Here is a 71,032-nt window from a genome sequence, read left to right as displayed (position 1 = left end):
GTATTTCCTGCATTGTCCTCATCTTCAATCCTGAAACTTTTTACAGAATTAAAAAAAAAAAAAAAAAAAAAAAGGGGCAATGGATAGAAACTACAGCACAGGAGGCTCCACCTCAACAGGAGGAGAAACTTCTTTACTGTGAGGGTCACAGAGCACTGGAACAGGGTTCCCAGATAGGTTGTGGAGTCTCCTTCACTGGAGACTTTCAAGCCTTGTCTGGATGTGCTCCCATCACCTGTGCCGGATTCTATGGTCCTGCTCTGGTAGGGACTTGGACTTGATGATCTGGACAGATTGGAGGGCTGGGCAAAGAGGAACCTTATGAGGTTCAACAAGGCTAAGTGCAGAACCCTGCATCTGGGAAGGAAGAATAAACTGCAGCAGTACAGGTTGGGAGGTGATCTGCTGGAGAGCAGCCCTGTGGAGAAGGACCTGGGAGTGCTGGTGGGCAGCAAGTTCGCCATGGGACAGCAAAGTGCCCTGGTGGCCAAGAAGGCCAATGGGACCTGGGGTGCATTAAGAGGAGTGTGTGCAGCAGATCCAGGGAAGTTCTCCTCCCCCTCTACTCTGCCCTGGTGAGACCTCACCTGGATTATTGCATCCAGCTCTGGGCTCCCCAGTTCAAGAGGGACAGGGATCTGCTGGAGAGAGTCCAATGGAGAGCTACCAGGATTACTAAGGGACTGGAACATGTGCCCTATGAGGAGAGGCTGAGAGCCTTGGGGGTTGTTAGTCTGGAGAAGAGAAGACTGAGAGGGGATTTAATAAATGTTTATAAATATCTGAGGGCTGAGTGTCAAGAGGCAGGGGACAGGCTCTGCTCACTTGCACCCTGTGATAGGACAAGGGGCAATGGATAGAAACTACAGCACAGGAGGTTCCACCTCAACATGAGGGTCACAGATCACTAGAACAGGTTCCCCAGAGAGGTTGTAGAGTCTCAAGCCCTGTCTGGATGCATTTCTGTGCTGGATTCTATGGTCCTGCTCTGGCAAGGAGGTTGGACTTGATCTCTGGAGGTCCCTTCTAACCCCTAACATCCTGTGAATCCTGTGATCCTGTGAAATGCCTCCTCAGCTCCAGCTCGTGTCAGGGCACAAGGCTGAGCTGGAGCCAAGCTCTGCACTCCGAGCTTTCCCTGCTCCGTGTTTATGGCACAGCCGTCACATAAATACAGCACCAAGTTCTCCTTATGGCCATCGGGGGACTTGGTAGCCAGTCTAACAGCCCTGTTATTTTGATGTTAAATAGAGCAGGAAGAGGAGAGCAGGAACAAAACTCCAGACCCAAAGAAAACAAGGTGCCCCCCCCCCCCCCCGCGAAGAGGAATGCTGAGACTGATTCCTTCCATCCACGCACCGGGGCAATGCCACCCGCCCCTCACCCCTCCTGTCAGCAATGGCAAAGAGCAAAAATCAATAGCAGGAAGGGAAGGATCAATGCAGCCAAGCAATGGCAAGTTTGGTTTTAAAAGATTTTGGCAGAAGGGCTTTGAAAAATGATGCCATCTGTGGTATTTCCCTCCATCGACAGCATACGCCGTGGATAATGCCAGGCCCGCATCAATAAAGCTGCTGAGGCTGCTGTCTGAGCAGCACAATCAATCCTGCCCAGCAGGTCCTGGGGTGCCCAAGGAAGCTCACAAACCCTGCCTGCCAGCTGCACCCAACTCTGGCAGCCCTCACCCACAGCACCTGATGAGGGCATTGCTCAAGGCACAGGGCAGCAGGGTGCTGGGCAGAAGAGGTCAGGGTCTGGGGCGGGGGGGTGGAGGGTCCTGCAAGGGTGCTGAGAGGCATCAGTTACCTTTTTTTGCATCTTGTCAGTCCTGAACACACCCAGCAGCTTCCTTCTGGCTCCTGTGCCATGACAAACCCCACATGGCACTGTGAGGATGGTCACCTAGAGACCCTGGCAGGTCACAGGTGCAGGCTGAGCTGTCACTGTGCTCTGGGAGTGCAGATGGGCTGGCCAGGTGCCTTTGGGTTTGGTTCTGAAATATCTGCAGACCTGGAAAGAGGGATTTACCTTTGCCATCCAGCTTTAGCCAGCTTGGGAGCATTTATTACCTTTTCTCCCCATGCAGACAACAGGAAAACTCTCCCTTCAGAGTTGCAGGCTTCCAGCAGTTGTTTTAATTAGGTTCTCTGTAGACAAGGACATTTCCTTCATAGTTTTCCTGAACAGAACAGGAAAATTACTGACAGTTATCCATGACAACAAATGGAGCTTAAAACAAAGGGAAACCTGTCTGATACCTGACCCAGAGCACTGCTGCTCATCACCAGCATCAGAAATGGAGCCATGCAGCAAGCAACCCAACCTTCAGCCTGCCTCTGGTAGCAGCATCTCTGCAGTATAGGCACTGCATGACCTGTGCAGAAACAGCATTTGGGGACTTACAGGAGTTCAGGAAAGGGAGGGGGGGAAAAAAAAAGAAAAAAAAAAAAAAAAAAGAAGGAGAAGGAGAATGATGTGAACTCAGTTAGATAAAGTTTCATTTGTCAAAGAAGTGTTGAGGAAAAAAAAAAAGCTGATGCATTCCAGCCTGTTGTGGAGGGTATTACAGAAGCAATCTATTTTTGTTCTGCTATTATGCTGGGGAGAAATCATCTCCCTGCAACAATGGAAGCCATAAAGTGGGGGGAGAAAAAAAAAGTGTCCCTTTTCCTGTAAATCAGCTCCAGCACTTTAGCTGTGAAGGCAAACCTGTATATCCCCAAAGGAAGCCCATGGTGGGAGCCAAGGTGCTCTTGAAGATCAAGTGCAAAGCTCAATGACCTGGGACAAGAGAAAGAGTGGCAAAATTAATCAGCCTGAGCTGGCATCCGAACTGCAAAGTAAATCAAAGGCTTGAGCTTGGAAAAGTTCAAAAGGCTTTCAGAGAGATAAAAATCTCTTGTCACTGAGCTTCTTAGTTGGAGTTTTAGGTGCTTTTTTTTTTTTTTTTTTTGACATACAAAGAAATACTTCCAGGGAGCTGCTACAAATTCAGTGGCATTGTTTGGAACAAGAGGAGGCCAGAATTGGAGAGGAGGGCTGAACCTCCTGACACTGGAGGGCATGAAGCCTCTGATGACAGCCAAGATGAGAGCATCTGATGGATCCTGTATCAGAGGCACAGCCATGTGGCTCTGAAGTGCATCTCCTTGTGCTTATGCCTTGTAAGAACCTCTTGAAACAATACAAAGCAAACCAAATATTTTCCATCCAACCCCTCTGGGCAGTTATAGCCAAATCCAACCTAGACCCACACACCAACACAAGAGCTTTTGAAAATGCAGGGCTTTCTGTCTCTCTCTTTTGTATTGCTGGCATGGACCCCACTGTACAGTGGAGTGACTCAAGGTGGCCAAGATGCTTTATTTACTCTGAAGGATACATGGAGATGCACCTTCTGCTGGGCAGCACACCCTGGGCTTCAGGGAGACTTAAGGAATAGCTCTTTGCCAAGAAGGGCAAGGGCAGGATAGGATTATGCCAGGTTCACAAATGCTGCTGTCCCTCACTGCTGGGGTTGCTTCTCCTGGGGACACAACAGGCTCACACCTCCCAGGCTTCCACTCCTACTGACTGCTCAAAACCAAAAACCTCCACCCCAGGAGAAGAAAGGTGACAGCAGGGCAGCAGGGCCAGACAGGCAGGGAAGCTGCAAGAAATAACACAGGGCTTTGGTAAAACCGCCAAACAGCCATGTCAGCACACCCCAGCTCTCCAACTGCTTCAGGCTGCTGTAGGTGTGCAAAACAGAATCTAAACAACAGAGCCCCTGCAGCCTCCAGAAGGTCAGCCAGAAACCACACTTTCACTGCCTCTTGGCCTTCAAGCAGCAAGGATCTGTTTGGGGACAGCCGAGTAAATCCCACATGTGCTGGCCAACGTGGGCTCTTGCTGCCTGCAAGGCAGGGACAAGCCTTGCCCTGATCACACTTGGCTTTCTCTGTGAGTTTTGCTGGCTGGCTGCTCAGCTTGCTGCACTGCAAGGAATATTTACCATCAGAGATAGGAGAGGTGCCTCCTCCTGCTCAAGACACCAACCTGGCCTAAAACTGGGTGGGGAAGGGGACACCAGGCTGCAGGGAGCTGCTCTGAGGAAAGTGTTCCGGGGGCTGCATAGGATGAGGTGGCCCCTGTGAGGCTTTGGAGAGCTCCAGCAGCAAAACAACATAAAATTTAAAAAAAAAAAAAAAAGAAGAAGTAGGGCAAAAAAAAAAAAAAAAAAAAAAAAAAAGAGAGAGAGAGGGAGAAAGAATTTGAAGGGAAAAAAAAAAAGAGAAAAGAGAAAAGGTGCAGAGTATGAGAATAAAGCACAGGGTCCCTTTGCTCTCTCTGGGGAGGAGGGCAGTGAGGCAGCAAGTTGGGGGTGAGGGACAGGCATGTGGAGGATGAGTGTGGTGAGAAGGGAGCCAGAGTCACCCTGTGCTGCAGGGAGCTGCCAGGCACAGTGGCTGCTGGCAGCTGCAGAGGCAGGACCAGCAGCACAGGCAGCCTGGCTCCACTGAGCACAGGGGGACAGCTGGGAAGGCAGCCAAGCAGGGAGATGCAGGAAGGGAGGAACAAGGCTCTGAAGAACGAGCAGGGGGCACACTCACTGCTCCCTACCTAGCCTCAGCCCTTCCCCCAGGCACCCAGGAAAGCCACAGGGCTGGGCTGTGCAGGGAGCATCCTCTGAGGGAAAGGATGGAGCTGTTTATGTGATTCAGAGTGAGATAAGGTGATCTGAAATAATGAATAATGAATTCCTACACGTGTGAAGCAGAGCAGCAGCACCAACCTGACACCTCCCAAGAGCAAAGTGCTTGCTTTGACCCTGTGTCCCCCACAGCCTTTCACCAGCCCTGTCCTCTTCACACCTTCACTCACCTGAAGGCAGCAGAGGTTGCCAGGAGTCCTCCCTCCTGCACCTTCTGCTTTGGTTCTGCAAGCAGCCCAGCAGCTTCCTTCCTTCCTGCAGTTCCAACCATGCTTTTTGCTTTACTGCCTGATAGGCTGCAGAGGGGTAAAGATGGGTTTGACCTTGCTCGCAGGACACTTGACTGGTCAGGCCAAGACAAGCAGGAGGTACCAGGAAACACTAAGCAGAGCAAAGTGTAGAGTTCCAAAATGCCCTTTGATCCTTCCCAGGAGATGTTGAGGGCTCCAAGAATGGGATGAGGCTGAAGTCCTCTTCCTCTCAGGAATTTGATGAGGACGACGGAGACGACGAGGAGACGATGACGACGAGGAGACGATGACGACGAGGAGACGATGAGGATGATGAGGATGATGAGGATGATGAGGATGATGAGGATGATGAGGATGATGAGGATGATGAGGATGATGAGGATGATAATGATGATGATATGATGATGGGCACAGCTCAGATGCAAGTCCCACCCTGTGAATCAGATGAGCAAGGGGCTGCAGTTCTCAGCCCCACGTGGGGATGATGACTTATTGACTGTTAGTAATTCAGTTCTGGTGGGAACAAAGGGGAAAAGCAACCAAAAAAAGAGGCTTTTGGAAGAGCCCCAGGATCTGATGCCCTGATGATGCTCTCCTGGTGACGGCTTAGAGCTCAGGAGATCGTTGGTACCATCCCAGCTTGCACAGCAGACGTCTCCACTTCTGCTTCACCATTTGCATTTGTTTGCTCACAAACATTCTGTGGGATGAAAAGAGGCATTTTTGAGCTGGACTAATTTCAATCTAATTGCAGACAGGTGGGTGAGGTAGGGTCAGCATTCTGTCAATGCCAAATTTAATGGAAATAAAGCTCCAGACAGCACAATGCAATGGAACTGGATGAGGCTTTTGGACTGCTGTCATGACAATTGATAGTTCTATTCAGTCACTTGAAATGTTATGGATTTTTTTTTCCCCCCAAGCACTCCACCTTAAACTTATTTTTCATTTGAAGGAATCAATACTATGGATCCTTTGACACCAGGCATGCAGCATTCTGACACAGTTTGGATTTCATGATGGAAGGAGATGGGATTTCTTTTTTTTTTTCCCCCTCAGCTCACTTCTTTCATCATGAAAGCAAACCTGAAAATCTCAGTGACTTAGAAAAATCCAAATTTGGGGGGAAACTTCCTGCCCTTGATTCTCTGCACTGCTGCCTGCTGTGGAGATCTCTTTTCCTGAAGCCCTGCTTGCTGGTGGAAGGCAGAGTTCTGAATGTGAGATCAGCTTCAGCCAGCAGCTCTGACAAGTGGAATTGGTTTGGGTTTTTTTTTTTTCCCTTCTCTCTGTTTTTCTCTCTTGTTTTTGTGTTCTCAATTCTGCTTTCCTGGGCACAGGTGGGAAATCTTATTTTGCAATTTCATCACCACAATGAATAAAGGCCAGGCTTTAGGCTTTGCACAGGCAATGGCTGGGGGCTGGAGCTCCAGGTGTCACTGCTGATGTGCTCTGCTTGGTGTACACAAGGACTTAAAATCATTTGAGGCAGTGAAGTCTTACCAGGGAGAGGTTTCCTCAGAACTGCCTGGTGAGATCATAGAATCATAGAATCATCCTGGCTGGAAGAGACCTCCAAGCTCATCCAGTCCAACCTATCACCCAGCCCTATCCAATCAAACAGACCATGGCACTAAGTGCCTCATCCAGGCTTTTCTTGAACATCTCCAGGGATGGTGACTCCACCACCTCCCTGGGCAGCACATTCCAATGGGCAATCTCTCTCTCTGTGAAGAACTTCCTCCTAACATCCAGTCTATACCTCCCCTGGCACAACTTGAGACTCTGTCCCCTCCTTCTGCTGCTGGGTGCCTGGGAGCAGAGCCCAAGCCCCACCTGGCTGCAACCTCCCTTCAGGTAGTTGTAGACAGCAATGAGGTCTCCCCTGAGCCTCCTCTTCTCCAGGCTAAACACCCTCAGCTCCCTCAGCCTCTCCTCACAGGGCTGTGCTCCAGACCCCTACCCAGCTCTGTTGCCCTTCTCTGGACATGTTCCAGCACCTCAACATCTCTCTTGAATTGAGGAGCCCAGAACTGGACACAGTACTCAAGGTGTGGCTGAGCACAGGGGAAGAATAACCTCCCTTGTCCTGCTGGCCACACTACTCATGATCCAGGCCAGGATGCCATTGGCTCTCCTGGCTGCCAATGTGCCCCCTCCTCCCCAGCCCAGATCAAAGGTTAATCTCCTCCCAGTGAGGATAATCAGGTTTGCTTCACCTCTCTGCACTCTTGTGATTTGGTCAGTACCACATACCTGATCCCATCTAGTAAAGAGGTAAGATGACTTCTTTCCTCTCCCCTTCCCCTGCCAAGCCAAGAGCTTACAGCAACATCCTCTCCATCCCACTGAGACCACTTCCCCCTTTCCTCTTAACCTCACAGATGGGTGAGACTGGGGGTGGGTGGGGAGCATGGCCCACTGGGAACACCACTTTGTTGACTGTGGGGACCAATCTGCACCACCTCCCTCTCCAAAACCACACTTTGAAGCCCCACACTCAGCAGTTCTGAGCTGGCCTTTCAACACCCACACAGCCACTGAGGGCAGATTCCAGCAGATGAGCTCAGATGCCCTGGCACCAGTAGTGGCTGGGTCTGGACAACATGTGAACAGCAGCAGAAGTTGTTGTCCTTCATCACCAGCCACCAGTGGCTCTGCTGGTCACCTTCACTCTTCCCATCTGACAGATGTGGGACAACCCCCCAGTTCCTGACTTTCAGCTCATGGCTCTGCTGATCACCTTCACTCTTCCCATTTGACAGATGAGGGACAACCCCCCAGTTCCTGACTTTCAGCTCATGTCTCCATCCTGTGTTTTTCCCAGTAAATGTGTGATTTTCAAAGCCTAATTTGTGCTTGAGTGATGCTCACTGCCTTCTGCTGTCAGGAAAATTCTAGGGATCAGCAAGAGCAAGGTCAAAGCCCTTCTCAATCTGAAGATGTCCCTTCTGGATCAGCTGAGGTCCTAAGAAACCTCCTGCACTGTGGACTTAACTTGCAGACAGATGAATAATTTAGTTCTGGGTGTTGTGAATCCCTGGCTTTTGATGAGCACAGAAAATTGTTACAAGTACAGCCAGTCTCACCTTTTTAAATAATTGAAGGTGGGTACACACAGCTGTAGTGAATGATCTGAAATTTAAGTGGGAAATGGAGTGTTTGTCCCTCTTTTTCAGGGACAAAAAGGTAAAAAGTAAAAAAAGAGAGGCAAGGGAGTGACACCAATGTAAAAGCACAGCAGAGGGGTGAGTGGACTACATCTTTCTTGTAAGTATCTCTCTGACCCAAAGGATTTGTGACTACAGCTCTGTAATTTCGAGGCAAATGAATTCAATTCCAAGAGAAGCAGGAGAGGGGAAGAGCAGCCTGCTGCCAGGATCACACAGGTGCAACAGGTATCAAAAGCCAACAGCCAGCATCCACAGCTTATTGCATCCAGCACTAACCCAGGATGCTATTAGCAGTCCTGGCACAGCAGAGAATGGGAGGGGAGATGAAGCAAGCAAAGAAATGAGGATTGATGTTCCCTTCCTGTATCTGTTACCTTCCAGCAAGCAGCAGCAGCAGCAGAATGCAAATCAACCCACCCCACGTGCAGGAGGCTGGCATCCCTCGAGGCTCTTGTTTTATGGATGAAATAAATTCAGCCATTGGGGAATGAAAGGCTCTAGAAGTATAAAGACAACTCAGTGTTTTCTTTCCTGTTTGTTTTTTTTCTTCTCCTTCCCTTCAGACAAGAGCCCTCAGAACAGGGAGTGGGACAAAGGGAAACACCAACAGTGCCTTGGCTGAGGATGGTCACAATTTTCCCCTTACCAGAAGCAAAGCTCCAATAGATTTCTTCCACTCCTTTCATGGCAACCCCTTCCTGCAGATGACAGTGGCACAGAAGGTTGGAGAAAAAAAAAAAATGAAATGAGCTGGCTGGGGAAAAACTACATGGGAAAAGTGGAAAAAAAACCCCACACATTCTTCAGGTTTCAGTAGAGACTCACAGTCTTATTCTTTCCACTTTGCAGTTCTCTACCTGAAAGCCAAGAGTTGATGTGCACTGTGGACCACAGCAGCCCTGATACCCTCTGCAGTAGTCTACATCTTAGAATCATAGAATCAACCAGGTTGGAAGAGACCTCCAAGATCATCCAGTCCAACCTATCACCCAGCCCTATCCAAACAGACCATGGCACTAAGTGCCTCATCCAGGCTTTTCTTGAACATCTCCAGGGATGGTGACTCCACCACCTCCCTGGGCAGCACATCCCAATGGGCAATCACTCTCTGTGAAGAACTTCTTCCTGACATCCAGTCTATACCTCCCCTGGCACAGCTTGAGACTCTGTCCACTCATTCTGCTGCTGGTTGCCTGGGAGAAGAGCCCAAGCCCCACCTGGCTACAACCTCCCTTCAGGTAGTTGTAGACAGCAATGAGGTCTCCCCTGAGCCTCCTCTTCTCCAGGCTGAACACCCCCAGCTCCCTCAGCCTCTCCTCATAGGGCTTGTGTTCCAGACCCCTCCCCAGCTCTGTTGCCCTTCTCTGGACACGTTCCAGTACCTCAACATCTCTCTTAAATTGAGAAGCCCAGAACTGGACACAGGACTCAAGGTGTTCTTCCTGAGAACATAGAAACAAAGCCAGCACCAGGCTGGAGAAGCAATCCCAGCTCCCCACCAACCACCTCCTTCTCTGTGCTGGTGCAATTGCAAAGTTCTTTCCCACACTGGAGCACGCCTTGGAAAGCAAGGGAGATTTCACAGCTCTCTAGACTCAGCACAGTAGCAAGAATTGAAACTGGACTGCAAAGCTACCTCCAAGACACCCTTTTTTGTACCTCCTGTAGATGAACACATTTTATGGACAACTTTTCAAGCCCTTTGCTAGAATATCACAGTCTCACAGTGTATCAGAGGCTGGAAGGGACCTCCAGAGATCATCAGGTCCAACCCCCCTGCCAGAACAGGATCACTTAGGGTAGTCTGCACAGGAATGCATCCAGGTGGGGTTGGAAAGCCTCCAGAGAAGGAGACTCCACAACCCTCCTGGGGAGCCTGTTCCAGGGCTCCGTCACCCTCACTGTAAAGAAGTTTCTCCTCACATTGAGGTGAAATCTTCTATGTCTGTATAGAGATATATACAGATTTACAAGCTGGAGCCAGGAAATTGATGGTTATAATAACATCACTCACCAGCACAGTGCATTTAGGTTTCCATCACAGCAACTATTCCAGAGCAATTGGGATCCTTGGAGTTTCCAAATGCATTGTGCCCAGAAGGTGATTTCTCTGTGAAATCAAATCTCTCTCCAAACCAAAGGGCTCTTTGCAGATTGGTGATGAAATTCTTAATTATGCAGCATCAAGCACGGCAGCAGTAGGGAGAAGTGAATTCACTCACAAATGATGCACATACATCAAGGCCAGCCTCTGTTTCCCAGACAAATGCCCAATCAATCCCATCTATTTTGCCATCTCCAGCAGGCTCTGCACCAGGCTATTTTATAACCACACATTTTAACGTCTTTCCTCAACAGTCACTCAGCTTGAGATTATCCAGAGTTGGGGAGGGAGCTGAACTAACCCAAATAAAGGAAAGCAGAGTCAGACAAAAGTGGCACAAAACATAGAATCATCACAGAATGGCTCAGGTTGGAAGGGAGCTCAGAGATCATCTGCTCCAACCTCTCCACCATGGCCAGGGACACCTCTCAGCCAGACTCAGCTGCTCAAGAACTCATCCAGCCTGGCCTTCAATACCCCCAGAGAGGAGACATCCACAGCCTCCCTGGGCAGCCTATTCCAGAGTCTCACCACCCTCCTACTGAAGAACTACTTCTTCATCTTCAGTCCAACCCTGCTCTGCCTCAGCTTCAAACCATTCCCCCTTGTCCTGTCTCTAGACACCCTCAGGATGCAACCTTCCTGTAGGATCCCTTCAGGTGTTGGAAGGCAGCTCTAAGGTCCCCCTGGAGTCTTCTCTTCTCCAGGCTGAACACCCCCAGCTCCCTCAGCCTGTCCTCATAACAGAGGTGCTCCAGCCCTTGGATCATCTTTGTGGCCTCCTCTGGACTCACTCCAATCAATCTGTGTCCTTCTTGTGATGGTGACACCAGAACTGGAGGCAGGACTGGAGGTGGGGTCTCAGCAGAGCAAACACAACTATTTCATTGATATATCAAATCCTAGGGAAAACTGGAGTGATGATGTAGAAAAACATCAATGATGAGAATAAAAGTGTTTTCCTTTTGGTGTACCACCACAGGTCATTTGCAACTGGGTAACCTGCCCACACATAATTAAAAGTTGTTGGTGTCAGTTCTGTGAGTTAGGAGAAAGATTCAGGGAAAAGGGAAAGTTGATTTTGTTTCAGCATTGCTGCTTGGTCCAGGTGATGGATTAAGACAGAGCTGAGATAAAATTTACAGCCCTGTCCCCTGGGCAGCCTTGCTGGAGACAGGAGAGCAGCAGTGGAACAAGCCTAATCCTGCATGGCACAAGGTAACCTGCTTGTAAAACACAGGGTCAGGGCCACAGACAAGGGTTTGAGGGAAACCAGCTGGTGAGAGGAGGATTCATTGCTAAGTTCAAGTGAAAGCTGCAGCCAGTGCCCAGCTGTGTGGGGAGGACAGACCAAAGGCAGCAGAACTGGATTGAAGTGACCATCACAGAGCTCTTCTGGTGCTGTGCTGGGCACACAGAGGAGGAGCAGATAATGGTTGGAAGAAATTCTCTGCATTCAATAATCAACTTTTTCTGCACACCCAATGATCAGCCTTACAGAGATTTGTTCTCCTACTACATCCTTCTGAGTTATAGTAGAGGTAAGCACACAGAGTAAAGATTGGGCTCCCTCATTCCTTTGTGCCTCCAAACCCAGCTGGGATGTTAGGAAATAATAACAAAAAACGCTCCTATTTCCTCCCCCCTCTCTTTACTTACAGGAAAATGTGCTTAAGAGTAGTTTGAAGGTTGAGAATCAATGGGTATTTAAAAAGGAAACCTATTCCTCCTGGGTCACTATGAAAAGCTGTTTCATTACTGCCTAGAAGCAGCTTGTCACCCACTCCTTAATGCAGCACTAGACCTAATTGAATCTTTTCCCATCTATTTTTAATGAGCAGCTCATTTGTTTAATGTGATGGCAACACAACTAGGAGTTTGTTCTCTGCTTGGGACACATTGGTTCTAATGTGATGATATTTAATTACTCTCTCTCTAAGAATTACTAAAACCCCTAAGCTGCCCAGTTCAAAACTGCAGTGAATTATTCCCTGTTGGCTGGACCAAGGAGCCTGCAGCCCCTTCACCTGGGTGGTGGCACTGAGGGGACTGAGTCTTTCATCTCAGGTTGCTTCATCAGCATCAAGCACTGGGTCCCTGCATGGAAACCAGCCCAACCACAACACCTACAGATGTGTCACTGGGGGAGGCTTCCCAGGAAGGGAATTAAAAGCCTCCTATTAACCCTACCACAGCTCAGTGCAGCAAGAGCGAGCCACAGGGACAAGGACACAACCAGGCTGTTGTGACAGCAGCAATGTATATCTGTCTGCACACAAACAGCAGCAGTTATCTTCCTTGCAGCTGTGTGACCCCACTTTTGCTTCCTCCAGTGTCCAGGAATGGCTTTAAGAAGTCACCAAACTCCTGCCAAGCTGTTTTTTGCCAATACAATTACTTTTCCCTCCATCAATAACAGCTGCAGCCAATCCAGCCTGCTTGCCATGCCCTGTTTGCACCAAACCCACACTGCATGCAGGGATGGAGCTCTCCTAAGCTCTCCCCCCATGCTCAGGCTGCAGAGTGGCTCTTGAGCCCTCTGTGCCTTCCTCACAGTCATGGGTGCTGCCTCACAGTGCTGCAAGTGCCAGGTCCCCAGCAAAATTAATAAAGCCTCACAAAGATGCAAGTAACAAACCCTCACCCTCCAGCCAAACCTGCTTCATAGCCTCAGCCTCTCCCCTTGTCCTGTTCACTGCTCCTGATGTTCATATTTTCACTGCAAAATGGCTTTTCCATATTTTCACAGAAGGGCTGTGTGTGCTCTGCCCTCCCCTCCCAGGCAGCCCTGAGCATGAAGGGGTTGCCCAGGCAGGGCTGCCTGCAGGTCATTTCTCAGCCAGCCACTTTGCCATTCCCCCTCCTTAGGCCATTACTCTTCCCTTTGGTGCAAGCCTCCCTCACATCCCACCCCATCAATAATGCTGAGCTGCACCCAGGGGTTTGTTTCCAGAAAAAACAACCAAAAAAAGCTGTGGATCCTCACTGGTAACACCTAGCCAGCTATTGCTTAACAGCAGGAGTGCTTGGGGGCTGGTGGCCATAAGGAAAGCCCTTCCAAGGTCCATTGTTTTCTTTAAGGAAGTGTCCTACCTGCTCTGCTCCTCAGCTACAGCAGTGGCAGAAGTTAACTGTGGAGCAGTCAGGGAATAGCATGGCTCCAGTGACAGGAATCCTGCAGGACTGCCACTGCTTGCAGCAGAGCCACGCTGCAGTCCCCACAATGACACAAGTGACACCTACAGAGCCCTTCGTTGCCCTTCACCTGTCTTCTGGACAGCAGTTGTCACTGTGAGGGATCTCCTAGGCATGCATGTGAGACCCCCACCTCCAATCCTGCCTCCACTTCTGGTGTCCCCAGCATAAGAAGCACACAGAGATGGTGGAGTGAGTCCAGAGGAGGCCACAAAGATGATCCAAGGGCTGGAACACCTCTGCTCTGAGGACAGGCTGAGGGAGCTGGGGTTGTGCAGCCTGGAGAAGACTCCAGGGGCACCTCAGAGCTGCCTTCCAGTACCTGAAGGGATCCTACAGGAAGGCTGCAGAGGGACTTTTCAGGAGGGTGTCTAGAGACAGGACAAGGGGGAATGGTTTGAAGCTGAGGGAGAGCAGGGTTAGACTGGAGCTGAGGAAGAAGTTCTTCAGGAGGAGGGTGGTGAGACTCTGGAATAGGCTGCCCAGGGAGGTTGTGGCTGCCTCCTGCCTGGGGATGTTGAAGGCCAGGCTGGATGAGGCCTTAAGCAGCTGAATCCGGTTGAGAGGTGTCCCTGCCCATGGTGGGGAGGTTGGAGCAGATGATCTCTGAGCTCCCTTCCAACCTGAGCCATTCTCTGGTTCCATGATTAACACAATTAAAGGTTTAGCCAGTTCAGAAATCTCACTGCCATTACCAAACCAGACCTTGCTGCTTCATTCACACAAGCTCCACCTCATCTAACTCATGCAACTTTTTGCCTGAAGAAGGCAAGAAGGTTTTAGGCAGAGCAACCCCACTGGACATCCAGAGCTTCAGCTTTCCTATGGACTATGCAAGGATGGCAACCCAAGGGACCTCCAGAGAAGCAGCTCTGAGAGGAGAACTAGTGGATCACTCCAAGTTAGGAAAAAAACTCTACTGGCTAAGGATGGAAACTTCAAGAGGGAAACAGGGCTGACAAAAGCCATTTTTATCCTTTCCATGATTTGCTCCAGCTGAGAACAACATTGTAAAGAACACACAAGGAGAAGGCAGAGCACAGACTAGGACAATACCTTGGGCTGGCAGTGAAATATCCCCCTCTCAACTGCCTGAATAACCCCCAGTGAAGAGAAGATCAGACAAATGAACAATAAAACTGACTGTTCCATCTTGTCCTCAGTGGGCAGGGAAGTAATGAAAACCTCATGAAAGATAAATGGTGAAGTTAGCTGAAAATGGATCTAATGAAAGTAAAAGAGGCTGATTGCAGGCTGCTGATCTGTGTTTTCTGGAGTTGAGTCCCCATCACCAAGCTGTGCCCTGTTAGCCATCAGAAGTTAACACAGGGTTACAGGTTCAGTCAGAATCCAGGCAGCTCTTAGTGCTTTGAAGAAGCACAATGCTGCACTGCCCAAGATTAACAAGGGTGTCCTTGGCTGGATCCTTGCATATTAAAAAGTGATTTCAAACCCAAGTTTTTCTTGCAGGATGGGGGTATGGGGAATAATTCAAACCACTGCTGGTTTTGTTGTTTTTTTTTTTCCCTTCCACTGAACTTGGTCTGATGTAAAATTATACCAAGCTTGCAACAAAAGGAATAAAGGTTTACAAAGAATTAGCCACCAAACAAGTGGCTTTTGTGAAGATGAAAGATGCTCCAAAATTAGCTGAGGGTTGGGCTTTCTTTCTTTCTTTTTTTTTAATTCAGTACATTTTTGTCTTTCAGCTGCTTGAAGATTCTAGAACAAGTGAGCTAATTCTTCCTACTTCTTCCTGTCAATATTCCCCCACAGCATAAATAATCCACAACAAAAACAATATTGGGTCTACTTGGGAAAAGTGGGACCTGTCTTAGTGTAAGAGTCAGGCTGGAGGCAGCCACAATGTGGCTCAGCATTAGGTACTGTGGCAAACCTCACCTGTTACACAGTGAGAAGCACCAGACAGCAAACCCAGCCTTGGCTAGATGTGATGTCATAGAATCTAGAAATGCTCAGGTTGGAAGGGACCTCAGAGATCATCTCCTCCAACCTCCCCACCATGCCCAGGGACACCTCTCAACTAGGCTGAGCTGCTCAAGGACTCATCCAACCTGGCCTGGAACACCCCCAGGCAGCAGGTAGCCACAACGTCCCTGGGTAGCCTATTCCAGAGTCTCACCTCCTACTGAAAAACTTCTTCCTCAGCTCCAGTCTAACCCTGCTCTCCCTTAGCTTTAAACCATTCCCCCTTGTCCTGTCTCTAGACACCCTCATGAAAAGTCCCTTTGCAGCCTTCCTGTAGGATCCCTTCAGGTACTGGAAGGCAGCTCTGAGGTGCCCCTGGAGTCTTCTCTTCTCCAGGCTGAACACCCCCAGCTCCCTCAGCCTATCCTCATAGCAGAGGTGCTCCAGTCCTTGCATCATCTTTGTCACCCTCCTCTGGACTCACTCCACCATCTCTGTGTCCTTCTTATGCTGGGGACACCAGAACTGGATGCAGGATTTGGCAGAAATAAGGACAAGTCCTTTGTAAAGCAGGAGGCAGCATCCAAGCACGGCCCCAGGCTGCCCACACTGCCTTGCCAGTGACTCAGCACCGAAACTGAGCCTCTCCCAGCCCTGACCAGAGAGCTCAGGCTCCTGTGACTCATCCCCAATCAACAGCAAGGCTGCCAAAGTGCAAGGGGATGTTGTGACAAAGGTACAGGCAGCAGTGTTCAGGGTGACACCGACACCCCCACTTCCGATAGGAAAGGGCAGAAGTTTCTGCTTGCCACTACTGACCTGGGCTGAGAGCAGTCCTGGCACTGAGCAGGTCTTCATCTCTGCAGGGTGTGGGCCAGAAAAGGCTGCTGCAATGGTCAGCCAGGTAGCTGTAATGAGTTAATAAGGAATGGTAATTGGCTAGTGACCTAATAAGTAATTAATAGCACTGGAGCCCCTGTCAGCTACCCAGCTGCAATGAGAGGCTATGGATCCAGACCTCTGTACATTGACAGCGACGTCCTTGGTCTTTTTGGCTGTATAAATAAGGAAACAAACAGCTTGCACACACTTTCCTTCAGAAATTAATGGAATTTTCCACATGTGGTCAAGGAGCAGCCCTGTACTCAAGGTTTCCTCCCATGCACGTCCCCAGGACTCCTCCGTAATAGAGAGTCTCTGCTCGCATCTCTCAATCTCCTCTGCCAGGCTTTGCTGCCACAAAGCAGCTGCTAGTGCTAAGTGACTTTCTGCACCAGTGGTCTCCTCATGAGCCACACAGATCTTTCTTTCCTTAGCAACTGAGGACGCAGGGTCTGCCTTCAGCCGATTGATTTTGATGGGGCTGACATCCGCTCGCACGGGGAGAGAGCGGCCGCGGCCCCTGCCCCGGCCGAGCAACGGCACCGACAGCAAGGGCGCGACGGCAGCAGCTCCAGGCTGCTGCAGGGAGCAGGAACAGTCAATCACCTCCACAAAGTGACTGTCTTCGAGTAATTCCTCAGGCGCTGTGGAGTGAAACCATCCTGGTCCCAGCTGCTCTGGAGTCAAAGCAGCAACTGATTCCTTGATGAAACTCAGCTGGGCTCTAGCTTCCCGAGGGAAGATGCTGCATGGTAACTTCATCATGCACCGCCAAAAGGAGGGAATGCAGCCCGGGCCCAGCCAGTGCTCTGAGAGGTGCATTCCCCCAGTGCCCACTGCCTGTCCTGCACCCTGACATGTCAGTACTTACAAACCACATACTGCTTTTGCTGGGTGCATCTTGCTGTAGTGGCTTCACCTCCCAGCCAAGAGCTCAGTGTCATTGCAAAGCTGCAGCAGAGAAGCTCCCAGGAAACAGCTCCAGCACCACCACATCCCATGCAGGGAAGGTGACTCTTGTCCTGTGACAGTCATGCCTTGCTGTAAAGGGCTACAGCCACATTCCAGCTGATCAACAGCTGTGGACAACTTGGCCACGAGTCTCCTACAGCCTTGTGATGGTTTTCTTGATGTGTTTAACCCTAAAAAAAAAAAAAAAAGAGAACAAAAACAGTGGGAGGAAGCAGGAGACTTGCAAGGCAGCCAGTTGGGTTCCCTCTTCTCCATCTCCTACCAGCACTGTGGATTTTCCTCCCTGGCCCAGGAGAAGCAAAGGCAAAAGGCAGGCAAACAAACACAGGAGCTTTTCAGGCCCTGATGACTAGGGCACAGCTCTCCCCAGAGAATAATCTCCCAGAAATCAACACATAACATGGGCAGACAAAGGAGAATGAAAAGGCCACTCAGATTTAATAGCCTCCATGAATCACACTGCCTTCCCCCTGCATGGACTGTCACTCTTCCCATTAAAGAGGAACTGTCACCAGTAATCCAGCTGAAGATTTATAGACATGGAGATTTACAGACTTACTGTTCTCATCTGTCTTTTTCTCTTTTCTTTTCTTTTTCTTTTCTTTTCTTTTCTTTTCTTTTCTTTTCTTTTCTTTTCTTTTCTTTTCTTTTCTTTTCTTTTCTTTTCTTTTCTTTTCTTTTCTTTTCTTTTCTTTTCTTTTCTTTTCTTTTCTTTTCTTTTCTTTTCTTTTCTTTTCTTTTCTTCTTTTCCTTTCTTTTCTTTTCCTTTCCTTTCTTTTCTTTTCCTTTCTTTTCTTTTTTCTTTTTTTCCCCCATGTATCTCTATAGGTCCCCAAAATGTGGGATTCTATCCAAAACCTGCATCCCAAACTATAAACCTGTGATGGAATGGCAGGCTTTGGAACTGGATGCCAGAAAAAGGTAATAATGCTGATAAGGATAGCAAGGGTGATAACACAGGGGGAGAGAAGAAGTAACAATGACAAGGACATGGACCTGATGGAACAGGTCCAGAGGAGGGCCATGAAAATGCTCAGGGGGATGGAGCACTTCTGCTATGAGGACAGGCTGAGGGAGCTGGGGGTGTTCAGCCTGCAGAAGAGAAGGCTCCAGGGAGACCTAACAGCAGCCTGCCAGTACCTGAAGGGGGCTACAAGAAGGCTGCAGAGGGACTCTTTGCAGAAGCCTGCAGTAATAGAACAAGGGGCAATGGTTTCAAACTAGAGAAGAGTAGATTTAGATTGGATGCCAGGAACAAGTTCTGCACCATGAGGGTGGTGGAACACTGGAACAGGTTGCCCAGGGAGGTGGTTGAGGCCCTATCCATGTAGATATTCAAAGTGGGCTCATCTGGGCTCTGGGCAACCTGATCTAGTGGAGGATGTCCCTGCTGGCTGCAGGAGGGTTGGACTGGATAACCTTTGGAGGTCCCTTCCCACCCAGACCATTCTGTGACAAGAAAGGATAAAAGCAGGAGGAAATGAGAGGCATAATCCAGGTTTTAATTTAGTTTTCACTAATTATCATTCTTTTTAAAAAAAAAAAGAAAATAATTAGGTTACTTTTCCTCTTTGCTCATTTTTTACTTAAGAGGGAAAAAACAACCAACCAACCACCCTTACATCCTTGAAGTGCATATTCACAGATCCAACTTTTGCATGCAGGAAGGCCACTTTACAAGGCTCACAATAAGGAATATACTCAGGTGGTAGAATATTGGCATTACAAAGGCTCTGAAAACAGCAAGAGGAGTTTTAGTATAAATGAGCCTCAAGCTACCTGCTTTGCATATTTTGATCTGCTCCTAGTACAGTTGCACAGTTTGTTCTGATAGGAATTGAATACCCATATGTGGATTAACACCTCCAGCACAAAAGGATTTGAATGTGTTTGTGCTGCTTCAGACCAGGCTGCTTGACACTGGGTAGAACTGCAGGTACTGACGTGACTCAGAAATCAAAGTGCTGCTCAAAAGCTTCCAATTCATTCTGACTCTGGGATGTGTGAGTACAGCAAACATCTACTTATCCTCACTCCATGTATTACACTGGCAGCAGGTAGAGTTTGAGGCAACTCTAGAAAAGCAGCATTGGACAGAATTGCTTAGAGGATGGCCTTTAAAATCTCTCTTCCTGCTAAGTGCTTCTTGGTGTATTTGTATGGCTGTGAGGAGAGGCAAGGCACAGCTGAGTTTTGTCACTGTGGTAAAGAACCAAGCTGTGTTTGGTGAGCTACCAAAGAAAATCACAGAACCAGAGAATGGCTCAGGTGGAAGGGAGCTCAGAGATCATCCACTCCAACCTCCCCACCATGGGCAGGGACACCTCTCAGCCAGACTCAGCTGCTCAAGGCCTCATCCAGCCTGGCCTTCAATACCCCCAGGGAGAAGCAGCCACAGCCTCCCTGGGCAGCCTGTTCCAGAGTCTCACCACCCTCCTACTGAAGAGCTTCTTCCTCAGCCCCAGTCTCACCCTGATCTCCCTCAGCTTCAAACCATTCCCCCTTGTACTGTTTCTAGACACCCTCCTGAAAAGTTCCTCTGCAGCCCTTCCTGGACGATCTCTTCAGCTGTTGGAAGGCAGCTCTGAGGTGCCCCTGGAGTATTCTCCAGGCTGAACACCCCCAGCTCCCTCAGTCTGTCCTCATAGCAGAGGTGCTCCAGCCCTTGGATCATCTTTGTGGCCTCCTCTGGGCTCACTCCACCAGTTCTGTGTTCTTCTTATGCTGGGGACACCAGAACTGGAGGCAGGATTGGAGGTGGGGTCTCAGCAGAGCAGAGTCAAGGGGCAGAATCCCCTCTCTTGCCCTGCTGGGCACACTCCTCTGAATGCAGCCCAGCACACAGCTGCCTGCTGGGCTCTGTTACAAATGGTTGTGGTGTACATCAGTGGAAGCCTGCAGACACAATCCATGTCTATTGAAAACAAGGCTCTCTTCCCACATGCAGATTTGCTTAAAGACCAGTGAACTGAATGTGTGATGCATTCCAATGAGCTTCCTCTTAATCACAGCTCTAACCATGGGCTCTGGTCATATTGGAAGCTGTGTCTGTGCTGATCCTTTACAACATGCACAAGTGATGGCTGTCAAAGTAATTATCAGCACAAATTTCACCTCCTGTTTGTATTTCCTAGCTCCAGATAGGGAGAACCTTCAGTGGTGGGTGAATTTTGCTGTGCTCTTGGGGAAGGGCAGAGCAGTGCTAGGATTCCTTTTAATTCTAACCTACTCAAGCTCTTCAGCACGTAGGGTTATGAGCCATGAACTCAAGAGCTGGCTTCCTGAGCTCTCATGTGTTACACAGGAAGGAAACCACCAAGCCAGAGCTGTTAGAGGCTCCTCCTTGAACAAACAGTTTCCTAAACAAGTGCCCTGGGCTCATTGCCTTTGATAATCCCTTGCCTGGCTGTCATTAACAGTGTGTATTTTTCTCCCAGTAGTTTTGTTCTCTTGTAAAGCAGTTACTGTACTGGGTCTGTTATGCACAGCAGCCCTTGCTTGGCACAACAGCTGTTTGAGAAAGAAAATTCAACAGGGCAGAGATGTCCAAGCTGGGATTTTAGCTGACCCTGCTATTGTCCTGTCTTTAAGGTGAAGAAATGAACAGAGGTCATTTAATGCAGCAACAGCATTGCAGAGACCTTGCAAAGAAGCAGGGTGCTCAGCCACAGCCGAATTCTTCCTCTCTGGGAAGGGCATTACTGCATTTGGAGCACCAAGGGCTTGTTTCTGTTGTTCCATGGCAGAGAAAATGGGAAAATAGCACAGAGCTTGCTCAGCCTTTCAGGACCCTGTGCTGGAAGAGGGGCTACCTGCAGTGGCCTCCTCCTCCTTCCCTACCTGAAGACAGCTGTTTGAAAGTGAATGAGCTGGCAGTTAGGACATCTTGCCAAACTCCTGGATCTTGCAGATCCATAAGGAAAGGAGATATTTTACCTGGAAGCACAGAAGTAGCTACTCCAAAGGCTCATTCCAGGCCTGCATGATGTGCTGCAACAAGAGGTTCTCATTGTCCACCCCATTGTGCCAGCTGGACACTGAACAGTTGCCACTTACTGAATCACAGGATGTCAGGGGTTGGAAGGGACCTCTGGAGATTGTTGAGTTCAGACCCTCTGCTAGAGCAGGATCACCTAGGGCAGGCCACATCCTCCTGTCCAGATGGGTTTGGAAGTCTCCAGAGAAGGAGACTCCGCAACCTGTCTCGGCAGCCGGCTCCAGGGCTCCAGCACCCTCACAGCAAAGAAGCTTTTCCCTCATGCTGAGGTGGAGCTTCCTTGTGTTCCAGTCTGTACACCCTGTGGGCACCACTGAAAAGAGCCTGGCCCCTTCTTCTTGACAGCCACCCCTCTGATATCTACAAACACTAACAAGATCCCCTCTCATCCTTCTCTCCAGGCTAAACAGCCCCAGCTCTCTCAGCCTTTCCTCATCAGACTGATGTTCCAGTCCCTTCAGCACCCTCACAACTCTCTGTGTCACTTGGACCACAGCAGCAGCAGACCCTGGAGCAGTGGCAAACAGCCTCTCCCCTTCCCCACCTCCCTTGCTCCAAATGCCCCAAATCTCTGGTCAGGGACAGTTGTGCCAGAGACCCAGCAGGGAGGGAGGCACAGGGGAGGCACAGGGAGCCTCCATGGCCAGGTGAGTGCCTGCAGAGCTGCAGGTGTGACCAGTTGTTTAAGACAGCCACAAAGCAGGCAGGAGCCTGGAAATGCCACAGCACAGCCTCCTGGCAGCAGCTCCCTGACAGGGAGCAACACAGCATCAGATAGGGGCAGAGCCTAAAGACCTGTTTGTTTTTTTCTCTACACACACACAGCCCCCCTGCTTTGAGCAGTGATTGAGATATCAGAGGAGGGCCTTGACAGTTTAGTATTGAAACAATTTGTTTCGTGTTTAGACCAACACGTTAATGATCTGAGTGTCACAGCAGTCATCAAGTGGGGTGGAAATCTGCCTGTAATTAGCCACTTCTCCTGTCACAGCCTACAGCAGAATGGGCCCATGCCTTCTAATTTTAGTCACATGTTTGCTTTAAAGTCTAATTCACATTCTGCTTTCCCCCCAGAATTCTCAAATCCTTGTGTTCCCCGTGGCTCTCTATATAAAGTCTTCCAGCTGACAGGAGATGAGCTTGTGACAGCCCCAAGTGCAGATGTGGTCCCTTCCCTCCTCCCCAGCCATTTCAGCTCCTCATTCCCCACTGCAGTGCCCAGAAGGCTGCAATACCCTCCCTGTCCCAAGAGAAAACCATTCCATTTCTGGGAGCTGAGACACCCACTGTACCCCTCCTGACTTCTGTCCATGCACCACAGAGTATCCTACAAATGTTAGAGGAGGGCTCTTACTCCAAAACTTTGGGTAGGCATCAGGGAAAATAGAGACAAAGCCATAAAATGACACATCCAGGCTGTGCCTGACCTGTTCAGTGGTGAAAACCCAGCCTGAATGCTCCTGCTGCTGCTCCATGGCCCTACCTCAGAACCTTGAACTAAAACACCCTGCTCCTGCCTCTCGACTCTCCCTCTTCAGTGATCTGCATTGTGCTGGTGCTAACCCAAGCCAGGTGCCTGTTGTGCTGGAGGCTGTGCTTACAGAGCCAAGAGCACTGTCCTCAAGAGCTTGAAACCTCACTTTAATCGTGGTACAAATGATGTAAAACAAAACGTTCACAGCGCCCCTCAGCGAGCTGGGGAATTTCTTTGGGAGCTTGTGTTATGCTGAAAAATGGAACAGGGCTCTTTTTCTTCCCTTAAAATAAAATAGGAAAAAAAAAAAAAGGCAAAACAATCACCTCAGCACCACCAGCAGCTTTTCCCAACAGCAACCTGCATCGTTTTCACAACAGCAGAGAGGTTTTTGACTGATTTCCCCCTGCGCATCAACCCTCAGCTCTGCTGTGCTGGAGACCTGAGTAACAATATCCACAGCCACAGGCTGCCTGCACCTCTTCAACATCTTTATTAATGATGTAGAACCCAGCCCCTGCTGCTCACTGGTGCTTAGCACCAGATTTATGGCTAACTTCCAGGGTCTTCCCCACTCCTCTGAATTCATTGCAGCAGCAGAGTTCATACCTGAGCCTCTCGTGGCGGGGAGGCGGCAGCGCCCAGGAGCGTTACAGCAGAGAATCACAGAGTCGTTGTTAGGGGTGGAAGGGACCTCAAGGATCAGCCAGTTCCAACCCCATGGGTTCCATGGGCAGGGACACCTCACACTACATCAGGTTGCTCACAGCGTGGCCTTATAAGCCTCCAGGGATGAGGCTTCCACCTCCTCCCTGGGCAACCTGTTCCAGTGTCTCACCACCCTTATGGTGAAGAACTTCTTCCTAACATCCAATCTGAATCTACCCATTTCTCTTTTTTTTTCCCCATTTCCCCTATTCCTATAATTACCTGACACCCTAAAAAGTCCCTCCCCAGCTTTCTTGTAGGCCCCCTTAAGATACTGGAAGGCCACAATGAGGTCTCCTCAGAGCCTTCTCTCAGCAGATGAAGTCTACTTAGAGTCCTGCCAGTTCAGCCAGCCAAAGGCTCAGGGAAGCAAGGCTCTCCCAGCTAACAAGCTGTGAAGTTGCTTTTTGAGCCTTTGCAAAGAGTTCACCAGGGTTGTAAAAGAGTAGTTTGCATCTGGCCACCGACTCTTGCAAGGTGTCCCCAGGAGGGTGGCTGGAAAACTGTTCAAGTCTGAGCTAAGCCCTTTCACCTCCAGTCACGGCAATGCAGCTCCTGCAGGGAAATCTCCCTTCCCCTTTTTCCACCATGATTTGATTGTCTCTATACCTCCTCAGATTCCCACCTCAGCTCCTGCATCCTATGAAATTCACCTGCTCTTCTCTCGATGTATTTTTATTCTTGCCCCAAACTGGATTAACAGGCTGATGGGCTCCAAGAGTGATGTTCCCAGGGGACTGCAGACCTCACCCACTCCAGAAACGATGCAGAACCTCAAAGATTGAAGAGCTAAGTCTGTCCCCTGCAGCTACCAGAGCCTCTGCACAGTCTGATCCTAGTACAGACCTTAAAGAGATGAAATAGAGCTGTTTCCTTCTCTCTTGGCAGCCCTGCCTGACATGCCACCATGGACACAGAGCTGCACAAGCCTCAGGGGGCTCCCAGAGAAGTGATTCCCAATGCTCTCTGCAGGTTGGAGGTAGTGAGCTGCCCACAGAGGACAGCCCTGGTGAAGCAGAGCCTTGGCAGCTGGCAAGAGCCTTGCTTTTCACTGTCAGTGCACCTGAAGCACAGGTCCACAGTTGAAGGTGATTTGCTCTTTAAGATGAGATTTCTGCAGTGATTCCTTCAACCAGCTTGGTCAGGGATGCCCTCTGCCTCCCCTACCTTTGTTATGCCCCATGCTACTTCACACCAGCCAAAGCAGATACATGAGACCACCTCAACCCTGCCTGGTCCCACCTGGGTCAGTCTCAGGCAGTCCCAGGCTCCACTCTGTCCTACCTTGGGATGCAGGATGGCAGTGACAGAAAAGCAGCCAGGGACACTCCTGATGGGCAAGGCAGCAACAGCAGTGAAGGCTTTGCACAGTTCCTTTGGGATTACATTTTCCAGCTGAGTACAGAATAAATCACAGAATCATAGAATGGTCTGGGTTGGAAAGAACCTCCAAAGGTCATCCAGTCCAACCCCCCTGCACTGAGCAGGGACATCTCAGATTGCTGCTGAGCAGATTGCTCAGCAGATTGCTCAGAGCCTTGTCCAGCCTGACCTTGAATATATCCAAGGATGGGGCCTCAACCACCTCCCTGGGCAACCTGTTCCAGTGTTCCAGCACCCTCATGGTGCAGAACTTGTCCCTAACCCTCAATCTAAATCTGCTCTTCTCTCATTTCAAACCACTGCCCCTTGTCCTATCACTGCAGGCCTTTGCAAACAGTCCCTCTGCAACCTTCCTGTAGCCCCTTTGGGTACTTGGAAGGTCTGAAAAGTCATAGAGCTTTTAAAACAGTCTAATAGCAAGCATCCCATGAAGCTGACCTACTCAATGGTAACTGAGCCTTCCCACCCATCCCTTTTAGCCTTTCTAATGGAATTTCCTTATTGGTTATCTTTTTTATGCAATTGGACAAGGTGCAAACAAAAGGCTCCAGAAAAGCATTCAGCTTCATTTGGAGCCTTGCAGCACTTTTCCATGAGGGTTATTATGGACTCACCACTCCTAATAATGAAATGACTTCTGCTGAGAATATTCAAACTTTGTAGTTCTGCCCTTTCAGGAACAACCCTTCCCTGTTGTGCCACTCCACTCTTCTCCCCACCAGTAAACCACATCAGCAGAAATGTAGGGATGCCTTCCCTTTCCTCCCCAAGTATTCCTGCACATGCTGTACTAACCCACAAAATACCATCTGCTGATCAAGACAATTCTAAAGCTGTCAACAGACTTTGTCCCCTAACTACACAGCCAAATAACCTCAAAAGTCTTCCCTTGGAGCTGCTAATGTCTTAGTCTGGTGACAGACAAGCTGGCATTTGCTGCAAGCACTGATGCAGTAGTTTTCAGAGAGAGCAGAAAACTAAGCAGCAGATTTACACTCTAACAAAATAAAATCAGAGGTCTCATCTGCCTGATGCATGACTACAGCAGCTTTCATCTGCTGATTATCAGCTGGCTTGCCTCAAGGTGGAGAAGGGATTGTTTAGGATGTGACAAGGGTACCCTCAGGCTCTGATCAAACACTGTGTTGCAGGCTGTACAGAGTCAGGGAATGGTTCAGGTTGGAAGGGACCTCAGAGATCATCTGCTCCAACCTCCCCACCATGCCCAGGGACACCTCTCAGCTAGACTCAGCTGCTCAAGGCCTCATCCAACCTGGCTTGGAACACCCCCAGGCAGGAGGCAGCCACAACCTCCCTGGGCAGCCTATTCCAGAGGCTCACCACCCTCCTACTGAAGAACTTCTTCCTCAGCTCCAGTCTAACCCTGCTCTGCCTCAGCTTCAAACCATTCCCCCTTTTCCTGTCTCTAGACACCCTCAGGAAAAGTCCCTCTGCAGCCTTCCTGGACGATCTCTTCAGCTGTTGGAAGGCAGCTCTGAGGTCCCTCCTGGAGTCTTCTCCAGGCTGAACACCCCCAGCTCCCTCAGTCTGTCCTCATAGCAGAGGTGCTCCAGCCCTTGGATCATCTTTGTGGCTCCTCTGGGCTCACTCTATCATCTCTGTGTCCTTCTTATGTTGGGGACACCAGAAGTGGAGGCAGGATTGGAAGTGGAGTCTCAGCAGAGCACAGCAATGGGGCAAAATCCTCTCTCTACGCTCTTGGTAGCTTTTGTTGGAAAGAACAGATTTAGTCAGAGTGCAGACTCCAGCAAGTATCTGTGGTTGATGTTGTTGAGGGCCTCCAGAGCTGAAGGTTATCATGGCTTTGGAGAAGAGGGAAACAGAGCCACAGAACTCTCCTCTTGCAGAGCTGTGTGCTGTGGTCACCACAGGTCCAATCTACTCCACTATGTCCAAGCCACACATTGATGATGATGTGTAGAACAAAACCAGCTCTGTGTCCTTCTTATGCTGGGGGCACCAGAAGTGGAGGCAGGACTGGAGGTGGGGTCTCAGCAGAGCAGAGCAAAGGGGCAGAATCACACCACACAGCTTGGTGTCCTAGACAAACTTGCTGAGGGTGCACTGGGAGCCAGTGCCCATGCTGCTAACAAAGATGCAGGGGTAGAGAGACTGCTAACTCTGGGGCAGTTTCCATCTAAGCAAGACAGGTAGGTGCAGTAAAACTGAAAGAAAAGGGAGACCCAAGGAAAAGAGAAATGCTGGATGGATGTGTGCATGTGGGCTACCAACCATGGCTGCTCCAGAGGCTGTGCCTGCCTGGCTCCTCAGCTCTGCAGTTGGCTGGCTCTGTGCTAAGGAAGCAACAGCAGACCTGGGGGGTTCAGCAAGGCAGAAATACAAGGACAAGCCCAGCTGCAAGGCCACTCCATCCAGACACCCTGGCATCAACAGGCAGGCAGCTAGAGCATTGCTGGCTGCCCCAGCCCTTAGCAAACATAGTAGATAATGCCTCCCTCTTGGCCAAGCCCTGAGTCACTGGCTGAGAGGAGAGCTCTGGTCTCTTGAGTGCCATTCTCACATCTGAGCAGAGATCAGCTAGCTGGCTGCAAAGACCAGCTCCAGGGCACAAATGCTGAAGTGGTGTTTCATGCAGGTGGGGGCAAGGAAGTCAGGTTTCACCTGTGCATTTCAGACTGCATGGGTGCTTATCTTTTGTCACCAAGGGCCACACTCATCCCACTTTCCAACTGAGGCTTAGCCAGGCTGGTTTGAGCTGAAATGACATAGGTGGGTGTGAGAGTGATGGAAAATTCATACCATCCCAGTATCCCCTTATTCTGCCTCTTCATCCCCTCTGATCTTTTATCTCCCTCTGCTAGGACTTCACCTGTACCCTATGAAAAAGCCCCCAGAGGTCAGCTCCTCAGGCTGCAAAGCGAATGGCCATCAGGACATGAGGCACTGTCAGATCTGGACTACATCCAGAGTCTCCTGAGACCACTGGGAACACTGGGCCAAAGCAGTGACTGCATTTCCTATGCACACACATCTCGGTGTTTTCCATGGGATTTCTGAACCATGAATAATTCCAGCTTCCAAAGATTTGTCCTACATTTCAACCTTAGAATTTTTAACCCCTGAATAATCACAGAATCAGAGAATGATTGATGCTGGAAAAGACCTCTGAGATCATCAAGTCCAGCCTATGGCCTGGCACCACCACATCAGCTAAACCATGCCACCAAGTGCCACATCCAAGCTTTACCTAAAGACCTCCAGTGGTGGTGACTCCACCACCTCCCTGGGCAGTCCATCCCAGTGCCTCATCAGCCTTTCTGTGAGGAACTGCTTCCTAATATCCAACCTAAACCTCCCCTGGCACAGCTTCAGGCCATGCCCTCTTGTCCTGTCACAAGCTGCCTGGGAGAAGAGCCTGACCCCCACCTGACTACAACTTCCTTTTAAGCAGTTGTAGAGAGTGCTAAGGTCCCCTCTAAGACTCCTCTTCTCCAGGCTGAGCACCCCCAGCTCCCTCAGCCTTTCCTCATAGGACCTAATGCTAGCTTCCCAAGATTTGTCCTGCGTTTGAACCTTGCTCACAGTCTTCCACTTGCTTAGCCGTGAACATGATTTTAACAAAGCCATTTCCACCTCGTAGTTAATTTGTTTCTGAGCCCTTTCTCTCTCTGAGTGTGTAATTAAACTGAAGGAGGCTGGAAAAGCCCCTTGCAGTAAATAATTTACAAGTTCCTCCCAGGGGACATTTTTTAATTATAACTCCACTGGTCAGATCTTACTGAATACTCCCAGATAACATTCCCTGCTGAGCTCCTGGAAGACAATTAACTTATCCCTTCGGTAAGGGTATTTTTTTCCCCCCCTTAGCCTCTCCATTTCCTATGCAGGGCAGGCAGGTTTGTTTACAAACAAAGCAGAGACTGACGGAGGCTTTGTCAGGAGAGCAGCAAGAGTGGCAGCCACTGCAGCAGGCAGGAGCACAGCCACTTGGGGAAGGAGGATTCAGGTCTGGAGCAGTTTTTATAACCCCTGCTCTGACAGTTCAGTGTGGAGAGATACAAGAGAGCAACCAGACAGCTCCCACTTCTCTCTGCCTTGCTTCTCAAGTGCCATTTCATGCACAGCAAAGGTGAATAATTCTGAAGCAGCACCAAGCCCTAACCCCTGTGCTCCAGAAGCACTGCTGTGAGCCACACAGCTGACAGGGACCTCGTGTTGTGTGGCAAACAGCAAACCCCTAACTGACAGCAGCAAGGCTGGGGGTGTCAAATGGCAGCTGTCAGATTTATTTAGCTCTGTGATTCTCAGGACAACAGACAGAAAGATTGTTTTACTGTCCCCACCAGTCCAATGCTGAATCTGCATCAGCCAGAGTCCTGCAGCTCCCCCAGTCTGACCAACCAGCCTGTGATGATCTTCTCCTGACCCAGGAGAGGCTGGTAAGCAACAAAGCACCAGCTCCACTTATTCCCAATGATACACTGCATTAAATAGCTCCCACCCTTTCCCACTGCAGCTGTAGCCAAAAGGGTGTTTTGGAGTGAAAGCAGGAGGCTCTAACTCCAGGATGTATGGAAATGGGATCTATGCGACAGGGAGTCTGGGAACTCCCATTGCCTCAAGCCCTGAAAGCCTTCAAAGCTCACCTGCTTCTCCCATGCCAATTAGTTCCAGCAACTCCAGCAAGCCCTTAAGGACAAATGTTGGTGCTTACCTGTAGCTGTGTTGGACAAGGGCCTGTATTTTGCATCCAGACTCTTGCTTTTCACTTTTTCCCCATCTTGAACTCCCACATGACAAAACACCTGACAAAATCCTGCTCTCTCTTTCTCATTTCTGTACTCTGAAGTCTCTCCATCACATGCTGGCCTTTTTGCACACAGTTGTTCACCTGCTGTCACCTGCAGTGAAATAGATATGAGTCAAGCTAGTGAATAAATCAAAGCTCAGGCAGAAGATCAAAAGCTAACCCAAAGGGCCACAAATTGCTGTGGCTAAACTTGTACCTAACTGAGCCAACAACAATAACAACAAAAAACTCCTCTCATATACAGAACAGCTCAGAAAAGCAAAGCCACAAGGCACAAAGGTTTGGGATAAAAAGTTGCCTTTCATGGCAGCCATTTGATTTATGTGGCACAAGGCACCCAGAAGAAACACAGCTCCAAAAAATAGTGTTCAGCTTTAAAACCAACACCATGGATTCCCTCTGCTTGAATGCAGCAGCAAGAGGGCATTAGCCTCTGATTATGTTCTGCTGTGCTGACATGGTCTCCTAATTCTGTGCCTAAAGCAGAGCTGGAGCAGGGTTCATGCAGTCACATCCATTGTAACACTCACCAAAACCATTCAGGATCCCAGAAGAACCTCCATGGTTAAACCTTGAGTCAGGACACCTGGGCCTGGCATGTGTCCGGAGAAGAGCAACAAGGCTGGGGAGCGGTTTGGAGGGCATCACACAAGGAGCAGCTGAGGGAGCTGGGGTTGGTTAGTCTGGAGAAGAGACGGCTGAGATCTCATTGCTCTCTACAGCTACCTGGAGTGAGGCTGATGTTGGTCTCTTCTCCCAAGTAACCAGCAACAGGACCAGAGGAAATGGGTTTGAGCTGTGCCAGGGGAGGGTTAGATTGGACATGAGGAAAAACTTCCTTAGTGAGAGAGTGGTGAGGGGTTGGAACAGGCTGCCCAGGGAGATGCTGGAGGTGTTCAAGAAGCTGTAGATGTGGTGCTTCAGGATATGGTTTAGTGGTCATGGTGGTTGGGTTATGGTTGGACTCGATGAGCTTAAAGGTCTTGTTGCAGCCTTAGTGATTCTGTGACACCCCTAAGAGCACCCACTGGTGTTGGTGGGGTGGAAGCAGACAGCTTACACTGCACTTCCAATATGCTTTTACAACTTCTGTCAGATGCAGTATGCAGGTTTCCACTGTGAGAGACTGGCTGCAGTGTAGCTTTGCTGCTGCCCATGGCAGGCTGTGCCATCTGAGCCCAGTGTGAGCAGTGAACTCCAAGAGCCCTGTAGACAAAGCTGGAAGCAGGTCTGCTGCATGCAAACCCAGCCCCTTCGTTTGTTTTGCTGCTCTCCAGATGCCAGCAGATGTTCAGAAGTGAGGAAGGGATTAAAATACTGCCAGGACACACATCCTGGGAAAATATGGTCCAATTTTCTCATCACATTTCTTCCCCAAAGGTCTTAAATCCTATGAGGCTGTCTCCCTCCTGTAAGACAGTGCAGCTGGCAGCACTGCAGAGCTGAGAGGAGCTGAAGGATGCTCTGCCACAAGCACCAGCACTGATACTGTCATTTTCTGCCTGCACAACCCCTTCTGAATACATCAACACCACATACTCTGCATCCTTCATTTGCTGGACTGAAACAGTTTGACAAAGAACTGATGGAAGGCCAAGTCAGACCACCATCAGTTTACTGAACAGCCCACCCTGCAGAGTGCTGCCAGATGTCTTCTTCAGGCTCCAGCTCTTCAGCACATGCTGGTGGGAAGTCCAGCAGGCCATTACTGATGGTATCTTCATCTTAGACAGATGGACTTTTGTTAAAAAGGATGGAGAGGCACCAGGGAGCACAGGCCAGAGAGACCTGAGCTGCTAAGCAAGAGGGTTTAATTAGTAACTGTCTTGGCAAAAAGGGAATAAAACTGAATACACACATTCTGAGGTGGAAAGGTCTCAGTTCAAGAAGGACCTCAGGAAACTGCTTGAGAGAGTCCTGCACAGAGCCACAAAGCTGCTGCAGGCAGTGGAACATCTCCCTGTGAGGACAGGCTGAGGGATTTGGGGCTCTGGAGCTTGGAGCAGAGGAGCCTGGGGGGTGACCTCATTCCTGGTGATCAAGATGTGCAGGGCAGTGTTGGGAGGATGGAGCCAGGCTCTGCTCAGGGATGTCCAACGACAGGACAAGGGACAGTGGGGGCAAGCTGGAGCAGAGGAGGTGCCACAGGAACATAAGGGAAAACTTTGTCACTGTGAGGGTGCCAAAGCCCTGGAGCAGGCTGCCCAGAGAGGTTGTGGAGTCTCCTCTGGAGACATTCCAACCCTACCTGGATGTGTTCCTGTGTGACCTGCCCTGGGTGCTCCTGCTCTGGCAAGGGGGTTGGACTGGATGAGCTTTGGAGGTCCCTTCCAACCCCTAACATTCTGTGATTGTGGGACCATTCCAATCTTGTCTTCAAAGCAAAGAGCCATACACCAAAGTCACAGCCATGAAGCTTTTTAATTAACAGAGTACACCTTTTATTCTAAGACAACTTCAAGGTGCCAATTAAAGTCACAATTATTGTAGAGACACAAATCAGTTAAGGGTCTTCCCAATCACCATTTTTTGCCCAGTTTACTGTAAGATTTATGTTTTGCTCCTAGATGGACAGAGTAAGTACTGAGAACTTTCACCATAACCAGTGTCTGATTCCAGAATGGACCAAAAACTATCAGCAGCAGACAGTTAAGTTTTAAACTGGAATAATAAAACTGTGAAGTAGCTGGTTCCTCAATAGTATGATGAGAAGAAATGGTCCTTAGTGTAATAAACATTCTTGTTCCTATTGATTCTAGAGTAAGAATTTACACCAGATATTAGAAGCAAATCAATGCAATCCTCACTACTCTTACATCTACATGGGTCAGGGGGGTTTGTTCAAATACAAATAGTGTATTTTATTGCTCCCAAAGTCATAAATGACTATTAAAAAGTCATGAGTTGAGGCATCTTTGGCAGGTCCCTCTGTTCAAGATGGATCTTTCTTTGGCAGGTAACTCTGTTCAAGATACTTTCAGCAGTCTTCATAAAGGATTTCATCTACTTGGACATCATTTGCTGCCACAGGCACTGATTCACAAATCTGTTCCCTAAAGGCCAAGGCAATGGTGTAAGGCTTCCCCCTGGGGTGTTTCATGCATCTTTCAAGGTAGGTATCATAATATCCTTTCCCTCTTCCCAGTCTGTTGCCTTTTTTGTCAAACCCAAGGCCTGGCATGAAGATAAGGTCAAGACCTCCTGTAGAAAAAATGAAAGAGGTATTAGTGGGTGCCCTGTGGATTTGCTGATGGCTCAACTGCACCCAGCTTCAGACAGGAGCAAAAATGCAAGCTTTGTGTTTTGCAAAATGCTTCCCTTTCTTTGATCAGATGAAAAATACTCTGAATACTAAGCTTCTACATTTACATTTCCATCTTATCAATTGCATACTAGATCAGCTGCAAAATACTTAGACCTTCAAAAGCTAGAAGGAAAAAAAAAATAAAACACCCTACATTATTACAACAAATTTCTTCTATCATTTTAACCCCACACAATTCCAAATACTGATGATTATGGCTCTAAACCCAGGCAGAGACTGAACTCAGGGAAAATTAAATGCAGGAGGAATCAGAAAATCAAATGAACATCAACATCAGGAACAACAATAGGAAAGGGAAATAAAATGAAAAGGAGACATCTAAGAGAGAGAGCATCTGCTGGACACAGCTGTAAGATGTCATGAACCTTCACTCAACCTCCCAGCCCCAAAAAGCCTTGAGCATCATGCAGTCTGGAGATGGGCACTGCCCTCTTAGATCAAGACCAAGATTTGGAGGCTGGTCTCTTTGCCAAACCAGGTTCCTCCTCTCCCAGAGGAGCTTCTTCCTGAGCAGCCAGCAACTGTCCCAGCTGCTCCAGAAGCACACACAGGTGTTCTGCTTGCCTGCCCTGAATATGCCTCCTTCTGGAGGGATGTGAGGGCTCCCCAAGATGCTTCTGAGACAGCACTTGAGTGGCACTCAAAATCAGATCAAGCACTCAACAAGCTGGGTAAGCTGCCAGTCACCTGCACAAAACAGGTGCAAGTGGACAGCCAGACCCTGACAGCAGACCCCACCAAGCAACTCCTGAGGAAAAGGCAAGACCTGCCAAGGCCTTTGTTCTTGCCCTGTGCATACTCTGTGACTGGATGTGGGTTGGCACCGTGCCAGGCAGCCAGACAATTTCCACTCAGCTGCCTGCTTGTTCCAGGAGCTGATTCACATCCCTGCCAGGTAGGCAAAGGCTGCCAGGCTGAGCCCCTGCCAGGCAGGGAGGCAGCTGGGTGCAGATTGCCATCACTTCTGCAAGGCTTGTTGGTTCAGTGTGAGAAGGCTTGCAAGGACTTCCAAACAAATGAGCTTGGCTGGCCTGCTGCTGCCTGCTGAACTCAGGAACATCCCCTCACCAATTTCACAATGCAAGGGAAGTCTTTCCCCACCTGCTTCTGTAGCAGACATGCTTGAGGAGAGGAGGGCAAGAGCAGCAGTGGAAGGACAGCACAGAGCAAGCTACAGCTGACACCAGTCTGGAAAGAAAACAAATGCTGAGTCTCAGACCACTGCTGCTTCCTTCTTACAGCAGCAGTACTCAACCTTGAGCTGCTTTCCACAGCTACCTTCTGCTCCTCTTCCAGGGCTAGGATGTGTCAGGTATTTTTCTGCTTTTCCTATGCCCAAAGATACTTTCCTGTGCTGTTTTGAACTGTGCTGCTCTCACTACATCTACCTAAGGAATGATGACCAACACTCAAGGTGTGTGGGAGCATGTACTGGAAAAGCCAGAGCTAAGCAGAATTTTTCAGTTCCAGGGAATCTTATCCGAGATCCTGTATCAATCTGAACTCAGCCTGCAAGAGCAAGTTAAAGATCCCCCAAAGACCAACTCATCTGCACACACTTCCCAGGCTCCTGGAGATTTTCTTCCACTGTTCATTGTTCAGAGAAGAGTCACTGTTGTGAACACTCATCCACCAACACCTGACCACTTGATCAGGACACTGATATAAAACATGCAAGGCAACACAGCATGAAATGCCTAGAGATCAATCTTGCAAATCCAGCATCACCCGCTTAACAAGCACGGCTTTCTGCAAGAGGGCAGGGGAGGAAGAGGAGGGATTAGCCAAAGGGCAGACCACAGAGTGTCAGTGGGTGGAACAAAAAGGAGACTGAATGTTTCACCATGCTGCAGTCAACTTTTGATTCCCAGGACAAATGGCAAACAGAGGAAAAGAGGCATGAGGGCAGACATCGGGGCTCACCGTGTGCACCCCGTGGGACACACTGTGTCACAGCTCAGTGTTCAAGCTAAAACACACATCTGCCAACTGCCAGCCCCATGGACTAGGACCCAGAAACCAGCTGCCCATCTCCCTGTTAGCATGGGCATTAACAGATAGAATCATAGAATAGAATCATAGAATCAAGAAGGTTGGAAGAGACCTCAAAGATCATCGAGTCCAACCTGTCACCCTACACCTCATGCCTATCTAAACCATGGCACCAAGTGCCACGTCCAATCCCCTCTTGAACACCTCCAGGGATGGTGACTCCACCACCTCCCTGGGCAGCACATTCCAATGGCCAACCACTCTCTCTGTGAAGAACTTTCTCCTCACCTCCAGCCTAAACCTCCCCTGGTGCAGCTTGGGACTGTGTCCTCTTGTTCTGGTGCTGGCTGCCTGGGAGAAGAGACCAACCCCCTCCTGGCTACAACCTCCCTTCAGGTAGTTGTAGTCAAGCCCTCCCCAAGTTACTCCTGTGCTCACCACTTATCCTCTCCATAATTTGCTTCACCTTGGCTGTGTGTAGGTACTCAGGTGGCCCAGAAACTAACGTGGAGCACACACCAAGGATGCACAGAAACACTCTGCCCTGGGCTGGCTTTCAGCTGGTTTTGCTCCACCTGACTCTCATGGCAAAGAGAAGGAAACCTTTGCAGCTGCTGGCAGGTAAGAATGCACACATGGGGTGAAGGTGCAGAGTCAAAAGGTGTCTTTTCTCCTGACATTTGTAGCACAGACAGGAAGAAGACAGGTCAGGGGCAGCACTAAGGAAAGAGGGAATTGGCAGGAAGAGAGCAAAGAAAGATGTTTTTTGTGTAGTTTAACTGTTAGCAGCAGGCATACTTGAGTGAATTTAGATGGATTAAAGCACTGTGTTCTCTTCCGAGTTCTCTGGAGAAACAGAAACTGTTTTAATGAGTCAGCTCCTCTCTAATAATGGATTTTTTATGCTGAACAACTCAAACAAAGTTGTGCAAATCTTAGGATGAAAAATCAGGCTGTAAATGCTGCAATAGTTACCCTAATATTTTCCTTCTGCTGCAGCACTGCCTCTCCTCTGACTCCTGCCTGACACTCACACTGCACCAGACTGGGGGAAAATGGCAAGCAAGACTTGGAGCAGAAAAATGACACAGCTACCCTGCAAGGAGCCTGAGGGCAGCTCAGGCAGCATTAGCCTCAAACCCTGCCCCAGGATCCAGAATGACTGGCAGAGAGCTGAGTGGAGGAAATGCTTCCCTGCCACAACTTGGGGAGCAACAAACCCTCCTGTGGTGCCTGGGGCACTGCGGGGGGAAGAGCTGTCACAGGATGAGAGGTGACACACAGATGAGACCAAGATTGCACACACAGATGAGACCAAGATTGCAGACACAGAAGATTACTGTCAGCAGAGAGAGCACATCAACAGGATGGCATGGGAGAGTAGGAAGAGCTTAACCTTCTTGGATTGGGGCCCTCCTGTTCCAGGCCTTCAACACCCTCAGACAGGAGGCAGCCACAGACTCCCTGTTCCAGAGTCTCACCACCCTCCTACTGAAAAACTTCTTCCTCAGATCCAGCCTAACCCTGTACTCCCTCAGCTTCAAACCATTCCCCCTTGTCCTGTCTCTAGACACCCTCAGGAAAAGTCCCTCTGCAGCCTTCCTGGAGGATCTCTTCAGGTATTGGAAGGCAGCTCTGAGGTCCCCCCCCCCTGAGTCTTGTCTTCCTATGTCTTGTCTTGTCTGAACAACCCCAGCTCCCTCAGCCTGTCCTCACAGCAGAGGTGCTCCAGCCCTTGGATCATCTTTGTGTCCTCCTCTGAACTCACTCCACCAGCTCTGTGTCCTTCTTATGCTGGGGACACCAGAACTGGAGGCAGGATTGGAGGTGGGGTCTCAGCAGAGCAGAGTCAAGGGGCAGAATCCCCTCTCTTGACATGCCAGGAGCCCAGAAAGCACACTCACAGCCTAGGGGGTTGTTCCAGGCAATCCATGCTGCTCCTGGAATGCTTGCTTGTGGCCTGCAGGTTTCTAAGGGCTGTAAACATTTTCTGAGGCAACAATGAATTGCTCCAGCTTCCATGTAGAGGATATCAGTGCTTCCTATATGCTTTAGTTAAGCTAGTGGATACCCCAGGGAGGTTAGCAGTTATGATGACAGTCACCTAATACTTGTTGTATCTGTGACATGAGCTCTTGTGGCCACAGCTCCTTCCCCGGTGTAGCCCCATGCATGAAATAATATCCCCTGACTTCTCTCAGTGGGCACATGGCCCTGCTGGCATGGCCACCCAGGTGTCACTGACCCTGCTGAACACAGCAGGGCCAGAGAACAGATTGATTTACAGGCTCACAGGTGGTCAGTGCTGCTGAACTGCTGGCATGCTGCCTGGCACTGCCAGTCCAAGTGAAACCCATATCTGCTCCAGGGGACATGATTCCCATGGTTAGTAAAGGCAGAAGAGTGCAAGTCTGGCACAGCTGGGTTTGCCCCTGCAGACACAGCCACAGGCTCCTCTGCCAGATGCTGGGGCATACACCACAGACCCTCAACAAGAACACTGCTGTGCTGCTCTGCCACACAGCCTCCTACCACTAAAGGTACTCTGGACTGGAGGAAACACAAAAAAGCCCCAGCATTGCCTCAAGGCCACCGAGAGGCATCACCTGAGACCAAACTAGAGGAGACAGGCCAAGTTCTGTGTAGTGTGGATAGGGCCAGCCTGTGCCACTTGGCCCTGCGTTACCCAGCACTGCAGACACAGTCCTGGCTTCAGAGCCCTGTGGGGCTGCCCAGGAGCAGCCTGTCTGCACTGCCTTGCAGACATCTCTGCAGACACAGCCTGTGCCACAGAGAAGTGAAATGGCTTGGCCAAGGCCTCAGGAAGCATGTGGCAAGGCAAGGGCCAGAAGGCAGCTGTGCAGGCTGTGCCCTCCTGCCTCCAGCATCAGACCCCAAGGGCAGCCTCCCTCCCCTCGCTGCTGTTCTGAGCAGCAGTGCAGGCTTCTGGTTCCTCCAGGCAGCAGTGGTGAATCTCAGGTTGGCACTGCATTTTTCATTACCCTTCACGATGGTATCAGGTCTGATTTGTTCCCCAGGGAAGGATTTTCTCCTTGCACCTCATTACCTCTCTGCTCCTTAATCTGCTATTCCTGGTTGAAATGCCAGAACTGTTCTTGACAACAGTTAATTATAGAAGACTCCATCACTGCACAGATCCAGGTCATGGCAAGACTGCTGGGGACTTGTCCTGCCCTCAGAAGGAGCAGTCAGCAGGGTCCCTTTCCTCCCAGGTCTGAAGGGGCTCCACCAGTCCCCTGTCAGCCGCCATGCGGGGTCACTCACCTCCTCCTACACAGCCAGACAGCCCTAATGGGAGATGACACTGAGATACTGTCACCCCACCTTATCAGCCCCCACTGCCACTTGCTTTGTGGACACAGCAAAGTGCCTGGGACCCAGCAAAGTGGGAGCTAGGACTCTTTTGATCCTCATCTCCAAAGCTCTTAAAGGAGGATGAGGCAGAGGCCAGCCAGCAGCAGCTCTTCTGTCCCTGCTCACAGCTCAGACACCTTTGAAGCTCAAGCCTACAAGCAATCAGCTCTGCTTGCCACTGTGTTGCTCCTCACAGCAGCAGCTGTGCAGTCTGAGCTTCTCCCTGAAGCACAGAAGTTTGTGCCCTGTTTACTCCATCAGCACAAGGCTGGCTTGATGCTCCCAGCCTGGTACCTCGGGCAAGAAGCAGCTTCTCAGCAGTTGGGTTTTTCCCATGCACAGCTCACTCTGCAGTGGCAGGCAGGGATCTCCCCTGCTTTGTTTGGATTTAAATCACAGAACAGAGTCATAGAATGTTTTGACTAGGAAGGGACCTTTAAAAAATGGTTACAGAAGGTGTAGGAGCAGAAGACTCAGGACAAGCACAACATCCTGTTGAAAGGAGAGGCATATTTCTGGTGTTATGCACACCATAAACAATGTCAGCTCAGCTGCACACCACCTCTGCAGAGCTGAGAAGTGTTTGAAAGCTGTTCAGTTAAAAGGAATGGAAGCTTGCCTCGGTCCTTTTCTGATCCAGCAAGGGCCACGGTGGAGAAAAGAAACACAACCTTTGCAGGAAAACCTTTGCAGAATGGAAAGGGTGCAGGAACCATCTGCCTGTGGATCTGCTGCCCCAGCACAAAGGAAAGAATTAATCACTTGATTTTGATGCTTTCAGTGTCAGCTTTGGTGACATGGAGGGTATGAGCCAATCAGCTGGACTAGCTTAGAAACTTCTAATGAGTGACAGAGTCATTACTGTAACTTTAATTACTGCCAGCACCAGCACAGTTAGGAGGCCTCTTGGGTAGGTGTTAGCTCCTCGACATACGCTCTGCAGGGCACAGAGCATCATCTTGTTCTCTTATTTACACAGTGCCCAACACTGTGGCCTGGGTTAATCACCAGGCCTTGGGGATACCAAATGCAGAGAAGGAAATATTTCAGTTGTGCTGCAGCAAAGCCAATCCCTTCTCCTCTAGGCCTACTGCAAAGCCTTCTCCTCAGACAGCCCTGGGTGCCCATCAGAGCACTGCTGAGGCTGCTGTCAGCTTGGTGGTTCTTCCTGAGGAAAGTTTTGTGTCTTTGCTTCCCAAGGAGCATCTCTGTGTTACACACTCACCCTGGTATAAGGTCAGAAAGGGATCTGCCAGGTCTGCTCACTACGGCCCTAACCCACACCCTACCCAGGTGCATGGCTCATGGAAGGGCTGGGATTGCTTCCAGAGGAAACCAACTCCTTATCCCAACCAAGCCCTGAGGAAGCTAGACACTTTTATATTCCCAAGCAAGTGAGCAAAGAGACAAAAGAATTGATTCCCCTTTGCTGCCACTGGTAAACGTTTGGCAAAAGGCACTCAGCCCAAAGCAAGGATGCTGCCTGACCTGCCACCAGCGCAGAGGATGGCAGCCACAGTTACACTGCTGAACTCGATCCCAGACACTGCTGAAATGCAAATCAAATCCTTGAAACTGAAAGGAAACCCTTGCCCCATAATTGCTCACATGATACAGCCTTTGAAAACCAGCAGCAGAAGCTCAGCATGAATCCTCATCTCCTTGGAAACCTCAGTTTACAACCCAGAGGATCAGATCCTCAGGTACTCTCACCAGCACTGCTCCACTGACTCCCCTCTTCACCAGCCTTGGCAGCTACATGAAAAATACCCTGAGTTACTGACAGGAATTTGAGAAAAATCAATTCTCTTCTCTTGTAGATACTTGCTGTTGGTTGGTCACAAACAGCTCCCTGCCAGTGCTCGCTCTGTCGTCCCCTCGTGATCCCACACAGCTCCCTGACAGCACTGAAAGTTGTGGTTTACATTGCAGTGAAAAAACAGCAGTCAGGAGCTTTCCCTCCAGGTGTTTCCCCCTGTGGGAACACCTTTAATCCTGTGCTACCACAGCACTTCAAGGACTCACTCTTTGCTAACTACTCATGGACATCTCCTGCTTTAGAAGGAGAGACAGAGATGCTTCCCTTTTTCACCCAGCCAGGCACAGGAATCAAAACTCAAGGCATCACATCTAAATCCCACAGGCTCCATTCATGGTCTCCTGCTACAGGGCACACCACGAGGGATTCACAGCATCACAGAATGTTAGGGACTGGAACAGACCTCCAGAGATCATCCAGTCCAACCCCCCCTGCCAGAGCAGGACCACCCAGGCCAGGTCACACAGGAACACATCCAGGCAGGTCTTGAAAGTCTGCATAGAAGGAGGCTCCACAACCTCTCTGGGCAGCCTGCTCCAGGACTTCACCACCCTCACCATACAGAAGTGTCTGCTCATGTTGAGGTGGAACCTCCTGGGCTCTTGGAACCTTGGTCCTTGTCCTATCACTGGGCACCACTGAAAAGAGCCTGGCACCTTCATCCTGACACTCACCCTCCAGATATTTGTGGACATTGATCAGATCCCCTCTCAGCCTTCTCTTCTCCAGACTAAACAGCCCCAGGGCTCTCAGTCTTTCTTCACAGCAGAGATGTTCCAGTCCCCCAGTCATCCTCAGAGCCTCTGTTGGACTCTCTCCAGCAGATGCCTGTCTCACTTGAAGTGGGAAGCCCAGAACTGGACACAATATTGCAGGTGTGGTGTCACCAGGGCAGAGTAGAGGGGAAGGAGAACCTCCCTAGACCTGCTGGCCACACTTTCCATACTGCAGCCCAGGAAGCCATGCTTTTAACAGCAGGGGCAATGACTTGGTTTATTTTCATTCCTGTCTGTGCACAGGAATTGCAGGCACCTGCAAGGTTTTGCATCCTTTGGTCTTCTAAGAGACATTTTAGCCCCTTCCATGCGTACCCATCACCTACCAATCTAATTTTTGCATACACACAGATGCCAAGCAGCCTGTCTCCTCTGCAATCCACACACCCCAGGTAATTGGTCCACTAGCAGGACTGAGCCAGCTCCTGTTATTACTTCAATAAAACATTTGGCAGAAAATAGAACCATCAGCAGAATCTACAAACAAGCACCGAGCAGCTCAGCGTTTATCTGTCTGCTCATCCATGTCAGTGCTTGGTGTCAGCATGAAACATTGGGCTCCACACTTCACACTTGCCCTGCTGAACTACAGCAGAGTAAAATATTTATGCTGCTCCCTGAGAAGCTACAGGATAGCCATCAGTCATACAGGGTTAAAACAATGGAGTGGCAGCCCCTCAGCCCTTATTAAAGCTGCAAAACACACTAAGAAGGCTGCCTGAGCTGCTCCTATGCTGCTCAGCAGGGACCAGGCAAACACTCTCCCATTTGGAATTCATTTAAAATCAAACCTTAGCAATCTGGTGCCAATGCATTTGAAAGGTTAAATGCACTGCACAGCAGCAGCTGCAACAGAATCACAGAATGGGTTGGGTTGAAAAGGATCTCCAAAGGTCATCCAGTCCAACCCCCCTGCAGTCAGCAGGGACATCTTCCACTAGAGCAGGATGCTCAGAGCCTTGTCCAGCCTGACCTTGAATACCTCCAGGATGGGACCTCAACTACCTGCCTGGGCAACCTGTTGCTGTGTTCCAGCACCCTCGTGGTGCAGAACTTGTTCCTAACATCCAATCTAAATCTGCTCTGCTCTCAGTTCAAACCATTACTCTTTGTCCTATCACTGCAGGCCGTTGCAAACAGTCCCTCTGCAGCCTTCTTGTACTGGCAGGCTGCTGTTAGGTCTCCCTGAGGCCTTCTCTTCTGCAGGCTGAACACCCCCAGCTCTCCCAGCCTGGCCTTGTAGCAGAGGTGCTCCAGCCCCCTGATCATTTTCGTGGCCCTCCCCTGGACCTTCTCCCTCAGGTCCATATCCTTCTTGTGTTGAGGGCCCCTGAGCTGGACACAGCACTGCAGGTAAGGTCTTCCCAGCCCTGCACAAATAAACCTATCCTGCTCCATAAATGAATATCCTTTCAGGTGTCATTAGGGATGCTGCTGTCCAAGGCTAAGACTTGTGTTCCAGTCTAGCTGGTTTCACAACCTGGGAGGGCTATGTGAGGCTTTAACCATCACACTCACATCCCCTGAGGTTTAACTTGCAGTCACCTGAGGTCTAGTGTCTCATTTTCAGACTCTGCCAAATGTCTGCCCAAAAGAACATCTGAATAAGTACTTTTGTATTTCACTATTATTCAGCAAGCCTGCAGAAGCCCCTTAAAAACCCCAGAATCACTCAGTGCCACCCACAGAAGTGCCTGGGTTTGCAAATTCAGAGAAAAAGATAGAACTGCTTGGAAATGCTTCAGCTGCCAGCCTGTGACAAATGACTTCTGTGCTCCTGATGTTCAGATATGTGAGCAGAGTTGGAACAGCCTGATTGGGACTACATGGACAAGGAAAAATGTTTGGTTTAAAGGCTTGCAGCTGGATTTTCCTGGGATTTTAAACCATCAAAACACTCTGAAAGAAGATGTACCAAGGAGAGGACATTAGAGCCACTTTACAGCACATCAATGCATGGCATTCAGTCAGCAAATGCTGACTGCAGATCTGCTCCTTTAAAGACACAAGGCCCTGGTGCTTGAACTGTCTGTGCTGGGATGGTCACAGCACTGCTGCAGCCCAAAATCCAAGGAGCTTTTGTTTTTACATTAAATTCTGTAAGGTTTTAAGAGCTACACTTCCTGCACTGTTTAGCTGAGCACTTATTTAAACCCTTCCACTCAACACATGTGCACTGCTTCGTTTCCTCACCCTTGGTCCTCTTTTGCATGCTGCTGGCTGTGTGTTTTTACACCAAAAGATGACAAAATGAATCATTTGGGTTTTTTTTGGTCAATACATCATGCCTCACTATCAATATTTCCAGTGCCCTTTGACTCACTCAGCAGAGAGCCTACTGTAAACTATAGAGAAGCGCTTGTGAAATGTAAATGGTTAAGAGCTCAGCTTCCCTGTCACTGCCTGAACCTGGCTCCTGTGGGGGTGACACTGTTTGGTGGGACCAGTGAGCAAGCCTGCAGGCAGAGTTTATTGAACATGAAGACTCAGCTGGTCTGGAGGTGATGGCACCTCCACTGTCAGTGTCAAACACGATAGCATCACAACAGCTGAGCACTCCTGCTTCTTCCAGCACAAGATTTTCTTCCATCTCTTTAAGCTTGCACAGCTTAAACCCCTCCTGGCTGTCCCTGGAATCCTCCACCTGCCTCACTCCAATCCCTGATTTTTTGGACACGTTAGGCTGGAGCCCTTGTTCTCCTCTGGGTCTGAGTGCAATGCCTGGATGAGATTTTAATTGTAGGAAAACAGCCTAAATGGCACCAAAGCTCCCCAGTAAGAGCATGGGATGCTGACACCTGCTGGCATAGGCCTTCACATCACTCCTGCACAGCAAGCTGCCACCCATTTACACCTCAAAAGCTGACTCCCATCTCACACACACCCCAGACAGCACAAGCAGGGACTGAGACCACTTATGATGCCAAATATGAAGACCAAGAGCTGTCCTTAAACCACGAAACAGCAACATGAGTCTCCTGTTCCCTGAAAGCCAGTAGCTCTTGGCCAGGTCCTGGCAGTGTATTTTGAGTCTCAACAAAGACAAAGAGGATTAACTGTGCCAGGAAGACAAATCCTTTGGAGCTGGAAAAGTGCTGACCTGATTTAATTGCCAACTAAGCTGGCAGAAAACCAATCCTAGGAAAAAGAAAGAAAGGGGTGGGGGAAGTAGTAATTTCCTGGCACATTCATGAGCTGAACTTGCTCAGCAGTGAGCACTGGAGATGGCACTGGAGTTGGGAGGATGAGGGGAGCACAGAGCTGGAAGCAACACAAAGGCAGCAGGACTGTCCCTTCTGGCACCAGTGGCTGTTAGCAGGGCTCAGCTGTCTCACCAAACTACCTTCAATCCACATAACCCTACCTACACACCTGGGAAGCAGGGAAAAGCTTCCTCTCCTGTTCTCCAGATGCTGGGCATAGAGGCACTGAGATGAGCTTGGTGCTGCCTCTTCCTTTCCAAAAACAACTCAGCTCTGGTGAGACCCCACCTGGAGTACTGCATCCAGTTCTGGAGTCCCTATTACAAGAAGGATCTGGGGGTGCTGGAAGGTGTCCAGAGAAGGGCCACCAGGATGATCAGAGGGCTGGAGCTCCTCTCCTATGAGGACAGACTGAGAGAGTTGGGGCTGTTCAGTCTGGAGAAGAGAAGGCTCTGAGGTGACCTTCTTGTGGCCTTCCAGTATCTGAAGGGGGCTTCAAGAAAGCTGGGGAGGGACTTTTAAGGTGTCAGGGAGTGATAGGACTGGGGGGGATGGAGCAAAACTAGAAATGGATAGATTCAGATTGGATGTTAGGAAGAAGTTTTACACCATGAGGGTGGTGAGACACTGGAACAGGTTACCCAGGGAGGTGGTGGAAGCCTCATCCCTGGAGGTTTTTGCAGCCAGGCTGGATGTGGCTGTGAGCAACCTGCTGTAGTGTGAGGTGTCCCTGCTCATGGCAGGGGGGTTGGAACTGAATGATCCTTGAGGTCCCTTCCAACCCTAACGATTCTGTGATTCTATAAAGGGAGACCAAAACATCTGTTTGGATTAACTTCCACAGCCAGACACATGCAAGTTTGTATCTGCCCTGTATGAATCTGCTGTACAGACTCACAGCACACTCCAGACATGGACCTAAGCTCTTGTTTGTTTTTAAAAGACTCCTGTTTCTAGGAAACAGTATGAGGAACATGCCAGTGCCACTGTTCACACTCAGAATTAGCCCTCTGAAACAAAGCACTCGAGAGCTACTTGCAGTGAAATTGAAAGCCCTTGCCTGTGTTGCTTTCACTTCTCTTTAAACTTCAATTGATTACAGCAGAAGGAATCTTTTCAATTGTTTTGCTGAGTGCAAGGAGAATGTTTTCTGCAAGCAGGCAAACATGGATGTGACACTGGAAATGATTACAAGGAAAAGAGCTGGTTTCAAGCCTTTGTGAACTTTAGGAAAGCAAACAGCTGTAGTGGTGCTCTCAGAGCTCTCAGCCCTCCAGGCTCACTGCAGGCACAGCTGGCACTGGTGGTATTAAGACGAAACCACAGAATGCTTACAGGGTAGTCTGTACCAAGGAAATTTAGGACACAAGGACACCAAAGGGCATCACCAAAGGCACACCACAGAAACAGGTCAACTTTTGCATTTCAGGGCATTCTTTCAGAAGCCTGTCAAAGAAGGAGACTCTTTGTAGCCATTGCTGTACCTGCTGCTGAGCAGAGGCACTGGTGGAAGCTTGGCTGCAAGTGTCTGCATGCAGCTAGCAAACTGGGTGCTGATTGTTAAGCTGTTTCAGAGGGCTGTGGAAGCTGGTGCAGACATCAAGGGGAAGAGCAGACCCCAGCTCCAGGCTTGAGCAATCCCAGTGTCAGTGCTGCAGTCCCACATCTTTCACCTGGAGGCTGGGATGCAGAAACCCCTCTGAGGGAAGCAGTTCCTATCACAGCTGGCTCCAACTCCTCAAATATTTTATTTCCAAACAAGTATTTTCCTAGCTCTACCTGTTATGGAACAAGCTAGAGAGAAGAATGTACAATTATTTTATGGATCATTAATAATGGCACAGGCCTTTTGGTAATCATTATGGGATACCTGTGTGAAGAATGTCTTTGCCTGGGCATAGCATTTTCTCTCAGGCATCTTTTCTCCCAAACAAAATCAGAGATTGCAAAGGCTGAGAGAGCAATGGCTGGAACTCTTACAGGTCTGGAAGAGCTTCTGTATGAGAATAAGAAAATGGGCAGAGTTTGACAGAAGAAGATGCAACAGATACAATACAGCTTTAACCGAACAGCTAATAATGAGAAGAAAGTCAATCAAACACCCTTCTGTACTCCTCATCATAGCAGAAGGAGGTGTCACCTGAGGTGAGAGCAGCCAATTTAGAATTCATACAAGGAACATTAGGATTTCACCCATGGTAGGGCCACAATGGAATATTAACATCATCAGGAACATAATAGTTCCCATTACAGCTAACTAACCAGTGCAGCTCACAGCTGTCAGAAAGCAGCAGAGCCAAGAGCTTAAGGCAAATAAAATTAGCTGCTGCCCACAGGTAAAGGGAAACCAGAACTTGTTTGTAAGGGGATAAGCTGGGGGCTGCAGCTGCAGAGGCAGGAAGAAATTTCCCTTCCTAGATTCATAGAATGGATCAGGTTGGACGGGACCTTGAAGATCATCTTAGTTCCAACCCCCTGCTATGGGCAGGGACACCTCCCACTTAGACCACAGTGCTCAAGGCCTCATCCAACTTGGCCTTGAACACCTCCAGAGGGTACATCAATGACCTCCCTGGCAAACCTTTTCTAGTGTTTCCCCATCCTCACTGTAAAGACTGTCCTCACCTTTATTGCTACACAAGCAGCAGCACCTTGTGAGACTCCCTGACTTACAAAACACATGGTGCTGGACTGCATGTCCAGTGCTCTGATCCTGTCCTTTACAAAACACATGGTGCTGGACTGCATGCCCAGTGCTCTGATCCTGTCCTTACAAAACACATGGTGCTGGACTGCATGCCCAGTGCTCTGATCCTGTCCCTTACAAAACACATGGTGCTGGACTGCATGTCCAGTGCTCTGATCCTGTCCCTTACAAAACACATGGTGCTGGACTGCATGCCCAGTGCTCTGATCCTGTCCCTTACAAAACACATGGTGCTGGACTGCATGCCCAGTGCTCTGATCCTGTCCCTTACAAAACACATGGTGCTGGACTGCATGTCCAGTGCTCTGATCCTGTCCCTTACAAAACACATGGTGCTGGACTGCATGTCCAGTGCTCTGATCCTGTCCCTTACAAAACACATGGTGCTGGACTGCATGCCCAGTGCTCTGATCCTGTCCCTTACAAAACACATGGTGCTGGACTGCATGCCCAGTGCTCTGATCCTGTCCCTTACAAAACACATGGTGCTGGACTGCATGCCCAGTGCTCTGATCCTGTCCTTTACAAAACACATGGTGCTGGACTGCATGTCCAGTGCTCTGATCCTGTCCCTTACAAAACACATGGTGCTGGACTGCATGCCCAGTGCTCTGATCCTGTCCTTTACAAAACACATGGTGCTGGACTGCATGCCCAGTGCTCTGATCCTGTCCCTTACAAAACACATGGTGCTGGACTGCATGTCCAGTGCTCTGATCCTGTCCCTTACAAAACACATGGTGCTGGACTGCATGTCCAGTGCTCTGATCCTGTCCCTTACAAAACACATGGTGCTGGACTGCATGTCCAGTGCTCTGATCCTGTCCCTTACAAAACACATGGTGCTGGACTGCATGCCAGTGCTCTGATCCTGTCTCTTACAAAACACATGGTGCTGGACTGCATGCCCAGTGCTCTGATCCTGTCCTTTACAAAACACATGGTGCTGGACTGCATGTCCAGTGCTCTGATCCTGTCCTTTACAAAACACATGGTGCTGGACTGCATGCCCAGTGCTCTGATCCTGTCCTTACAAAACACATGGTGCTGGACTGCATGTCCAGTGCTCTGATCCTGTCCTTTACAAAACACATGGTGCTGGACTGCATGTCCAGTGCTCTGATCCTGTCCTTTACAAAACACATGGTGCTGGACTGCATGTCCAGTGCTCTGATCCTGTCCTTTACAAAACACATGGTGCTGGACTGCATGTCCAGTGCTCTGATCCTGTCCCTTACAAAACACATGGTGCTGGACTGCATGCCCAGTGCTCTGATCCTGTCCCTTACAAAACACATGGTGCTGGACTGCATGTCCAGTGCTCTGATCCTGTCCCTTACAAAACACATGGTGCTGGACTGCATGTCCAGTGCTCTGATCCTGTCCCTTACAAAACACATGGTGCTGGACTGCATGTCCAGTGCTCTGATCCTGTCCCTTACAAAACACATGGTGCTGGACTGCATGTCCAGTGCTCTGATCCTGTCCCTTACAAAACACATGGTGCTGGACTGCATGTCCAGTGCTCTGATCCTGTCCCTTACAAAACACATGGTGCTGGACTGCATGTCCAGTGCTCTGATCCTGTCCTTTACAAAACACATGGTGCTGGACTGCATGTCCAGTGCTCTGATCCTGTCCTTTACAAAACACATGGTGCTGGACTGCATGCCAGTGCTCTGATCCTGTCCTTTACAAAACACATGGTGCTGGACTGCATGTCCAGTGCTCTGATCCTGTCCTTTACAAAACACATGGTGCTGGACTGCATGCCCAGTGCTCTGATCCTGTCCCTTACAAAACACATGGTGCTGGACTGCATGTCCAGTGCTCTGATCCTGTCCCTTACAAAACACATGGTGCTGGACTGCATGCCCAGTGCTCTGATCCTGTCCCTTACAAAACACATGGTGCTGGACTGCATGTCCAGTGCTCTGATCCTGTCCTTTACAAAACACATGGTGCTGGACTGCATGTCCAGTGCTCTGATCCTGTCCTTTACAAAACACATGGTGCTGGACTGCATGTCCAGTGCTCTGATCCTGTCCTTTACAAAACACATGGTGCTGGACTGCATGTCCAGTGCTCTGATCCTGTCCCTTACAAAACACATGGTGCTGGACTGCATGTCCAGTGCTCTGATCCTGTCCTTTACAAAACACATGGTGCTGGACTGCATGTCCAGTGCTCTGATCCTGTCCTTTACAAAACACATGGTGCTGGACTGCATGTCCAGTGCTCTGATCCTGTCCTTTACAAAACACATGGTGCTGGACTGCATGCCCAGTGCTCTGATCCTGTCCTTTACAAAACACATGGTGCTGGACTGCATGTCCAGTGCTCTGATCCTGTCCCTTACAAAACACATGGTGCTGGACTGCATGTCCAGTGCTCTGATCCTGTCCCTTACAAAACACATGGTGCTGGACTGCATGTCCAGTGCTCTGATCCTGTCCCTTACAAAACACATGGTGCTGGACTGCATGTCCAGTGCTCTGATCCTGTCCCTTACAAAACACATGGTGCTGGACTGCATGTCCAGTGCTCTGATCCTGTCCTTACAAAACACATGGTGCTGGACTGCATGTCCAGTGCTCTGATCCTGTCCTTACAAAACACATGGTGCTGGACTGCATGTCCAGTGCTCTGATCCTGTCCCTTACAAAACACATGGTGCTGGACTGCATGCCCAGTGCTCTGATCCTGTCCCTTACAAAACACATGGTGCTGGACTGCATGTCCAGTGCTCTGATCCTGTCCCTTACAAAACACATGGTGCTGGACTGCATGTCCAGTGCTCTGATCCTGTCCCTTACAAAACACATGGTGCTGGACTGCATGTCCAGTGCTCTGATCCTGTCCTTTACAAAACACATGGTGCTGGACTGCATGTCCAGTGCTCTGATCCTGTCCCTTACAAAACACATGGTGCTGGACTGCATGTCCAGTGCTCTGATCCTGTCCCTTACAAAACACATGGTGCTGGACTGCATGTCCAGTGCTCTGATCCTGTCCTTTACAAAACACATGGTGCTGGACTGCATGTCCAGTGCTCTGATCCTGTCCCTTACAAAACACATGGTGCTGGACTGCATGTCCAGTGCTCTGATCCTGTCCCTTACAAAACACATGGTGCTGGACTGCATGTCCAGTGCTCTGATCCTGTCCCTTACAAAACACATGGTGCTGGACTGCATGTCCAGTGCTCTGATCCTGTCCCTTACAAAACACATGGTGCTGGACTGCATGCCCAGTGCTCTGATCCTGTCCCTTACAAAACACATGGTGCTGGACTGCATGTCCAGTGCTCTGATCCTGTCCTTTACAAAACACATGGTGCTGGACTGCATGTCCAGTGCTCTGATCCTGTCCCTTACAAAACACATGGTGCTGGACTGCATGTCCAGTGCTCTGATCCTGTCCCTTACAAAACACATGGTGCTGGACTGCATGTCCAGTGCTCTGATCCTGTCCCTTACAAAACACATGGTGCTGGACTGCATGTCCAGTGCTCTGATCCTGTCCCTTACAAAACACATGGTGCTGGACTGCATGTCCAGTGCTCTGATCCTGTCCCTTACAAAACACATGGTGCTGGACTGCATGTCCAGTGCTCTGATCCTGTCCCTTACAAAACACATGGTGCTGGACTGCATGTCCAGTGCTCTGATCCTGTCCCTTACAAAACACATGGTGCTGGACTGCATGTCCAGTGCTCTGATCCTGTCCCTTACAAAACACATGGTGCTGGACTGCATGTCCAGTGCTCTGATCCTGTCCCTTACAAAACACATGGTGCTGGACTGCATGTCCAGTGCTCTGATCCTGTCCCTTACAAAACACATGGTGCTGGACTGCATGTCCAGTGCTCTGATCCTGTCCTTTACAAAACACATGGTGCTGGACTGCATGTCCAGTGCTCTGATCCTGTCCCTTACAAAACACATGGTGCTGGACTGCATGCCCAGTGCTCTGATCCTGTCCTTACAAAACACATGGTGCTGGACTGCATGTCCAGTGCTCTGATCCTGTCCCTTACAAAACACATGGTGCTGGACTGCATGTCCAGTGCTCTGATCCTGTCCTTTACAAAACACATGGTGCTGGACTGCATGTCCAGTGCTCTGATCCTGTCCCTTACAAAACACATGGTGCTGGACTGCATGTCCAGTGCTCTGATCCTGTCCCTTACAAAACACATGGTGCTGGACTGCATGCCAGTGCTCTGATCCTGTCCTTACAAAACACATGGTGCTGGACTGCATGCCAGTGCTCTGATCCTGTCCTTACAAAACACATGGTGCTGGACTGCATGTCCAGTGCTCTGATCCTGTCCCTTACAAAACACATGGTGCTGGACTGCATGTCCAGTGCTCTGATCCTGTCCCTTACAAAACACATGGTGCTGGACTGCATGTCCAGTGCTCTGATCCTGTCCCTTACAAAACACATGGTGCTGGACTGCATGTCCAGTGCTCTGATCCTGTCCTTTACAAAACACATGGTGCTGGACTGCATGTCCAGTGCTCTGATCCTGTCCTTTACAAAACACATGGTGCTGGACTGCATGTCCAGTGCTCTGATCCTGTCCCTTACAAAACACATGGTGCTGGACTGCATGTCCAGTGCTCTGATCCTGTCCCTTACAAAACACATGGTGCTGGACTGCATGTCCAGTGCTCTGATCCTGTCCCTTACAAAACACATGGTGCTGGACTGCATGTCCAGTGCTCTGATCCTGTCCCTTACAAAACACATGGTGCTGGACTGCATGTCCAGTGCTCTGATCCTGTCCCTTACAAAACACATGGTGCTGGACTGCATGCCCAGTGCTCTGATCCTGTCCCTTACAAAACACATGGTGCTGGACTGCATGTCCAGTGCTCTGATCCTGTCCCTTACAAAACACATGGTGCTGGACTGCATGTCCAGTGCTCTGATCCTGTCCCTTACAAAACACATGGTGCTGGACTGCATGCCCAGTGCTCTGATCCTGTCCCTTACAAAACACATGGTGCTGGACTGCATGCCAGTGCTCTGATCCTGTCCCTTACAAAACACATGGTGCTGGACTGCATGCCAGTGCTCTGATCCTGTCCTTACAAAACACATGGTGCTGGACTGCATGTCCAGTGCTCTGATCCTGTCCCTTACAAAACACATGGTGCTGGACTGCATGCCCAGTGCTCTGATCCTGTCCCTTACAACACACATGGTGCTGGACTGCATGTCCAGTGCTCTGATCCTGTCCCTTACAAAACACATGGTGCTGGACTGCATGTCCAGTGCTCTGATCCTGTCCTTTACAAAACACATGGTGCTGGACTGCATGCCCAGTGCTCTGATCCTGTCTCTTACAAAACACATGGTGCTGGACTGCATGTCCAGTGCTCTGATCCTGTCCCTTACAAAACACATGGTGCTGGACTGCAGCATGCTGACTGCCTACAAACATGTGCTGACTGCATGCCAGTGCTCTGATCCTGTCCCTTACAAAACACATGGTGCTGGACTGCATGTCCAGTGCTCTGATCCTGTCCCTTACAAAACACATGGTGCTGGACTGCATGTCCAGTGCTCTGATCCTGTCCCTTACAAAACACATGGTGCTGGACTGCATGTCCAGTGCTCTGATCCTGTCCCTTACAAAACACATGGTGCTGGACTGCATGTCCAGTGCTCTGATCCTGTCCCTTACAAAACACATGGTGCTGGACTGCATGTCCAGTGCTCTGATCCTGTCCCTTACAAAACACATGGTGCTGGACTGCATGTCCAGTGCTCTGATCCTGTCCTTACAAAACACATGGTGCTGGACTGCATGTCCAGTGCTCTGATCCTGTCCTTTACAAAACACATGGTGCTGGACTGCATGTCCAGTGCTCTGATCCTGTCCTTTACAAAACACATGGTGCTGGACTGCATGCCCAGTGCTCTGATCCTGTCCTTACAAAACACATGGTGCTGGACTGCATGCCCAGTGCTCTGATCCTGTCCCTTACAAAACACATGGTGCTGGACTGCATGTCCAGTGCTCTGATCCTGTCCCTTACAAAACACATGGTGCTGGACTGCATGTCCAGTGCTCTGATCCTGTCCTTTACAAAACACATGGTGCTGGACTGCATGTCCAGTGCTCTGATCCTGTCCCTTACAAAACACATGGTGCTGGACTGCATGTCCAGTGCTCTGATCCTGTCCCTTACAAAACACATGGTGCTGGACTGCATGTCCAGTGCTCTGATCCTGTCCCTTACAAAACACATGGTGCTGGACTGCATGTCCAGTGCTCTGATCCTGTCCTTTACAAAACACATGGTGCTGGACTGCATGTCCAGTGCTCTGATCCTGTCCCTTACAAAACACATGGTGCTGGACTGCATGTCCAGTGCTCTGATCCTGTCCCTTACAAAACACATGGTGCTGGACTGCATGCCCAGTGCTCTGATCCTGTGTCAGGGGAAGCAAACATCCTCTCTCCACAAGAAGACTCAGCACCAGAATGTTAACACCTCACTTGCACAGAATTTGTTCTCAAACTACTATGCCTCGTTGTCTTCAAGCAGAACTTCATTCCAAACTTCAAATCATTTCATTAAAAAATAAATTACATTAAGAGCTGAGCCTCCATTTCCACTTTTGCTTCCTGCATGCTCTCAGGTTTTCTTTTACATGACCAGTACAAAAAGATTTTAAATGATCATCCATCCCTTGACATATTTTGTACTGTAAGTTTTAATCAAGGCTCCCAGAGGAGAAGAAAATCTAATAGTACCTTCAATCACTTTACAATCTTGTTTGGTGTATTTTGTTGGGTTTTTTTTTCTTGCTGAGCAGTAACATTTAACATCTCTGCTCTTCATATATTTCATTTATTCCAGTTACATTTCAATCTGCATAGATCTCATTTAAACACTCCCCATTCCCCCCCCTGCCTGTTATTTAGCACACAACACCTTCAGACTGATTAGCATCACCCTGCCTGCCCCCATGATGCCTCCATGTGCAGCTACACAACATCTGATGGAGCTGGAGCAGCAGATCAGACCTTTCCTGTGCTCCAAGACACAGCATTGCCCCCTCACACTGTTTTTCTATTTCTAAACTTCAGTGTGCCTCATATTTCAAAGCTCTCCCATTTCTGGTGCATCATTTTGATTGAGGGAGGGGGCAGGCCATTATCTTTTTATTTACATCCTATTTTGTTTCACAGCTGTAAGTCAAACCTATTCCTCTTAAGACTGCATTGCCACCACTCCAGTCATGCTTCTGAAGAACTATGCTAAAATCTGGAATAACTCAGAGTGCTGATGGCAGCACAAGGCCATCAGTCCCAGCTGCAAGCACAGCCTCTTTGAAAGTATGAATAAAGAGCAGGATTTTAAAGACAGGTGAAAAAAAAGCTTCTGCAGACTGAAAGGGTTCTGCAGGGTACATCCCAATGGCAAGGTTTAAAATCATAGAATCCTGGAATGGCTCAAGTTAGAAGGGAGCTCAGAGATCATCTGCTCCAACCTCCCCACCATGGGCAGGGACACCTCTCAATCAGACTCAGCTGCTCAAGGCCTCATCCAGCCTGGCCTTGAACACCCACAGGCAGGAGGCAGCCACAACCTCCCTGGGCAGCCTGTTCCAGAGTCTCACCACCCTCCTACTGAAAGGACTTCTCCCTCAGCTCCAGTCTAACCCTGCCCTGCCTCAGCTTCAAATCATTCCCCGGGGCTTGTCCTGTCTCTAGACACCCTCATGAAAAGTCCCTCTGCAGCCTTCCTGTAGGATCCCTTCAGGCACTGGAAGGCAGCTCCAAGGTGCCCCTGGAGTCTTCTCAGTCCTACTCCAAATGAAATATCCAAATTTCTTTCACCTTTGCCCTTTCTATTACTGTGTCCATTTAGCTTTCTCTTCTCCAGGCTGAACACCCCCAGCTCCCTCAGCCTGTCCTCACAGCAGAGGTGCTCCAGCCCTTGGATCACTTTTGTGGTCCTCCTCTGGATTCACTTGAACATCTCTGTGTCCTTCTTGTGATGGGGACATCAGAACTGGAGGCAGCATTGGAGGTGGGGCCTCAGCAGAGCAGAGTCCTCTCTCTTGACTCTCAAAGGTGATCTTGTCCAAGCCCCCTGCAGCGAGCAGGGACATCTTTAACCAGACACACAGGCTGCTGGGAGCAGACCTGCCCTGTGCTTAAGCAGGCAAGTGGCAGATGGTTTGGCATCCCCACTGCAGCCAAGATGCTTGATTTCCAAGGGTGACATTCTTCATCTTGGGATTTCATGCCAGAGTGGGCAGAAGGGGAGGTATGTTCTTTTCTTTCAGGCAAGATGGTTCCCTGGTTTCTCAGCACAAAGCCAGCAGCACACAAGGATGAGGAAAGCTCTGTTGCTCCATTCTTTAAGGCAAGATCTTGAACTCTTGCTTGTAGTGCTCTCTGTGTCAGCAGAGTGGCTTCAGCCCCCTTCAAACCCATCTAAGCTGGGATTATGCAACGTGGTAGATGTTTGGTATCCTGCCATTTGCACAGCTTTAGGAAAGTTGTGTCAGGGTGAGTGCTGGGCCTCTCTGAAGATGACATCCATCCTCTCTGGACTGCTGCTGGAGTCACAGCAGCACTGGTGGCCCCACAGCTCTACTAGGAACCAGTGCCAGTTTCCAGGGCATGTTCATAGATTCATAGAATGGCTTAGGTTGGAAGGGACCTTAAAGGTCATCCAGTTCCAACCCCCTACCATGAGCAGGGACACCTTCCACTAGAGCAGGCTGGTCAAGGCCTCATCCAGCCTGGCCTTGAACACCTCCAGGGAGGGAGAATCCACAATCTCCACCCTAGCTACTCATGCCCACCCTACACAGGTTGCACTGATACAGCTGCACAGTAAACTGGATCCATTCATCTGGGATAAAAGCATCCCAGCCACAACAGGCTAGAGGAGAAGAGGAAAATACTCTTCATGCAGAGCTAACCCAGCTTGCCACGGAGAGGCAGGAGTATGCTGACACCACGAGGAGGGAAGACTCCCTAAGCCAGACCTGCTGCAGACAGAGGACACAAAGCTGCAGACTCAGCCCCTCCTGCCTTGCTCCTGGCTGCCAGGGCTCCAAAGGACTTTCGTTTCAGTGGCTACTCCTAGTCCCAGTGGCTGGGGCAAGACTGGGAACTGAAACATGGAAGGAAATGAAGACTGAAGTTCCACCAAGAATTTTGGTTTGGCTACCCATTTACGCAATCCCTCAGCACCAGCTTCCTGCCAGCCCTTCAGCTGCAGCAGCCCAAATGCCTGTGGTGGCCTCCTCTGGGGAAGAACCTTTTACTGCTGTTGCATTGCTTCTAATCAAAACTGGTTCCCAGTACAGCTCCCAGCATGGCTGCAGGGGCATCTGTGCTGGCACACCAGAGGAAGAGCAGGGAGCACGAGGAGGAGAGAGGGCAGTGGCTTATTGAATCAGGCACTGCCCAGAAGACACCACCACGAAACAGAGTCTTTTGTGCTGTTCAGTACAAAAAGTGCTGCTGAGGAGAGGAGTTTGCTAAGCCAGTGAAAAAGAGAAAGAAGCCAGCACAGTGGGGAAGGAAATGAGTAAATTGGGATGGGGAATCTTGTACATCTGGAAGTGGACAAGGGAGAGAAGACAAAGCACAGGATCTCCTCCCCTTTGGCAGGGGCAAGCTATTTATGTTGGCCCAGCTGCCCCTGAAATGACAGCCTTAGAGCAGCAGCAGTGAGGAATGTGGTGAGAGAAGGACACCTAGAGAGGGAGATTCAGAGAGGCTGGGCAAAGAGCAGAAGGGTGGAAAGAGGCATTGTGGTGGGAGAGGAATTAAAACTTGGAAGAGTGTGCCTAGCCCAAGAGACAATTCTGGGAACTGATCATTCTGGAGGCACCAGAGAGGAAACTGTAACATTTGGAAAAACAACCAGGAGTCTATGCTCACTGGGGATAGCTCTTCTGCAGAACTAAGGCTGGAGCCAGGAGCCCCAACCTCTGCTGCTTCCCTCTCCACCATCAAGTCCCCACCAGCATCTTTCAGTCACTGAATGCTGCAGTGATGAGGAGCCCACACAGAAATGAAGATGTCTGTCCCCATACCCGCAGCTTGCACGGAGAGAAAGCAAACAACTGAGCCTCTACTTATCAGTGGTGCTGGCTAACAGCAAGCAGCTTTGAAAGAGCCCAGACCACTGCATCTGGGTTCATCTTGGAATGCTGAATTACAGTTGTACATGAGCCTGTTCCTTGCATTTCTTAGGTGAGCACCTCACAATCCGTTAGGGTAAGCAGATTCCGATCCATAATTTCTGCTAACTCATTTTTCATCCAAATTAAAACATCTAGACCAAAACTCTTCTCCTCCTCACCCAGGTGAATGTTTTAAAAGGAGTCTCTAATTTATCACACACCAGAAGGTCAGTTCAGTGATGAACATTTAAGCCTAATATCTGCTCACATCTAAGACTTCCAGCTGACATCCCTCAGTTCAAAGCTGGCCACCTGGCTCCTTTCAAAGAAGCCACCTCCATGAATTTTACCATCTGGAGATACTCAACAAGGATAATCTCTTTTTTTCAGAGGAATACCTTAAGGTTTTCACCCAGAGTTCTCAGGACAAGCTTAAGTCATAATAAATAACATTACAGATGAGGAAACCCAGGTCCAGCCCTCTGAATCACACCACCTCCCTAAACCACACTGAAATTAGAGCTGCTGGGGACGTGTCCTTTAAAATTCTAGAGAAAACAGAGCTGCTGGGGAAGTGTCCTTTACATTTCTGTAGGAGTAGTGTTAAAAAACAGTCAGAAAGCAGGGGTTTATCTGATCTACTCCTTCCAAAGTTGTGCAAGGTATCTACAGTCCTGTAAACAATGACTGCAACGTGCCTGAACGTTCATCAAAATACGACCTTGGGCAAAACCTGACATCAGGGCACATTTTGATGGGCAGGGAGCTGCTACCTCTTAGGAAAATGTACCACTGGCTTGCTCCACAATTTGTCCAAACCTTTCAGTAGATAGGGGTGGAAATGAACCAAGCTGTAGAATCCTAGAATGGCTCAGGTTGGAATGAACCTCAGAGATTATCTGTTCCAACCTCCCCACCATGCCCAGGGACACCTCTCAGCCAGACTCAGCTGCTCAGGGCCTCATCCAGCCTGGCCTTCAACACCTCCAGGCAGGAGGCAGCCACAACCTCCCTGGACAGCCTATTCCAGAGTCTCACCACCCTCCTGCTGAAGAGCTTCTTCCTCAGATCCAGTCTAACCCTGCTCTCCCTCAGCTTCAAACCATTCCCCCTTTTCCTGTCTCTAGACACCCTCCTGAAAAGTCCCTCTGCAGCCTTCCTGGAGGATCCCTTCAGGCACTGGAAGGCAGCTCTGAGGTGCCCCTGGAGCCTTCTCAGTCTTACTCCAAATGAAATATCCAAACTTTTATCTTTTTCCTTCCTGTTGCTGTGTCCATTTAGCCTAAAGCAAGCCACTCTTCACATGACAACTGCTGTCACCCATGCACAGTAGAGCAGATGAGAGATTTTCAGCTCCCAAAAGTGCAGTGACCCTTTGTTTATGTGGTGCCCTGCCAAGATGAAAATGGCTAAACCCTGCTTGAGCAGCGAAGAGCTCCTCTCCACAAGGAGGGGTTCTGGTCTGTTCAACACTGCCTCTGAGTGCCACCAAAGGCTGGGAAACTCAAGGCAAGGCTTGTACCTTGTCCTCTACTCCAGCTATTTTGTACCATAACCATGCCTGCAGTTTTAAGGACAGTGTGAATTTAAGCTTTTTGTAATGCAAAATGAATCCACTCAGAAGTGACATAACTTATTTATGTACCTGCAGGCTGTTTCTTGGAAATTACACAGCAGCCTCTGCCAGCACTGGGAACATTACTGCTGAAACACCATGTTAGCTCTTTCTAACAACAGAAGTGCCTCAGATCACCACACTATTTGATAACATCACAGAGATAAACGTTTCAGCCATGCATAATTCCAACAACAGAGGATGGGTGTAGTAGCAAGGCAATTTGCATTCCTTCAAGGGCACTGAAGTGCAAAGAATCACAGTGTCACAGAATGTCAGGGGTTGGAAGGGACCTCCAGAGAGCACCCAGTCCAAACCCCCTCTACCAGAGCAGGGCTATGCTCTTTTAGAAAGCATTCAGAAGCTGGTGAGCCTGAGGTGTGGAAGTTGTCTGCTGGGTGAATTTCCACCTAGAGAAAATGCTCCCAAGCTGATGATTCAAGCATGAGTTCAACATGAGTTTTCCATTAATACCATGAAACATCTCTGCAGATGGTATGGGGAGATATTGGTGTGTTTACAGCAAGAATGCAAATAATGAATGCAGACATAGAAGTTTGTTTGAAAAGTTGGGGAGGTTGGAGAACTTTAGGCTAAGAAAGAGAAGAGGTTGGGACCAAAACCTATGAGCCATTATGAACTCTTAACTCTTCATCCCTAAGAAGAATCCAGTGCCTGAGACTGCATTATTAGATCAGAATAAAAATGTGAGAGAACACAGATGGAAAAGACTTTGCAATAGTCATCCAGGCCTACAAGAAAGTCCTCTGATTTTCAGTCTAAGGTCTCAATCCAGAGAGCTGCTCTGCATGGGCAGACTCCACATCAGTACTATGATTCATCCATGCCATACAATCTGAAGGATCAAAGAATTCAGAAAATTCTCCTGTCAGCCTACAGACATCACCTGAAAAGCTCCCTACCCTTTCAGGCAGTGCAAACTAAAGTTCTCAGAGTGCATCCTACAACTGTGAATGCCTACAGCTTCCAGTGGCAGCCTGAGCCACCCCCAGCAAGCCTGTCCCCTTCACCAACCTAGGCTTGCCAAGACTGCACTGAAGATGTCCATGAACAGGACCAAGAAATTGGTTTCCCTGGAAGGTTGAGTTTCCCTCAGCTGGATTAGCTGTGCAGCCTTGCTCCTGCCCTGCTGGCATGTCCCAAGGGGTGGCAAAGGGTAGAGAAAAGCAGGCAAGAGAGGGGAGCATTTGCTTACATTGAGTTCAGCACCTCTCCAGCATTCAAACCCAAGTGTAACATTTCATTCTTGCTATTGGATTATTTCCTACTGGCCCTGCAAGTTACTCCTGCTCAGGAGCCCCACAATGTAGGAAGAAAACACTCACCACCAGCAAGGGCCTCCTCTCTTGCACTGTCATCATCACTAGGCTGAAGAATATTCCAGGATGTCAAAGCAAGGGAAGAAATGTCTTCAGCTGACAGCAACTTCAGCATGTCCATGTGATTGCTCTGAGGCTTGTAGCGTGGGATAAAACACTCTTTTCCTTGCTTAAAAATATCCTGGATGATTTCTTCTGTCTGGATTTCATCTGGCATACTCAGGAAGATTGCAATTCTTCTGGATTCTTTGTACTTGGGATGGCCAAGCACCTACATGGGAAATGGATGCAATTAAGTTTATGAAAATATTATGGAAAGGTGGAGTTAATTTATTTTAATTAATCACAAGACTGAAGGAAAACATCACTTGAAAAGGACAGAGACACAAACTACCATGCAGCATAAAGAGAATAAACTGGCTTTGCTTCCCACACCAATGTTTCTAACATCAGCAAAAGCTAAACAGGCACCTACTGAACATTGCCACACAGGTTTGGGCCAGCAAAAAAAACCCAATTTTGGAGGCAATCTCCTGACCCTTTAAATACTTGGGATTGCTCAGTCTAGAGAAGGCTCCAGGGAGACTTTATTGTGGCCTTTCAATACTTAGAGGGGGGTTATAAGAAAGATGGGGACAGACTCTTTGGTAGAGCCTGTTGCAATGGGACAAGGGGTGATGGTTTTAAACTAAAAGAAGGGAGATGCAGAGGAGACTTAAAGAAGAAATTGTTTATGTTGAGGGTGATGAAACATTGGCACAGGCTGCACAGACAGGTGGTTGATGCCCCAGCCCTGGCAACATTCAACAGGTTGGATGGAGCTCTGAGCAACCTGATTTAGTTGTGGATGTCCCAGCTGACTGCAGGAGGGTTGGACTAGATGACTTATAAAGGTCCCCTCCAACTCAAACTGTTCTCTGATTCTCTGATTTGTGCCATATCATAGTGTAGACATCTTCAACTGCTCAGCATCACTGGAGACATCAGGTGAGAGCTGCCAGCTTCTGCCTGACAGGAGGCTTTTGCAGTCCTTTTTCCCTTCCCTGCTTTTTACAGGCTGCATCTCTCATTCAGGACAGGCAGAATGAGAAGCACATCAATGATAGCAAACTCAAAGGCAAATCAGCATCAGAGCAGATGACTGCACAGCACAGCCTTCCAAGACCAGGTCCCTCTTGCTTTCCTTAATCTGAAATGCCTTCCCTACAGGAAGTTTAGCTATGTGACTTCAAACATCCCCAGCTTCTAGCAAGTGATCTTATTAGCATTTTTCAGAGGTTGAAGGAAAGGTGGCCTTGCCATTTATTGATTTTCATGAGGTTCTCTGTGCTGGTCTTATGAAAGACTGAACAGCGGAAGGAAAACAAACAAAAAAAAAACATTTATCTGGTGAAAAAGTGTGAGCAGACTCACACCTCCCTATGTCTCTGCCTCATTCCAGATTGAATTCCACATGAAAATTTGAGAGGAAGTTTTTCAAAGCTTGGTTTGTCCTTCTCCAGGGCCTTAACATTTTTTGTTACTTGCATCTGGGCCAAACCAACACCGATGTGTCCTGTCTCAGTGAAAAGTGAATTATTCTTATTCTCCCACTTGCAAAAATCTGTCCAAACTATCAGACAATTGAGAAACTGCTTATCTGTGGAACAGAGAACACAAATCCTCTGCTCTGTGTTTGCATAACTGAAGGCTAATGTGCTCTCCTGAGCTTCAGCCTTTGCCCTGGCCCTGTTCTGAAAGATAAATGCCCCTATCCAACTCGAGATAAGGCTCTCATTCCCTTTTTTTCCCCCTTGCTTTCCAGCACAGCAGTTAAAAGCCCAGGTGAAATATTCAGAGGATGGATGTATTTTTTCATGAGAAAAAAAAATTAAAATAAACAAAACAGGCACTCTGGAGCAAATTAGGGTACTGTGCTGATTTGCCATAGAAACATCTTCACAATTCCAAACCCTGTATTACTTCTTTTTGTAAGTTGCTCACCCTTCACATGGATTTTTCCAATTAAGTGATTAACAGGCAGTCACAGAATCACCCACGTTGCAAGGGACCTCAGAGATCATCTCCTCTAACCTCCCCACCATAGGCAGGAACACCTCTCAGCTGCTCAAGGCCTCATCCAGCCTGGACTTGAACAACCACAGGCAAGAGACAGCCACAACCTCCTTGGGCAGCCTATTCCAGAGTCTCACCACCCTCCTCCTGAAGAACTTCTTCCTCAGATCCAGTCTAACCCTGCTCTGCCTCAGCTTCAAACCATTCCCCCTTGGCCTGTCTCTAGACACCCTCCTGAAAACTCTCACTGCAGCCTTCCTGTAGGATCCCTTCAGGCACTGGAAGGCAGCTCTAAAGTCCCCCCTGGAGCCTTCTCTTCTCCAGGCTGAACACCCCCAGCTCCCTCAGCCTGTCCTCATAGCAGAGGTTCTCCAACCCTTGCATCATCTTTGTGGCCTCCTCAGGACTCCCTCCAACAGCTCTGTGTCCTTCTTGTGCTGGGTACACCAGAACTGGAGGCAGGATTGGAGGTGGGGTCTCAGCAGAGCACAGCAAAAGGGCAGAATCCTCTCTCTAAGCTCTTGACCAGAAGAATTTCCCTGGTAGCTTTTGTTGGAAAGAACAGATTTAGTCAGAGTGCAGACTCCAGCAAGTATCTGTGATTGATGTTGTTGAGGGACTCCAGAGCTGAAGGTTATCATAGCTTTGGAGAAGAGGGAAACAGAGCCACAGAACTCTCCTCTTGCAAAGTGGTGCTGTGTGCTGTGGGCACCACAGGTCCAATCTGCTCCACTATGTCCAAGCCACACATTGATGATGCTGTGTAGAACAAAAATGAGGTGAAAGATGCAAACCCACATACCAGCAGGAAGACACCATCTGGGGTTTCTGAACTGTGAAGACAAAGCTGCTACGACTCAGAGCCATTTCTAAGAAGACTGCAAACATTTCCACGCTTCACAAATATTACCTGCCCTTTGCTCACTGCCTGATGGCAATTTCTGCAGAACCAGAGCATGGAGACAGCAGGACTTTAATCATCAGCACTGAAAGAGAATAATCATCCAGCAGCCAATTAAACACCAGCAGCTCGGTCAGCCTGTAAAGCCATTTCACTCTGAATTTAAGGATCATTCTGAGCTGGGATTTTATGACTGGGGATATTGTTCAGGTGTTATAAAATAACCTGCTCACTTTCATTAGCTGCAAGCACCAATCTAGGTTATAAAGCTGCCTTCTCAGCCTTATGTTAGTCCCAACTATTCTCTCAAGAGGTTCTTCTTGTCTGCTGTGTCACCCTCCTGTAAGGAATCTACTTTCTGTCACTTGTGCAATGCCATTGTCTCCAACAAGCTCAGGAGGTTCGACTCGTGACAGATTATGAAGATGGCAAGACACCATCAATTTCTATGTCGTATTTCCTGATGCCTTCTTAATAAGAAAAGCAAAAGCTCTATCTCTTAGTGTGCTCTCTAGCACACTCTTAGCAGAAATGCATGCTCTGGGGCTGGGTTTATCAGCTGCAGTTAGACAGAGGAGCTCCTGAAAATTGGGTACTGTATGAGCTAGGTGCTTATATAATTGGCAGAGGACTGCATTTGTGAAGAGGATTCATGTCAGGATCTTCTAAAAATTGAGAGATTTATGTCAAATATGTGATTACTAAAAAGCAGTATCATGATAACAGGACATTGATTACTTTTTAAAGCAATCACAATAAAAAAAAAATATGAGAAGTCCAGTTAAAGTTCTTTAGACTTACAGTTTCTCATGAAGTCTATAAAATTATTTGATGATCCTCAGAGGTCCCTTCCAGCCCCTATCATTCTATGATCCTTTGGCAGGACAGTAACAACACAAATATAGAACACCTAGAAGTACCTGCTGGTGTGGCAACAAATAAGGTAAGGACTCTTCTCTAGTACATACAGTCATTGCAAATTAAAACTTCATCGTGTTTATTAACACAATAAAGACAAAAAGGCCATTTCCAAAGTACCTGCCAGCACCATGCTGTGCTAGGACACCAGTGAAGTGAAGCCTGCTTATCTTTCGAAGTATAAAAAGTACATCAAAAATAAAATTGCAGGGGGAAATACCACTGAAATACACAGGAGGGAAAGGACAACCTCTTAGCAAGAGGCCAAAGCAAGGCAGCTGCTAATTTAGTCTGTGCATTGCTAGGCGCTGCCCATAAAGCTAGCCGCATGTGCCACGCGAAACGGTGAACACCCTCCAGGACCCACCAGCACCCCGCGGCTTTGGGGTTTCCGACAGAGTTTGCCTTCAGTTTCACACCCACCCCGTCCCATGCCTTAACGTGCTGATGGCTGTCGCTGCTCATCGCAGTCGCTGCACACCCCCCGGCCACCCGCCCGCTCCCCGCCAGCAGCCGTCATGAGGAGGAAGGCAGGGCCGAGGCGGAGCTCGCCCCCCTCGCTCGGCGCACTGGCCCGGGACGGCCGAGGCCGGGGCCGAGGAGCCGGCAGGTCCCCTGAGTCACCTCTTCGGTCCCCATGCGGGGCCTGGAAAGTCCCCGGCGGGCTTCCCCGCGCCCGATCGGGACCGGGCTCGGCTCCTGGGCCCTCCCCCCGCCCCCGGGCCGCTCTTCCTGGAAGCCGCCGTACGGCCGTAGGGCCGCGGCTCGCACCCACCTTACGGCTCAGCAGGAGGGACTGGCGCTGCTTCTCCTCGGCGCCCAGCGCCCGCAGCCGCTGCCGCAGCTCGCCGCGCAGCGCCTGCTTAGCGGCCCGCAGCGCCGCCGCCATCTCGTCGCCCTTCCCCGGCGGCTCCATGCGCCGAGTGCGCCGGGTCGCCGCGCTGGCCTTGCCCTGGCGGCGGCGGCACGGCCAGGCAGGGCCCCCCGGGGGCGGCCCGCAGCCACGCGCCACTCGCCGGGAATCAGCCGGCCCCGGGGTCACTGCTGTGAGGTCCGGGCCGCCGCCAGCTGCAGGCACCGCTGCTCCGGCGGGTGCTGGAGGGCCAGCCTGGGACGGGCCCGGCAAGGCCTGGCTTGTTTTGTGTGTGTGGTACAGATCCCGAAGAACTTCCCCTTTGTTCATTTGGCTGTAGAAAGGGAAATTACATTTCGGCGGGAGATTCTTGTTGCTTTCTACCGCAGGGTTTCATCTCCCTACAGCGTCTGCCCGTGGGCCTGGCATGAACACCAGTATGGTACCCGTGGCACCAGGGTGCCATTGGCATTGCTGCTCCCACGGGGAAGGTGTGCTGGCTGCATAGCCATGGCCAGGGGGAAACGCTGGAGGCTTCTTTTTGACACGTTCAATGATCCACCCCACCTTCTCAGTGCAGAAAGGGATGTTTCTATAGGGTAATAGTTGTTTTCATAAATCCATTCAACATAGCATTTGGTGACATCGCAGTTTGGCTGCTGAGCACATTGATGAGAAGTCATCACCTGGCTCACTCTGCAGCTCTTCGACCTCTTTTGCTCTAGGAGCATCATTCTGTTAGCCTGTGTGCTGCCTGACAGCTGTAAGGATCCCTTCAGCAGCAGTGCCCCAAGACCTGGGACACAGTAACACTGATAGATAACTCGGTGGTACATCTCCTCACTGCTTTTTTTGCTCTTAAATGCAGAGCAAATGGAGGTTGTGTCCTGGTGAAGATAATTTGCAGCCCACTGGACTGTTAATGGTCCAGGCTTCTTTTGTTTAAACCCAGGCCTTAGAAGGCAAGTTCTAAAGATGATTTCATCACCTGGTTTTTGAAAGAGCTGGGTTAGCCTTTCATTTTTCATGTAAAAATTGTAACCCCCATTACAAAATAGGTTACTAGATTAGTGGAAAAGGAAGTGAATGTGGTATTAATAGACTGGTGTTAGCCACTGCAGTCTGTGCTTACATAAAGAAACTGAGTAAGAATTACAGTTCCTGTCACAAAAACTTTCGACTGCAAATGAAGAAATGTGTGTTCAACCAAATTTTTAAATGTCATATCTGACAGGAACGTCCATAGCTGTTCTGGAGGGGGGCATTGCCAGGACTGTCCTGTGCCCTCAGGGTGCTTTCATCTTTTCTTCAGCAGCAGCAAAGTGTATTTCAGCAGTCCTGCTATGCACATTGTATAATCCTCCATGTTTTCAGTGGGGAAGGGGAGGAAGAAAGAGCAGTACAGACTCTAGACCATAGAATTCAGAATAGCTCAGGTTGGAAGGGAAAGGGTTGAAAGATTGTCTACTCCAAACTTTCATAGGAAAGGGAATCTAGATGAAACTATTTAGCACTCTGTTCAGTCAGATCTTGAAAGACCTTCAGCAGTGGGGACTCTACCATGTCCCTGGGGAGGTTGTTCCAGCAAATTATTGTTTTAGTGGAAAAAAAAATTACATCAATATGAAAGATGGAGAACCCATTACCAGAAGTGTGAAAAATGGAGAACCCACTCTCAGAAGGGTGAAAAGTGGAGAACCCATTACCAGAAGTGTGAAAAATGGAGAACCCGCTCTCAGAGGGGTGAAAGATGGAGAACCCACTCTCAGAAGGGTGAAAGATGGAGAACCCATTACCAGAAGGGTGAAAAATGGAGAACCCATTACCAGAAGGCTGAAAGATGGAGAACACATTGCCAAAAGAAGGCTGCTTCATTCTCCCAGTGCTTGAGAAATACTACAGGAGAATAAATTCTTGCCATTCATGGACCTCAGGTCAAACACATATGCTTGGGTTCTCTAGTAGCACTGTGGTAGCTCTTCTAGGAGTTGCCTTACTCAGACCTTTTCCCATTGTTCAGGTTGTTTTTTTTGTTTGTTGTTTGTTTTTTTCCTCAAAGAAATGAGACCAAGCACAAACCTTTAAAATCCATATTTTAATGTATTTTCCCAAACTGTTAGTGTATTTACACAAATTTCTCACTTGACAAAGATGTGGTGCTTGCCTGTTTTAAAACATCTGGCTTTAAAAGGAGTTCAGGCAGATGGCTGCTTTACACAGGTGTGAAAGAGGATTCACTGTGGATAGGAACAATTAAAAACTACAAGAAAGAAACACAGAAGCACAGAATCACAGAATGTCAGGGGTTGGAACGGACCTACAGAGATGGGAGTCCAACCCCCCCTGCTAGAGCAGGACCACCCAGGCCAGGTCACACAGGAACACATCCAGGTAGGTTTTGAAAGTCTCCAGAGAAGGAGACTCCACAACCTCTCTGGGCAGCCTGCTCCAGGGCTCCACCACCCTCACCATACAGAAGTGTCTCCTCATGTTGAGGTGGAACCTCCTGTGTTCCAATTTGTACCTGTTGGTCCTTGTCCTGTCACTGGGCACCACTGAAAAGAGCCTGGCACCTTCATCCTGACACCCTCAGATATTTGTAGCCTTCTCCAGAGTAAACACCTCCAGGGCTCTCAGTCTCTCTTCACAGCAGAGATGTTCCAGTCCCCCAATCATCCTCATAGCCTCCACTGGACTCTCTCCAGCAGGTCTCTGTCTCTCTTGAATTGGGGAGCCCAGACTTGGACACAGTATTGAAGGTGTGGTGTCACCAGGGCAGAGTAGAGGGGGAGGAGAACCTCCCTAGACCTGCTGGCTACACTTTACATACTGCAGCCCATTGCACCAACAGTAGGTTTGAGTGCACATTTGTAAGCTGCCAGCTTCCACCAGTGGTCCTTCCCCTAACAGCTGCTCAGTCGGTGCCAGGACACTGGAGGTGCCATTTCCTTTTTCTCCAGGACACACCTCCTCACCCCTCTTTTTGCTTAGACAAATGTTGCAATAAAATGCATTACAGTAGGATTTCATTTCCAAAACAAATGACATAAAAACTTTTCTTAACCCATTGGATTGTATTGGAGTACAACAAAGTACTCGAAGCAGTCCTGCCTGGAAAGGGTGACTTGAATTGCTGAATGATGCTGTGTTGATTCCTTTTTGGAGGGAATCTCATCTTCAGGTGTGGCAATTAGGATAGCATGCTAAACGTTGCATTTAGCAAAAATAAATACAAATAAATTAAAAGTTCTGGAAGAAAAGAATTTTCTCTTCAATATTGCTTGGAGGAAAGCTTGGCGATGAAGCTCGTAGCAATATCTAGGTCAGAGATCACTGGCAGGTCCTCTTAGTTCAGTAGTACTTTCTGAACAGGGCAAAAAGAGCCAGGAACATGGCTGTGATTTTGGAGAAGGACAGTGGGGATCTTCTCTCAAACTTTGTCAGGAAGCCGTTTTCCTGTGGAAAAGAACAGGCACAGTTAGACACAGCTTAAAAGTAACTCCTGTGGCAAAAACCTAACCAGGCTCTGCTAGCAGCAGAGTAACAAAGTGGTGCTACAGCATGTGCTCAGACAGTCAGGCTCTCAGAGCTCTAGCTCCAGAAGATGAAGGGGGCTTTAAAAACAGCAGCTGAAAATAGCTGCACCTTGCTGGAAATTTGTTTTATGTGTGAGTTGAGACTGTGCCCTCCCTGTGTGAACAGCAAATGAACAGGAGCTGTAGCATCTCAGCTGACATCCACAAGTGCTGTGATGTAGTAAGAGAAAAAGCTTCCTTTAAGCCTCCTTATGCTGAGCCACATATCAGGACAGAATGTTGCCAGCAGTTGATGCTTCCCTGCAATCAGATGGACTCTATTTGAATGGGATGGAGAGAGAAGCCTTTTGTGACACATCTGATGCATCAAGGCTCCATGATTCAATATCACCTTTGCTGGCTGTTACCAGCCAGGAAGGAAAACCACAACAGACACCAACAAATGGAAAAGCAAGACATTAGGAATCAAATTAAGGGGGGGAATGGGAAAGTAATCACAAATAGGAACTATAAGAGAAATGGGACAAGTGAGGGCTAGAAAGAGAAAGTAACCTTTACATCTAGGTACAGGAGAAAAGCACCAGGGAAATAACAAGCACTGATATCATTGAGTCTCAACATCCCCTAAATGCAAAAGAAAAACCACTGCTGTGGTGAAACTCTGCAAAGCAAAAGGGATCTCCCCCTCACTGACAGAAGGGAATTTCAGCAGCTTGGCAAAACAATCCAAATATTTACTAATGCTTTCCTCAGCACTGATCATTGAGAGTTGGAAGTTCTAGGAGTGTCTGAGTCCAACCAGGAAAGAATTAACCTCAGCTGCACTTACCTGTGAATTTGTTTAAGTAAAACTGACTGGGGGGATTAAATAATGGCTTTGATGAAATCCACAGCAAAAGGACTGAGCAGCTGTGGGGATCACACCTCTTTATCCTCCCCTTACTTTGAATTTCAGTGGTTTTGGACTAACTCCTCTATGGATGCAAACTTGCTACACTAACTTTAGGATGCCACTTCATTCTAGATTTAATAGTGGGAAATTTCATGGCACGAATAGTTGAACCTGCTTTGAGCAGGAGGCTGGACCAGATGGTTTCCTAAGGCCCCTCTCACCCTGAAGTACCAAATGATCCTGTGATTCAAGACTGACTCTGGGGTTTCAACTGGTGCAGGTTCAGAAAGTGCCTTTGTGAAAAGGAAGTTTTCTCGTGGCATGGTTCTGTGTAAAGCAGAAGCAAAACATTCACCTCAGGTCTCAAGGAAACATTGCAGACATCAAACGTTAACCACCAAATAAAGCCCTTAATAAAATGCTTTGGACAGGATCTGTGACAATAATTTCCCTTAATTAAACACCATCTCCTAATTTGGAGATGGAGGGAAAGGAGGGACTTACCCAGCCACCATTGGCATCTATCCATTCAGCTTTGTTGTTGATTATGTACTCGGTGATGAAATAAGAAATCTGCTCCTTCTCCTCACCGGTCAGCTGAACTCCATGCTCTTGAAGCTTCTTAGTGAGAAGCCCTCCAAATGTAAATATGGTCATGATTCGTCCCCAGTTAGTATTTCCATCAGCAAATTTTTCTTCCATGACACCATTGAAGATCCTCTTGGCAGCAGCTACCGAGGAGATGTCGATGCTGTCCAAGAGCGGCCGGACAGCCTCCTCGGTTTGGTCTTGCAGAGAAGATGCAATGTGGCGTAGGACATGAGCAACCCTGGTCTGGGCTGGCCCCAGCTGTGATTCCTGAAGCACATACTGCAGGTAGTCCTGGGCTAAGTAGTAAACGTAGTAGAAGTCAGCAGTTTCCATTTAGAAGAGAGCACAGCGAGCAGCACACAGCTCCGGGTCAGGCTCAGCAGTGAGCAGCACAGGACATGCTCAGGGCTTTGTATCGCTGCCTCTGGATGGAATGGGTTGGGGTTTTGGTTTGGTTTGGTTTGGTTTTTTTTCTGCTTTTACAAGTTCCTGTAAAAAAACCTAGTGACTTCATGGTTGTGTGGGTTGTGGAATTTGTCGCAGCGGAAATGAAAGAAAGTGTCTGGTCGTGGGGAGCAAGCATGTCTCCCTGAGTGATTTAGTAGTGCTCTCAAAGCCTTGGGCCCTCAGCTAGGACCTAGCAGCTTTTACCACCACTGCAAACTGGCATTTCCCAGGGACTTTTGCTCTGGAACACTAGAAAGGGCTCAGCATTTGCTTCCCAAAGTGCCAAGAACAGTTTATGCTAGCAAAGGTTTGGCGTTTTGCTTCAACAAAACACACCTAGATACACTAGAGGGGCATGCAGCCCCTGCCACCACCCCCTTCTGCCCCCACCACAGTCTCTTCACTGCCAGTGGTGAAGGCTGCAGGGTCTGGGTTGCAGGTTAAGGGGTTGTTGCTGGTTCGTAACTCCTTGAAGAATCACAGAATCACAGAATGTTAGGGGTTGGAAGGGACCACCAGAGATCATCCAGTCCAACCCCCCCTGCCAGAGCAGGAGCACCCAGGCCAGGTCACACAGGAACACATCCAGGCAGGGTTTGGAAATCTCCTAAGAAGGACACTCCACAACCTCTTCGGGCAGCCTGCTCCAGGACCCTGTCACCCTCACAAAGTTTTCCCTTCTGTTCCTGTGGCACCTCCTCTGCTCCAGCTTGCCCCCACTGCCCCTTGTCCTGTCGTTGGACATCCCTGAGCAGAGCCTGGCTCCATCCTCCCAACACTGCCCTGCACATCTTGATCACCAGGAATGAGGGCACCCCTCAGGCTCCTCTGCTCCAAGTTCAAGAGCCCCAAATCCCTCAGCCTGTCCTCACAGGGAGATGTTCAACTGCCTACAGCATCTTTGTGGCTCTGTGCTGGAGTTCCCTGAGGTCCTTCTTGGACTGAGGGGCCCAGAACT

At 49.2% G+C, this 71,032-nt stretch overlaps 2 protein-coding genes across 2 annotated transcripts; both read right to left on the bottom strand.

Moving 5' to 3' along the window:
• Window positions 1–32,530: 32,530 nt before the first annotated feature.
• Window positions 32,531–64,671, bottom strand: MTHFS (methenyltetrahydrofolate synthetase). Its single transcript, XM_054388228.1, has 3 exons — window positions 64,531–64,671; window positions 59,888–60,152; window positions 32,531–32,754 (listed from the first exon to the last, which is right to left on the bottom strand). The coding sequence occupies exons 1-3, from the start codon at window positions 64,669–64,671 to the stop codon at window positions 32,531–32,533; spliced, it is 630 nt and encodes a 209-aa protein (XP_054244203.1).
• Window positions 64,672–67,959: 3,288 nt separating this feature from the next.
• BCL2A1 (BCL2 related protein A1) lies at window positions 67,960–69,960 on the bottom strand. Its single transcript, XM_054388242.1, has 2 exons — window positions 69,541–69,960; window positions 67,960–68,064 (listed from the first exon to the last, which is right to left on the bottom strand). The coding sequence occupies exons 1-2, from the start codon at window positions 69,958–69,960 to the stop codon at window positions 67,960–67,962; spliced, it is 525 nt and encodes a 174-aa protein (XP_054244217.1).
• Window positions 69,961–71,032: the final 1,072 nt, after the last annotated feature.

The sequence above is a fragment of the Indicator indicator genome, chromosome 16, assembly GCF_027791375.1.
Source record: "Indicator indicator isolate 239-I01 chromosome 16, UM_Iind_1.1, whole genome shotgun sequence".
Taxonomy (NCBI): domain Eukaryota; kingdom Metazoa; phylum Chordata; class Aves; order Piciformes; family Indicatoridae; genus Indicator; species Indicator indicator.
The sequence above is the reverse complement of the archived record's forward strand: the minus strand, read 5'-3'. Positions and strand labels throughout refer to the sequence as shown.

Bases quoted from the DNA above. Each gene is read 5' to 3' on its own strand.
- BCL2A1 (XM_054388242.1), bottom strand. From the start codon at position 69,960: ATGGAAACTGCTGACTTCTACTACGTTTACTACTTAGCCCAGGACTAC. The intron at 68,065-69,540 runs GTAAGTCCCTCC...TCTTTTCCACAG, and splicing joins TAGATGCCAATGGTGGCTGG to GAAAACGGCTTCCTGACAAA.
- MTHFS (XM_054388228.1), bottom strand. From the start codon at position 64,671: ATGGAGCCGCCGGGGAAGGGCGACGAGATGGCGGCGGCGCTGCGGGCC. The intron at 60,153-64,530 runs GTGGGTGCGAGC...TTTCCCATGTAG, and splicing joins CCCTCCTGCTGAGCCGTAAG to GTGCTTGGCCATCCCAAGTA. The intron at 32,755-59,887 runs GTGAGTGTTTTC...TTTTTTCTACAG, and splicing joins AGAGGAGGCCCTTGCTGGTG to GAGGTCTTGACCTTATCTTC.